We start from the raw sequence: 72,089 nt of genomic DNA, 5'->3' as shown, positions 1-72,089 counted from the left end.
GAATAGAAGAACTGGTGCAAACCGAGAATATGCACAAATACCATATTTTTTGTCAGGGCGAAAAGCATCAGGAAAGGCAAGAAGCGCATGTCACGTACAATGTCGACAACGGAAGGGTAGAATGTCCGTGCAAAATGTATGAATTCAAAGGTATCCTATGCTGTCATGCATTAAAGGTACTCAATCAAGAGAAGATACAAGAAATACCTGAGTCTTACGTAATGCGAAGATGGACGAGACGCGCGAAGATTGAAAAGCTCGTTATGGACAATGCGAGTAAATCTGGTGTTGACGAGAAGTGGCACATAGCCTCCCGTTACCAACAACTGTGTAGGTCATTCATGCATGTTGCTGATTTGGCATCGAGAAGCGAAGAAGGCTATGCATGTGTGAGAAAAGCTGCAACGAAGTTACTTGAAAAAGTGGAGTTAATTCACATTAAGTCTGTTGCAGCGAATGAATACCAACCGAAGATAATGGGATCGAACAACGTAGGTCAAAATCATGTCTCGCTTGACATTCCCGAGAAGTTGCGCCGAAGCGTAAACATTATCTTCAACAAGTCAGTAGTGAACGTTGTTGATTATGATGAACATATTCATGAAGCGCAAGGTATCAAAAGAAAACCTGCCTCTGATCGCAGTCGTCGGAGGGCAAAGGGTGGACTAGAATTGGTTGGCAAGAAAAGGACTAAGAAACAACCAACCTGTAATAAAAAACAACAAAGCCCTTCGAATGAACAGGTATGTAAAACATTATATTGCTTCCCATTGCGTGAAGCTTGTCAAATAGCTAACTCGTGTAATGTCCATCATGCAGCAATACCCTGCAGAAGTACCGGCAAACGTTCAAACCTACATTCCTCCCGACCAGATTTCCGGCAACGATAGCTACAGTTTTACAAGGCTTTTGGTATGTAATCGATGTTGCGAGAAGGTACGCATTTCTTGTGAAACATAATTCAGTGTCTAATATTTTCTCTTTCATGACAGGCTATGATGCAGTCGACAGATAGGTTTGGGACACAGGAATCTCGTGTGGGCTATTAACTTAGTTGTCATGCCTCTTTGCATGACCCGATCTCCACAATGCCGGATTTTTTGAGAGTTTATAGTCGTTTGTCATTGACGACTTGCGGTCCGTGGTTGAATTTGTTCAAATCGATAGATAGCCGGTTTTTGCTTCTGCAGGAAGGCGATTGATGACATCACTGTATGGCGATTTGTGGTTATCGTTGAATAGCGATATGTGGCATCGCAGTGTAGTGATTTGAGGTTATTGTTGGACTGTCAATCTTAGCGTGATGCGAAGGATTGTTCAAGTAAGTTTTTTTGCGGCATTGAGCAAGGTTGCGCTTCACTTTATGATCTAAGTAATCTATAACCTGCGCGATTGACAGCCTACTTAGATCATAAATTAAAGCTCAACCTTGATCAATGCCCTAAAAAAATTACTTGAACAATCCTTCGCATCTCGCTTAGATTGACAGTCGAACAATACCCTCAAATCACTGTGCTGCGATGCCACAGATCGCTATTCAACGATAACCACAAATCGCCATACACTTCATTTCTTCGTAGCTTACACTTCTTCGGCGCCATGCCTGGACGAAGAGAGATCAACCATGGAACAATGAAGGAATTCCGGTGAATTTACCAAGTTTAGTTGGCAAAGCTATGACGTAGCGTCGAGTCAACTTCTTCTCCAGCAAATCTTTCGCGTTCCCGACACCTCCACTTGCCTTTTGAAATCATTATTGTTATCTTGTGAAAAGTTGTATCCATATATTATAAATAAAAGGCTACTCAATGTGTATTTTCTCTTCTTTAATTCATTTGTTAAGAGGTAAGTAAACCTCTTCATCTGGTAAAGGGGGAACTTTGTTCGCTTTAGTAGTGGAAGTGCAAGTGTGAGTGGTACGCCACAATTTCTCACAATCGCTATGTTCAAATTGATAAATAGTGGGTTTTTGCTTCTGCAGGAAGGCGAATGATGACATCACTGTATGGCGATTTGTGGTTATCGTTGAATAGCGATATGTGGCATCGCAGCGTAGAACGTTGTTGATTATTGTTGGACTGTCAATCTTAGCGTGATGCGAAGGATTGTTCAAGTGTGCTGCGATGTGTGGCATCGCAGCGTTGGACTGTCAATCACTGTGATGCGATGCCACAGATCGCTATTCAACGATAACCACAAATCGCCATACACCTCCAGTCAACTTCTTCTCCAGCAAATCTTTCGCGTTCCCGACACCTCCACTTGCCTTTTGAAATCATTATTGTTATCTTGTGAAAAGTTGTATCCATATATTATAAATAAAAGGCTACTCAATGTGTATTTTCCAACGGATACCCATAAATGTTTGAGTTGTCGTACAATATTCATTGATCATGTTGGTTGAGCAGTACATCTTTTAGGTCATAAATAGTCGCACAAGCACTGGAAGGTGTGTTTGTCTTCTACTTCGTGAACCAGCAACAACCAAACCGACGGTTCCTTCATAAACCTGAAGATCCACCCTCGAACATAGAAAATTATAGTCGGTAAGGCAGACGAAGACAACTACACGACCAACAATGGCGAATCATGGGTATATTGTCTACACATAGTCTACATGTTCAGCAAAATCCGTCTCTTTCATGCGTTTTTTGCGATTTGTTTTTGTGTACTATATAATATAATTTAAATATCGGTCGTTGCAATGTCCGCATTCATTTCAGTCGAACATCCACCGACGAAGTTGGGCGAAAACTTAGTCAATCACTTCTGGAGGACATCAACCGAATGCGCAGTGAATTCGCACAATGCAACATGATCAGTAATTTTGTTAGTATGAAACTAGTAGTAGTTGTCTATAAACGTAAGCCATGTGTATGTATGATCAATACAACACCATATTTGCTGCAAACAGACTATATCCGATTTCGTAAATTATATTAAAAGCAACGCACCAAGCTAGACTGTGAGCGTCGTCAGCCCATATTTCATGGTATATCGGTTGTATTTTATGTTGCTTTTCATTATTGATTTAGTCCAATTGATTCGTATGTTAACGTTGGTGTTAGCAATGTTTCTTTCGGTTTGCAGACTATATTACGTCGTTTGCCATACTCCAGTGGATTTCAAGACGGCAAACCTTATTGGGTTAACGGTAATCACTGCAGAGACCTTATGACAAGTGAAAAGGTAAGCAAACAAACCTACAGTGCAATATTACAGCGTAACAGTGGTAACAACATTTTTTCGATCTATTTGCAGATACTGATTCCTACACTCTGGCAGTCTGAAAAGCATTGGGTCTTATACGTGATGGATTTACGCGAAAAACAACTATGGTGTTACAATTCGTTGGAAGTTGACAGTGGTTTACGGCTAGACATTTCCCATCTCGTAAGATTTCATCTATATGAGTATCGTGTAGTGTACTGGGGTCATGAATTTACTTTTGGTCACATTATTCTCAGATCGGTTTTCTCATAGCCATTTTGGGAGTCGATGTCAGCAAGTGGATCTATCGCATGGCATACCATGCTCTTTTACAAGATAATGGCGTTGATTGCGGCATATTTGTAATGAAGTACATTGAAGCGATATACAATGGTGCAGAACCCTGTTTCGACGATGTATGCCATTCCTTGGCCTCTGTTATTGGCAATTAAGGGCATGTCTATTGCTTCTAGTTTACAATCTGTTTTTGCAGGTTGATATACCGGGATTCCATGAAGAACTCTGCAAAAAGTTGACGTCCTTTCTAATTTCGGAGGAGAAACTGACGGAGGCGTCGCGAGGATCTAAAAGGCTTGTAATTGATAAAAGATGTGCGCTCAACCCGCGTGATTGACAGTCGCAGGGTGAGACTGCGATGTGTGCAATGAACAAAGACTTCTAATGTTCGAAATGATAATATTCAACATCGCTATGAAATGTTGTATGTTTAAACATCGCTTTAATGTCGCGTTCGTATTTTACGAATAGTACAAAGCGATACGCTTGGTGGTCTAACGTCAAACTACACTGCTACGACCATGAAAACCTGTGCCAGCATTTAAAAATTGCTTGAATTTTAAACGACGGTTTCTTCAATTATGATCTTACAGACCTATGAAAAAGGTATAGACGGATACGACAACTGCGTCGAAGCCGCCTATGCACTCGATTCAAGAATAAGTCGTGTATGCAGGAATTGTCGATTATGTCGGTTCCTTATTCGCGAAGCAGTGGAACTGTGTGTTGTGTCATTCAAATATTAATGAAACGTCCTATCACCCTCCGTCAGTTTTCGAGTATATACGTCAGTTTCATTAAACCAAAAGCAAATCTTAAATAAAAAAGCACTCCGCATTAATGAAAACAATGTCATGCCAGAGGGCTATTCTGAATGGTAGTCATTTCGAAATAGCCCTCTGGCATATACGTATAATAGAAACTACTAGAACTCTTCTAATTGCTAGGGACATTCCAAAAAAAAATTGGGCCGAAGCTGTTTTAACCTCAAATTAATAAATAGAACTCCATCTTCTTTACAAAATGTTTCCATTTCAAAAACTTTTTAAAATGACTCAATTTTAAAAGACTAAGAATATTTAGTTATAAGTGTTATGTGCTTAATCATAAAAATGTTAAACTATCTCCAAAATCCATTGAATATGTTTTTTTGGGCTATGGTGAAAATAAAAAAGGGCACCGATACTTTGATCCAATAAAAAACAAACTCTATATTTCTAAAAATGTCATCTTTCTTGAAAATAAAGATGGGTTTGATAACAAAGGACCTAAAGAAGAAATTGACTATTCATTTCTATTTGATCTATTGCCAAGACATGATGAGTCTAACTCTATTGATGTGTTTGACTCTTGGATAATAACTCTAGTATCATCCGGTTGTTGTTGAAGTTAGTCATCAACATGAAAGTTTAAATAAAATTGCATCTAATGATATGCATGTGTATACTCGGCGAGGTCAAGGTAACCATCCATGTTCTCTGGACAAGTTCTTTCAAAACATATCCTTAGAGGAATCCCAACTTAAGAGATCTAATCGAATCTCTAGAGATCCTAATAGATTTGTATCATATGACGCATTTTCTCCAAACTTTAGAGCATGTTTAATAACATAAGAGTCATCTCATTATAATGATGTCAAACAATATCATCATTGGAACAAAGCAATGAAAATAGAACTTAATGCCCTTAAGAAAGCCAACACAAGAAATATGCCAGAGGGCTATTACGAATCTTTGGGTCTCAAATAAATCCACAAGTACAACAAATCCGCTTAGACCTCGCTAGGGAGAGGAAGAGGACTTGGCGGAGCTCCTGCTGGCCACCCTCAGCGCGACTGCACCTACTGGGTTACTGTCGAGGAGGACGGCGAGAACGGTGATGGAGGGCCTCGTTAAGTTGTACAGACAGAGCAATCGATAGGTTTCACTTTATAGTATTATCTCTGCCGTTCGTTTTAAACTCAATCAATTTTCCGCATATTTCATCGCGTATTACCGGCATATGTTCCTGCAACAAAACAGGTAATGTGAAACCAATATATAACAGGAATACCCAATAATATCGGATACGAAGCTCATACAGCGTGGAAACAAGGTTGTTCTCCATTGTATATTGCTTCAATATGCTTCATTACGAATATGCCACAATCGACCCCATTACTTTATAACGGAGCATCGTCAGCACAAAGCAACATCCACTCACCAATGTCGACACCCATTTGCCCGTTAAGGAATCCCGCCTGTGAAAAAGGGATAATATATTACAGTCCGGTCCACCTCGAATAGCTACTTCACCTTTGGGTACAAGCTTACCAAATGCATAGCATCGCGTTCTACTCCACTGTGGCAGTCCAATGAGTTGTAGCACCATAGTTGTTTTAGCTGAAAATTCATCTCGTATAGGACCCAATGGTCTGGATGTTGCCAGAGTGTAGGAAGTAAAATCTGTGAATCGATAAAATCATTTTTCATTCCAGAGACTTATCGTGATGGGGATGTTACGAATAAACCTTGGATAAGAGGTTTGTTCACTTACCTTTCCAAATTTCGAAATGTCTATGCACTCATCATCGCTGTTCCAACAAGGTAGTGCATCTTCGAATCCTATGCCGTATGGCTTTCGCCGGACGTACATCTGTTGTACGAAATAGCAAGGTTTAACCACCAAGAAACGTGAGTACGTCATGAAAGCAAACAGAACAACAGCGGCACAGACATACCATGAAATACGGGCTGATGATGTGTACTGTATTGCTCGTTGGGTTGCTCTGAATGTAATTGACAAAATCATACATTGTCTGGTTGCACAAAGTTACGAACTTCAGAACATGCAAACCGATGACCTAGAAATTGATAGTGGACAAATACTTACAAAATTACTGATAGTGTTCCCATCTGCAAATTCATCTTGCATCTGCTCGATGTCATCTACGAACTCGTCAGGGCGTTGCCGCCCACCCGAGACTGTGGATGTTGCACTGAGTGCACCATGAGCGTGGTATTCAGGATTGGACATTGAAATTATTGTCTACAGTAAACAACACTAGTCCAAATACGACATGAAAAGCCAAATGTTCACTAAACCGCTCAGGCGTTTCAAAGAATATACCTCTTAAGCGCTAGTCCTGGTACTGTGGATGTGGTTGTATTCTTGTTCAGAGCCGTGCGTGGCCGTTTTGCTGCCATCGTCCACTCCATTGGCAACGTGCCTGGTCGTTTAGCTCCCATCCTCCTATCTGTTTGCTCCGTGCCTGGTCGTTTTTCTCCCCTCGTCCACTCCTCTGGCGCCGTGCCTGGTCGTTTTGCTACCATCGTCCTCTCCGTTGCCGCCATGCCCGGTCGTAGTACTCCCATCGTCTTTGGCATCGTGTCGGGTCGTATTGCTCCACTAGTCCTCTTCTTGTCCGCCATGGCTGGTCGTACTGCTCCGATTGTCCCCTTCTTCGGCGCCATGCCTGGACGGAGATATCGATGGCACCTTTGCAACGGAGATACTGAAACGCCGTCCTCACCTACAAAGGTAAATTCCTTTAACGTGCAGCCATTTTTTGAAAACAGCCCGCTAATTAATTGATTGCGTTTAAAAAAAATATAAATACGGCTTTTCGCATGCCGCCTTTTTTTGATAATCGCCGCCAAATTAAATGTTTGCGTTCGAAGTATTCAAAAATATGTCTTTCCATGCTGCTCATTAAGTTTTAAATATTCAAAAATATGTTTTCCATGTGTGATTTGACATTCGAACAATACCCACAAATCACTATGCTGCGATGCCACAGATCGCTCTCCGACTCAAAGCACGAAGCTAATTAATGTGGCATCGCAGCGTAGAACGTTGTTGATTATTGTTGGACTGTCAATCTTAGCGTGATGCGAAGGATTTTTCAAGTGTGCTGCGATGTGTGGCATCGCAGCGTAGGACTGTCAATCACTGTGCTGCGATGCCATATATCGCTATTCAACGATAACCACAAATCGCAGCGTAAACCTCCAGTCAACTTCTTCTCCAGCAAATCTTTCGCGTTTCCGACACCTCCACTTGCCTTTTGAAATCATTATTGTTCAAAAATACGTCTTTCTATGCCGCTCATTAAGTTTTAAATATTCAAAAATACGTTTTCCACGTGTGATTTGACATTCGAACAATACCCACAAATCACTATGCTGCGATGCCACAGATCGCTCTCCGACTCAAAGGACGAAGCTAATTAATGTGGCATCGCAGCGTATAACGTTGTTGATTATTGTTGGACTGTCAATCTTAGCGTGATGTGAAGGATTTTTCAAGTGTGCTGCGATGTGTGGCATCGCAGCGTAGGACTGTCAATCACTGTGCTGCGATGCCACAGATCGCTATTCAACGATAACCACAAATCGCAGCGTAAACCTCCAGTCAACTTCTTCTTCAGCAAATCTTTCGCGTTCCCGACACCTCCACTTGCCTTTTGAAATCATTATTGTTCAAAAATACGTCTTTCTATGCCGCTCATTAAGTTTTAAATATTCAAAAATACGTTTTCCACGTGTGATTTGACATTCGAACAATACCCACAAATCACTATGCTGCGATGCCACAGATCGCTCTCCGACTCAAAGGACGAAGCTAATTAATGTGGCATCGCAGCGTAGAACGTTGTTAATTATTGTTGGACTGTCAATCTTAGCGTGATGCGAAAGATTTTTCAAGTGTGCTGCGATGTGTGACATCGCAGCGTAGGACTGTCAATCACTGTGTTGCGATGCCACAGATCGCTATTCAACGATAACCACAAATCGCAGCGTAAACCTCCAGTCAACTTCTTCTCCAACAAATCTTTCGCGTTCCCGACACCTCCACTTGCCTTTTGAAATCATTATTGTTCAAAAATACGTCTTTCCATGCCGCTCATTAAGTTTTAAATATTCAAAAATATGTTTTCCACGTGTGATTAGACATTCGAACAATACCCACAAATCACTATGCTGCGATGCCACAGATCGCTCTCCGACTCAAAGCACGAAGCTAATTAATTGATTGCATTTAAAAAATATATAAATACGGCTTTTCGCATGCCGCCTTTTTTTGATAACCGCCGCCAAATTAAATGCTTGCGTTCGAAGTATTCAAAAATACGTCTTTCCATGCCGCTCATTAAGTTTTAAATATTCAAAAATACGTTTTCCACGTGTGATTTGACATTCGAACAATACCCACAAATTACTATGCTGCGATGCCACAGATCGCTCTCCGACTCAAAGCACGAAGTATCCAGCGATGGCAACAAATCCTTTCCTTATCTATTGATTATTTAACACAAATACATTTTCACGATTATCGTATATGGGTACAAACCTTTGTGCCGTCAGAACTCGTTAAATTATTGTTCATGGCTTAGATCGCCAATACTTTGTGCGCTATTCTTTCGAGGCGAAGACAAATACAGCGATTGCGAAGACAAAGATCTCTGTAAAAGTAATTTCAATTGTAATCATTGCATTTTTGGAAAAATGATAAGCTTGACTTTTGAACAAAGATCTACGTTTACAAACAAATCGTTTGAACTTGTGCACTCGGATTTATGGGGACCGACACCCGTAGTATCTAAGGGAGGATTTGCTTACTATGTTATTTTTTTTATGATTATTCAAGATTTTGTTGGATATACTTCCTTAAACATAAGCATGAAGTCTTTGCATCGTTTAAGACATATCATATGATGATTAAAAATCAATTTAATGATAATTTAAAAATCTTTAGAGTTGATTCCGGAGGAGAGTATCTTTCAAATGATTTTAAAAACTATCTTGAAAACCATAGAATAGTTCATCATAGATCTTGTCCAAAAACACCACAACAAAACAGTCTAGCTGAAAGAAAACATAGGTATATTATTGAAACAACTAGAACTTTACTCATTTCTCAAAACATTCCAAAAAGTTTTTGGGCCGAGGCGGCTCTTACATCCGTTTATCTTATAAATCACTTTTCTTCAAAAAATCTAAACAAAACTTCAGCTTTTAAAATTTTATACCAAAAGGAACCCGACTAAAATAGGTTAAGAATCTTTGGATGTAAATGTTTTGTCCTTACCGACAAAAATGACAAACTCTCACCAAAAGTCATTCCTTATGCATTTCTTGGATATTCTGAAACTCAAAAAAGATTTAGATGCTATGATGTTAAGAACGACAAACTATATGTTTCTAGGAATGTGACTTTCTTAGGAAACATTAGTGGTTTGGAGAAGGATGAATCCCATAAAGAGAATATGGATTACTCTTTCTTGTTTAAGTTACTATCTAGAAATGATGATATTTTTAGTGATGATGAACTCAATTAGTTTAGTAAAAAAGAAAATATAGATGAAGACAACCATCCTTCTTATCAACCTACTAATCCTCCCATAGAGGAAAGTTTATTTATTACCGAGACCCAAAGTCGGAAAGATGTAATAATAAAGAATTAAACAGTAAAAGAATTTCACGTTACCGCAACTCATTATACAATTACAACAAATATATAGCGTGATAAAAATGAAAAATCTAGGATTTATTCTGAGTCACTGGACGAATCTGATGAAATTTCATAGACTTGTCTCTCACTTTTTATTGGTGGACTGTCTATCCTAGGTGGCCTCCTCGTTGCGAAACCTTGCCTAAGAAGACTGGTCATCATGTCCACCACTGCATTCAATTGGGTCCCCATAGTGCTTACTTTTGTCCTTAATTTCTTATTCTCCCTCTCAATAAGTTCGAACCTTGCGGCAGAGACAGTCTTCTCTTTTGGAGCAAGAGTTCGGTCTTCCTCGTGATTTGTTACTGATGGACTAGTCGTATTAACCAGATCGAGACGACGTTTTGGTTGTAGAGGCTGGGCTACAACATGAGAAGGGACAGTTGGGAGGCATGGGTTGACAATTTTCTCAATCTTCCGATTTCGCCGCATTGGTTCCCAATAGCTTTCGAAATAGAAAGGATCAAATTGCCGTCCTTCTGTAAACACCCCAAATTTTCACTCACCTCCCCAACATTTCCACCAAGCATCAGCATCCAGCCTCTGAAATCGCTGGAGGGCAAAATGGTCATTTTCTGAGCCCGGACCTTGCAAAAGTCTAAATTTCATCTGAAACTCTCAAAATTTCTCTAATGTTAACTCAGATGTTCAAGATTTTACTCCTGACAGGAGACAGACATCTCCAGAGTCTTGGTTCAAGATTGCATTTCATAAGACATGACATTGCATATCATTGCATGAGCATTTCAAATCACTGCACTGCACAGCATGTCATTTCGAGGTCCAGAACTCTCGATTTCAAAATTTTCAATCCAGATTCGAATTTTAACTATTTTCAAAAATTGATTTCAAAACCCTGGGTCTTCAAAATTATCAATTTTTCCCATTTTACCCCCAGGACTCTGAATTTCAAAATATTTCCTCAGGAAAACCATCTGGATAGTTTTCAATATGGATTTCAGTCACTTCACCTCAGATTTTGCCCTTTTTGACAATTTCAAATATCTTTCTTTTACAAAATCGCCCTACAAGGGCCAACTCTTTCCAAAATTCCTGTTTTGCCCATTAGTCCAGATTTTATGAAAATTCCAAAAAGAAGTTGTTTTATCCTTATTTCAATAAAGAAGCAATGTGGGACCCCCACTGAGGTGGTGTCACACAAGCTTTTCTTTTAAAAAAAAAAATTCTGAATTTTGAAAAACCCAAAAATATAGGAGCCTTGTCCCTTGGATTGGTGCCACTTGTCTTTTCTCTCTCCTCCCATTTACATGCCATGTGTCAGCATAGGGTTCACCTAGAGTCGGTGCCACATGTCACCCTCCCTCTTTTGCCAAGTGTCAGTGTGGGGCTACCTTAAGAAGCCGCCACATGTCTGCCATGTGTCAGTATCCATCCTGCGCCATGTGTCATTTCAAAGACTACCAGAAGATGCCAAGTGTCATAGGTTGTCCTGTCTAGAAAAAGTGGAGTTTGTCTCCTCTGAGGTGGCGCCACTTGAAGTGTGTCTCCTGCAGGGGACACGTGTCAACCCCTCCTTCCTTCTAGAAAAGTAGCCTGACACAAGTCCTCCCCCTATTTTTTTCAGAAAAGTAGGAAACATGTGTCACTCCTAAATTCCTACAGAAAAGGTAGGCTTGTCTCCTCTGAGGTGGCGCCATCTGGAGTGTCTCCTGCAGAGGACACATGGCAAGCTCTCATTTCCTCAGAAAAAGCAAGTGCCATGTGTCATTTTCTGCTTTCTTCAGAAAAGATAGAATTCAAATATTCAAAAATTTCCATAGGTGGCGAAAATCAAGAACTCCTACCTTTTTCATCCTGTCTGAGATGGCGCCATATGGCTTGGCCCACCTTCTCTCCCCTCTGCCACGTGTCATTCTCTGCTTCTTTCAGAAAAAGTAGAGGACACATGTCTTCTCCCTACCTCTTTCAGAAAAGTAGGAGACACATGTCACTCCTGGCCTTCTTCAGAAAAAGCAAACCATTTAAAATTCAAACAGGGCACTAGGTGGCGAAAATCCAGAGCTCTGATTTCCCAGATGGCCTATGAGAGCGCCACATGTCCCTTCCCTCTTTTTCCTCCCTCTTGCCACATGGCATTGTAGGAGCCACCCTGAGGTGGCGCCACATGTCCATCCTCCATTCCTCCAGGGCCAACCTCCATTTGAATTTCAAACTTCCCCCTGAGGTGGCGCCATTTGAGAAAGCCTCTCCAGACATCTGACACTTGTCCGCCACATGTCCAGATCTCCTTTCTCCAGAAAAGGTAGAATTCAAATTCCTCTGAGGTGGCGCCTTCTGAGCCCACTGCTCTGACCTTCTGACATGTGTCAAACACCTTTTGAGGTGGCACCATTCCAGGACTCCACTTGGCTCCATTTTTATTTTTTATTTTATTTTTAATAAAGGTAGCCCACCATGAGGTGGCGCCACCTGAAGACTCCCTACAAAAAGTGAATTTGAAATTCAAACTCCAAGAGAGCACCCTCTGAGGTGGCGTCTTCTGAGAGTTCCCTGCAGAGAGAATCAAGCAAACTTTTGAAAAATTCCAAATTCCCCCTGCTGAGGTGTCTCACCCACAAAATTTCCATTTTTTTTATTTTTCTCAAAAATTAAAACACCTTTTGAGGTGGCGCCACCTGAGGGCTCCCTGCAAAAGACAAATTCGAATTTCAAACCCCTCAGATGACACCCCCTGAGATGGCGCCACATGGAGGGCTCAGATTGAACCTGTTTGAATTTCAAAAATTTTCAGAAAAGTTATAAAAACAAGGGTTCACGCCCAGCCTAAAGGGAGATCATTTTTTAGCTCTGGTGAACTTGGAAAATCCGACCTAGCCTTCCTAGAATTAGATTTTGAACTGTGGAAATTGTGCCCCCTTTGGTGCATTGAAGAAGGTGGAGTAGAGCTCGTGCTGTGGCCAATTCAATTCCAACAGAGGTCGATTTTGGTGGACCATCCGAAGCTCGGAGCGAAGGACGAAGGAAGCTCATGATAGCTGCCCCTTTCAAGAGCTCCTACGCTGCGTAACGAAGCAAGGTGCACTTCTTTTCCCCTTAATGTGATTCTATAATTCGAATCGGGAGTCGTTTGAAGAAAGAGCTCATCCGAGGGATGGATTGAGCTATTCTCATAAAACGACATATATAAAAATGTTTTGTTATGCTTCCTTGATGATTTTTAACATTCATATAGTTAGCTAGGTTTAATTTGCATTTTATTTCATTCATTTAGCATATTTCATGAATTAATTAGGATTAATTTAGCATTTATTTCAATTCTGCTTATTTTCAGTAGGTCTCTGTTTTTGTCAGTCAGTCCACACGTCATTTCATGCATTTGTTTTTTATTAAAAATCCTCAAAAAATAACGGAATGCGCCCTTAGGTGTCCCTGAAAGTTTGCCAAAAATTCGGAGGCATTTGAATTTGTTTACTGCGGTAAACATTCAAAATGGCAAGTCGGGTTTTGTTACCCGGGATACGTTTTGAAAATCATTTTCCGACTTGTAAAATCGAGATATCCCTCATGGAAGATCCGATTTTCAATCCGAAAGATGTTTTGAACTCGAGAGAATGTCTAGTTTTGAATATAATTTTATCAGATTTTTCTGATTTTTTATATTTCTGACAAAAATCCGAGAGTTCGGGACACGTGTCAGAGCCTAATTTGAGCCTCTGAGATCTTGGATCGACTTAGGGCTGTGGTTTCTCTTTGTGTGTTGCTCCAAATCCGAAACTATAAAAAGTGAAAGTGGTGTCCGAGATGTCCTATGTTTGAATCTGAAAGCCTGTAATTTTTAGAACAGTGTTGACCCCTGCTTCGGATTTTTTTTGTCAGCCCCTTGTTTTGCTACATTTGTCTGTTTTGTTAGTTTAGGAATAAATAGTTATATTTTTATTTGTGTTTCCGTTGATCAAATGCCAAAGTCATAAACATGAAAGTTGTTCATATAGGTGTCGTTCATAACTCTGATTAATTTCATAAATTTTCATGGCCGTTTTGTATTTTTTTAGCATTTTACATCAGATTAGTGTGATTTTTACCTCTGTCAGAACTAAATCCCTGTTATTGAACTCACCATGGCTCAAATCCCGAGGCTGTAAAAACCAAAAATGTTCCATTTAGGGTCTTTTAGCAGTCTGCAAAATATCAGAAGTTTCCATGGTGTAAATCTTGCATTATCATATTAGGCATTGCATTTGGTTCGGATCCATAGGCAAAATCCATCATTTTAGGACTTTCCTTGAATTTTAGCATTTAAATCATATCATTTCGTGATTTTTAGCATTCTAGGTTGTTTATCAGAGTGTTTAGATGCTTCATACCGAATTTGGTGCAATTTGGAATCCATTTGAGGTTCGGATCATCCATAATACCAAAATAGGGTCCCGCAGGACCCAGATCCAAGCGAAAAACAAGCGAAAATCGTTATTTTTGATAAATTGCGAAATACCAAATTCTGATTTTACAGTCCTAATGTGTTTAGCAGCATGTCATCATGTCTCTTACTACATTTCATCATCATTTGATTCACTTGGAACTTCAAAATCTCAATTTTACCAAGTTTTCCTTCAAAAAACCCTGATTTTAAAGGTATAACTTTATAATTAGGGGTATTTTGGTCATTTTAACCTCAATTCCGAATTTCAAATTGTTTTTCACTGAATTTCTAGCATTTTCATCATTTCAAAATATCAAGGAAGCACGAGAATAGGGTTTATATCCAATTAAATCCAATAATTTCATAATATTATTGGAAAATCTTGGAAAAACCCACATATTTGAGCTAACCCAATTTCAAGTTTGGCAGGAACAATCAAAAGAAGGAGCTGAAGTCTGCAAATTTCTTTTATTTCCTTTATTTAGTGATGTAATAATGTAAATTTTGGAATAAGAGATTTAATTTCCTGCTTAGACTAGGATGCATGTCATATAGTTTGAATTTATGCAATATCCTGATTATATGATTCATGCATTTTATTTCAAAAGCACTATGGATGTTCACGAATGGCACGTGCACCAACTCTTAGGGAGTTGATGGACTCGGTGGGATCCATATTTACGGCCCTAGTCGGAATATGGACGAGACCCAGATCCATCATCTTTCTACTAGTCACATTGAGCCTACACTCTTAGGCTATCTTAAAATGCACATCATATTTCCAAAGTTTTCAAAATCATGTGCATCAAATCAACTAAATTCTGAACATATTCATGGCCACAGTCAGGATATGTGAAGGATTTATCTTGACTTAATGCATATTTTTCCAACAAATCTCTTAGAAAATCTTTTCAAAGTGCATTCATTCACTCATGTCATTTGCATCATGAAATCATTTTCTCGAGAAAATTTCATTCTCAAAAAAATCGATTTCTCAAGAAACTCTTAAGTTGATTTTCCCAAAGTCAAGTTTTCATAGTTTTCCCTGAAAATCGGTTTCTCAAGAAACTCTAAGGATTTCTTAAAATCGGTTTTCCAAAGACAAGCTTTTCCACAGTTTTCCCAGGAAAATGATATTTTCTTAAGAGATTCAAAAGAGTTTTCCAATCTTTCTCCAAGATCCAAAATCGATTTCCGAGTATTTCAAAAAGGTAAAATTCCCAGGATTTCGATTCCCCAAGTTTTGAATTTCCTTCTCCAATGAGCTTTCCTATGAATTTCCATCATTTTCCTAAGAAAACTCTCAAAGTCCAAGTTTTCCTAAGAAGTGTTTCCCTTTTCAAATGTTCACCCTTTTCTCAAGAATCACTTCCATTTTCCCAGGATTTTCAACCATTCATAATTTTCCCAAGTCTTTATGAACTTTCCTGAGATTTCAAATCTTTTCCATCTGAGTTTCCTGAGAGAATCTTTTTAACTCCAAATATTTTCCAAGCATACATCATGTTTTCCCAAGCTGCATTTTCCAAAATCTCATAGCACATGCCTGAATTCTCTGTGCATTTAGGATAGAACATAACTTTGATAATTTCGCTAAGTCAAGCATAGTTTTGGTCCTTGGTTCGATTACCCCTGTTAAAGGCGGCAGGAACGGTCGAACCTCGTACCGACAGGTCGAGCCCCATCCCATGGATTTTCCCGCAATTTTCAAAACGGAGGCGAGTATTTCAAAACAATTTCCAAAATCCGGTCAAAGTTTGAATCGCGAAAGCGTTTCCTTCCTTTTTCTCTTCCGCAAGGAAGGGAAGACGGGGGGAAAATTTTGCGACGATGACAGGTTTGGCGACCGTGATGGGACCTGTCCTTGTCTGACCTAAATTATGCTTGACTTAGCTCAATTATCAAAATTATGTTCACAAAATGTCAGCTCTTTTACTTTCAATATCATGTGAGCCTAGGAGCCTAGATTCTGATCTAGCTGACATTGATTGCATATAGCTTAGGCATGGTTTGGTAGGACCATATTGAGGAGATATTTTCATGCTCACATAGACTTAGGTCTAAATACAATCCTCCTTAATTTAGGATCTGAATGCAAACAATGTATACTTCTTCAAAGTTTTCAAAATCTATCTCTCTAGGACTTAGAGCCCTCTATTTCTTGCATGTGATCATTTTTTCAAAACCTCAATTACCTATCATTACCCGGTCTTCACGTTGCTGGGCTCTCTTCCAGAACCATAGTTCGGGACAGAGCCTCACAACTGGGCCAACTATTTGGGTTAACACCCCCCTACCACGTACCGCGGGCCACAGTCCGAAGTATATCGGTAGGCGCTCAAGGATGTTGGAAAACCTTACCTTAGAACCGGAGTTGAAATTCTATGCCACGTACCTCGGATTTCAATTCGGGTATATCGGCATAACTGGATTGGACAAAGATGATCTGAACCTAGAGTTAGGATTAAGGTCCTACAGCTGTTTTCAAATTGATGCATTTAGAGTCAGCCTTTTAGAGAGTGCTGAATGTGCATAAATGTTTGTGCAGGATGTGATTGTATGTATGATTTTCTCAATTCTTTATTTCCCAATTTTTTAACTCATTAGGCCTTTTTCAAAATATCCTTATTTTCCACGAGATCTTTTCTCAAACCCTGGATGATTTTTTCAAATATCCCATTTCTTTCAAAACTCCAGGCGATTTTACATTCTACCATTCTACTGGATCTCGAATTTCTAGCTGCATTTTTATCCTGCCTGCAAAATTTTTCAAAATTTCTCATATTTTCCTAAGTCTCATTCTGAGTCTTTCTCTGTTTTCAGTTCGATGGCATCCAGTCAAATCGATCCTATCTTTCCTGAAGGTCACATCTCCTTCGAGGTGCGACAAGGTCGTCCTGAACATCAAGCCCTTAGCACCGGAACTTTCATTCCCCGGTGGTATTATTCCTGGCTAAAGAGCTTTTCCCGAATGTTCCCGGACCATTTGAGCGAGTGCGGATTGGAGCTGGCATCAGCAGTCGGAAAGCAGACCATCAATGGCAACCTGATCCATGCAATGGCGGAGCGATGGAATCCTCGAACGTGTACCTTCTGGTTCCCGTGGGGAGAGATGACTATTTTAATGGATGAATTTTCAGAAATCATGGGGTTGCCAGAACCAGCTGGTCGACCAAGCGACCCATTAGAGCATCAATTCCTTATCAATGTCAAGGGTTTGGACCCCCGAGACTCCTTAGCTCGTATGACAGGCCGCCGATCTTGGCCCCTGATCCAGTTAGAAGGAGATGAATATGTTGACCTACTTGAGTTGTACCGCCAGTACGGGACCTTCGTCGAAGTCAGCACACTTTCAAGAACAGCCAAAGAAAAAATTCAGAATGCAATGGTTCTATGCACCGTAGGACTGTCCCTTTTCCCAGATGGACAGAACTACATGGACATCAGGATAATCCAGCTTATGAGGAGATGGGGAAGTCGGCAAACCAATCGCCTCTCCATAGCCATGGCAGCGCCCGCCTTCCTTTATCGAGGTCTGACTCGATTCTCACTTGGAGAGTCCATTTTAGTTGAAGGATGCATCTACGCACTTCAGTCCTGGTTTTTCCAGCACGTTCCAGCCCGAGCAAGCTCTTTCAGATACAATGGTCAAGAACTCCTTCCAGTGGCGCAGTACCGGTCTATGATCAACAACATTCAAGAGGATGACGTTGTTTGGGACTATTTTGATCGGCAAATATCTCCCCCCAGATATACCTACGCTTATGGCAAGCGGTTCAAGTTGCTAGGACCATTCTTCTGCACTTACTACCAACCAGAGAGATGTGTTCGACAGTTCTCCCAGAGGCAGCAGTATGTCGAAGCCCGACTGTTATCAGGAACTATGGCAGAGTTCGATCTCACTTCCGCACAATGGTCCGGGGCATATCATTCTGCCCGCTACGGCTGGGATTCCTTTGTCTCTCTTAAAATCTTTCCAGGTCCTAGAGTGTCTGCCGACTATCATGAATGGTGGCAAATCGTCTGTCCTCCACCTCTTTGTCAAGATCAATAAAATCTTATTCTTCTCATTTTAATAAAATTCTATTTCCTCCCATTATGGTTTGACGACCTCGCCTAGGTAACAAGGCACATTTTTGTTGTTTATTTCTTTTTTTGTAGAAGAAATGACAACACAATTGTCGTGATTCCCACGATGACTCAGTCCCTAGTAATGGGACATCTTTTCCAAATTGTCTACCATATTTTCAACAAATATTTCTTCCAAAAGCTAATTCCTTCAAAATCTAATCAGGTCTTTTACCCTGCAGAAAGCATCCATATCATTTGATGGTTGAGACAAGATCAGGCAAAAGAACCACGGCATCTCAGTACTCATCAGCCTCAGAAGAAGACATGGGTTCCCCTCGACCTGAGAAGAGTCGAGAGCAGCAGCAAGAAGACGATGGCATAGACCCTCAAATGTATGCCATGTTCAGAAAAATGATGAACAAAATGATGAATGAGCAGCCCGGGACCAGCTCAGAAAGAAATCCATTCAGAGAAAGGTTCCATGGTCGCAGGGATAAGAAGGCTCCCAAGAAGCAAATCCAGCCAGAAGAGATTTCGGATGAATCAGATTCAACCACAGATGAAGAATATGAGGTGCCTCTGGCATTTCAGAAGCATGGCCAAAGTAAGAGCCGCAGGTCAAAAAGCAGAGATAAAGAAGAGCCTTTGCAAGTGCAGTTTAAGGAAATGGCCCGAGTTGTCAAGGATCTGCAAGCCCGCGACAAGGGCAAGAAAGTCTTCACCAGCGAGGACTTTTATGACGGCTTAGAAGGAGATGACGATCTAGATAATCTCCCCCGTAAATTCATCAAGTTCGATGGTTCCGGCGACCCAAAAGCTCATCTTGCCACTTTCTTTGCTGAATGCTCTCGGTTTAAGAGGGATAACCGAGCATTGTTTTTATGCTTCCCCCGCAGCTTAGAAGGAGTTGCAGCTAAGTGGTATGCCGAGCATATCAACCCCATCGAGCTCAAGAAGTTCGACAAAGTTGTGAATCTCTTTATTGAACGCTTCTTGTTCAACACTGAAGCGCTCCCAACATTGAGTCATCTCTGCAATTTAAGGCAGAACGAGAATGAAAAAGCACGGGACTTCATTCACAGGTGGAGATCAGCCTGTAATAAGATGAGAGATCCTATCTCGGAAAGGCATGCATTGTCCTTAATCCTCAACAATTTCTCGCAGCCGTTAAGAGGATTAATTTCCACAGCGCCGTCCAGGACCTTCATTGAGCTGACTGAACGAGCCGAATGGCTCGAGCTGAGTGTGGAAAATGGAGTCTATGAAGGCTTCACCTTTTCCAAGAACAATTCCCAAGGTGAGCAGAAGAAGAAAGCTCACTTTACTTATTCTGCCAACAACAGCAACAAAGGCCAAAAACGATACAAAGGGCAGAAGAAAGATTACTGCTACAGCTCAGGCAGTTCGAACCACAAAGATCAGAAAGCAAAGCCTGCTCCTCAGTTCAACAAGCCTCCTCAGCAGGATCAAGGACCGAAGCTGCGCGAGAAAGCCAAACATGAAGGATGGAGTTACGACAGAAAGTTTACTCCTCTTGACCAATCACTCGAGGATGTGCTCGAGTACATGCTATCGAAAGAGATGGTCAAATTGCCCCGATTGGCCGATCCCCCTGTGCCCATGGGGAAATGGAAAGATCAGTTCTGCAAGTTCCACAGGACAGTGGGACACAACACCGAGAACTGCTTTGTTCTCAAAAACATCGTGCAAGATCTCATTGAAAAGAATTTATTGGTGGAAGGAGAAGAAGAAGAGAAAATGGACATTCTCAATCACCCCTTCCCTTCACACACCACAGCAGTAGTGTCTGCACAACCATTTCTACCGCATGAACATATCAAGCCATGTTCTGCGCAAGATCTCCAAGTTCAGCATCAGGTGACGGTGCTACGACAAGCGGCTCCAGATTCTAAGAAGATGGACTTAATTTCAGCATTTGGTAAAATGAAAGTTGCGGAAGCACCTTTGAAGTCAGTTCCCAAATCAAAAGGAACTCCTGACTTCTTCAAGCAAATCGTTAGACCCAGGCTGGAGAATTCAAGTCAGAAGCCTCTGACCGCTTTATCCAATGTCTCCATCCTTGACTTGGCCAAGAATTCTAGCAAGCACCGACAAGTACTGGATGATCTGCTCAGGAAAATCAAGGTTAAACCCAGTACCACTCCTGAAGACATGGCACAGATTGTGAACTCTGCCATGACCAATGCGCCAATCACTTTTTCGGATGAGGACCTTCCAAAGCCTCATTCCTTTCACAATAATGCTCTTTACATTGTCGTTCGAGTCAGAGGAATGACGGTTCCCCATGTGCTGGTCGATGGAGGCAGTAGCCTCAACATATGTCCTGAAATGACCGCAAAGGCATTAGGGATCAAGGATGAAGAATATATTCCCGATCCCATCACTATCTATGGGTTTGACAATCATGGTCAAACGGCCAAGGGCAAGATATTCTTGGAGGTGTTTATCAACTATTCGGTGCACTCTGTCCTTTTCCATGTGGTTAATGTACCACCAACCTACAACTTGCTGCTCGGTAGGACGTGGATTCATAACGCTAATGCAGTGCCTTCTACCCTCCATCAATGCGTGAAGTGGTCAAAAGGTGGAATGATTACCACAATACTGGGAGAAGACCCAGAAGAAAGGCTCCCGCAGCCCACGATTCCCCAGCCATCATTCAATGCAGATATTCTCAGCATCAGGGAAAGTGAAGAGATCAATCTCGGGGAGAATCGAGAAATACTTCAGGCACCATCAAAGCCATCTCTGCACACAGTAGCCACGACACAATGGAAAGGTCCTCAATTCTTCAAGGTTGGAGGTCGAATCGACTACAGCACCATTAAGGATCATCCCTTGTTTCCTCAATTCATGAAGTCAAGAAAGGGATTTGATTTACTCCTGAAGCATGGCTATCAACCCTTCAAGGGACTCGGCAAGAATGAAGATGGCCGCATCGAGCCAATGATCCAGAAACATCGTCCCCACAGGGCATGATTGGGGTTCTCCGGAGGAAGCTCATCAAGAAAGACTGTTTTTGTCAAAGGGGCACAATGAAGACCATTTGTTTTTTCCTTTCTATTCTTTTCCAAATAAATGTCTCATTTTACCAATGTCATTGATCAATTCAATCAATAAAATTCCAAGTTTCTTTGTCTATCCGGATGCCATCTACTCCCTTTCTGTCTATCTCATCATTTTATCATTCAATGCCATTTTATGCATGGTTCCCTTCAAATGATTGCTTGTCTTACTGTAGGCCGATTTTTCTGAACCAGATTTCTTATCCAAAATTTCAGAATGACCTCTCGGACAATCAAGAAGCTCGTTCTCAATCCCAAGGCCTCTCAAAAGTCGACAGCAATTCATAGAATCAAAGCAAGCACCGGAAGTGACAAGAGTGCAAAGCATTCTGATGATTGTGCAGAATATGATCAGTCTCTTCAGGAATTACCGGAGTTCGCCGCAGTTCAGAAGCAGGACAAACCATCTCCTCTAGTACAAGATCCAACTGAAGGTGTCAATATCGGTTCAGAGGAAGATCCAAAAATTCTCCAGATCGGAACCAGTCTGAATCCGGAAGAAAAGAAAAGACTTACAGATTTTCTCAAGCGGCATGAAGAAGTGTTCGCATGGACATATGAAGACATGCCGGGCTTAGACCCCAAATTAGTCGAACACCGTCTTGTCTTAAAGCCGGATGCTAAGCCAATCAAGCAGAAGCTGAGAAAAATGGATCCCAGAATAGAACAACAAGTCAAAGAAGGACTCGAAGATTTGCTCAAAGCAGGATTCATCCGAGCTATTGACTACCCGGATTGGTTAGCCAATATCGTCGTTGTCCCAAAGAAAAGCGGCAAAGTAAGGATTTGCATAGACTTCAGAGACCTCAATAAGGCAACTCCGAAGGATGACTATCCACTTCCAAGCATCGATCTTCTAGTCGATAGCACGGCAGGACATGCCATGTTCTCTTTCATGGACGGATACTCCGGCTACAATCAGATTAAGTTGGCCGCCCGCGACCAATCAAAAACTTCTTTTACTACGCCTTGGGGCACTTTCTGCTATACGGTTATGCCTTTTGGGCTCAAGAATGCTGGAGCAACGTATCAACGGGCAATGGTTGTCATCTTTCATGATCAGATGCGCATGTTGATGATATTCTCGTGAAATCTAAAGAGGAAGAAGATCACCTCGAAGCACTTGAGCAAGTCTTTAAGAGACTCATTCTTTACAAGTTAAGGCTTAACCCGCAAAAGTGTGTCTTTGGAGTCGAATCAGGCAAACTGTTGGGTTTTCTGGTAAGCAAAAAGGGAATTGAAATTGACCCAGCCAAAGCCAAGGCTATCATTGATATGCCACCCCCGAAGAATCTCAAAGAGCTACGTAGCCTTCAAGGACGTATGCAGTCAATCCGGCGATTCATTTCCAATTTGGCGATGAGATGTGAGCCCTTCAACCACTTACTCAGAAAAGGAGTTAAGTTCGAATGGGGACCCGAGTGCCAGCAATCGTTCGATCGAATCAAGAAATATCTTCTTAATCCTCCCATCCTGAAGCCGCCAGAATTGGGAAAACCTCTTCTGTTATACATCTCAGTCAATCAAGTCGCATGCGGCGGATTCTTGGCACAATACAAAGAAGGCAGCCTGATAGAGCACGCCATTTATTACGTGAGCAAGACTTTCATAGATTATGAAAAGAGATACTCTCAAATAGAGAAGACCTGCCTAGCTCTGGTATGGATGTGTCAGAAGCTAAGACACTACCTGCTAGCATCAGAAGTCAAAATCTTGTCTAAACTCAATCCTCTCAAGTATATCTTAGAGCAACCTTTCCTCAGCGGACGAGTAGCAAAATGGCAAGTCTTACTGATGCAGTATGACCTAGAATATGTCTCGCAGCAATCAATCAAAGGCCAAGCAATTGCAGATCAATTGGCGGATTTTCCCCTGGCCGAAGAAGTGAAAGCCGAAGATGACTTCCCTGATGAGCAAATTTGCAATATCCAACAATCTTCAGTTTGGAATTTATTTTTCGATGGTTCTAAGAACATGGCCGAAATAGGCATCGGAATTTTATTAATCACTCCAGAAAAAGAGATGATTCCGTTTTCCCTCAAGTTAGATTTTCAATGCACTCACAATATGGCTGAATATGAAGCCCTGATTCAAGGTCTAAAGATTCTACTAGACTTCAATGTTAAGAGAGTGCATGCCTATGGCGACTCATTACTCGTGGTTAATCAAGTTCGAGCCGAATGGCAGGTCAAAGATCAGAAGCTATTTCCCTATCAGAAAATTGTTTCAGCTCTTATCAGCGAGTTTGAAGAATTCCAGCTCTTCCATATCAAGAGAGATTTCAATCAAGTGGCTGATAGCCTAGCCAGCTTAGGCTCCATTATGGCATTCAAGAATGGAGAATCTTGTTGCTCTTTTGAAATTGGCAGACTTGACCAACCTGCTTTCATTCCAGCGGAACAAGTAAACCAGGCTGAGCAAAGGAAGAAGCCTTGGTATTACAACATCAAAACTTTCATAGAAACTGGCGAATTTCCTCCAGAACTCTCAAAGAAAGAGCAACGAGCAATCCAGCGTATGTCTACTCGATATTTCATTTTGGCCAATGTCCTCTATCGTCGTGGATTCAGTTCAGAGTATTCCAGATGTTTAGACGAAGACGAAGCCAAAGAAGTCGTGCGAGAAGCACACGAAGGCATCTGTGGTGGTCACGTTGGCTACCAAACCCTTGTCAAGCAAATCATCAGAGTAGGTTACTACTGGAAGACTATGCAACAAGACTGTTATCATTATGTGAAGAAGTGTGTACAATGTCAGATACATGCACCTTCTATCCATGCTCCGGCAACTTATTTACAGTCTGTTGTCTCTCCATGGCCATTCTCCATGTGGGCCTTCAATGTCGTAGGTCCCATCACTCCTTCAGCTTCAAATGGCCACAAATATTTCCTTGCCGCAACAGAATACTTCACCAAGTGGGTAGAAGCCATCAGTCTCCGCACAGTAGAAGGCCGACACGTGGTCTCTTTTATTCACAAGAACATCCTTTGCCGTTTCGGCGTCCCGCATGACATTGTGTCAGACAACGGCAGTTATTTCAAGAATGAAAAGATGAAGACATTCTGCTCAAAATTCAAGATCTATCACCATTTTTCCGCTCCATATTATCCTCAAGGGAATGGTCAGGCAGAGGCCACCAACAAGATTTTAATTCGTATCTTGGAGCGAACTGTGGAAACAGGCCGTGACTGGCATGAGAAGATCCACGATGCACTGTGGGCCTATCGGACCACCATTCGTACACCAACGAATGCTACCCCATCAGAACTGGTTTATGGAACAGAGGTAGTATTGCCGCTACATGTTCAGAAGCCCGCTTTGAAATTTGCTTCACTTCTGCAATTACCTCTTGATCAATACCAGCAGCAGCGACTAGTGCAGCTAAACTTACTCGACGAGAGAAGACTAAAAGCAGCAGAGCATGCTCAATCCTATCGCCAGAGAGTAGCCAGGCAATATGCGAAGTCTATCATCGAAAGAAGATTCAAAGTCAATGATTTAGTACTTCGATCCACAGCTTATCTCAAGCATCGTCCTGGCGGCAAATGGTCGCCAAATTGGGAAGGTCCCTATGTTGTCAAAGAAGCATTACCCCGCAACTCATATCGGCTCATCAATGCCGATGGAGTAGAATTGCCAGATCCTATTAATGCTCGACACTTGAAAAAGTTTTATACTTGAAACATTTATCCTTCTCTTGTAATCCTTCCTGTTTCCTTTAAATAATGATCCAACTTTCTTTCTCAGTTACACTGGGGCATTTTAAAATTTTGTTCTATATGCAGGCAGGATAAACAAATTCCTCATTTCATGCACATGTGCATTCATATGCATCAACTCATATTCATTTGCATTCAATTGCATTAATAACAATCCGGTCGGTATTGGGGATTTCAACAAACAGTCCCATCACAATTCCTAATGATTCAAAGATCATCGTCAATACTGAACCAAAACCCAACGCTCGAACTGGTATTATTTCAAAATCCAGTATTCAAGCTGGCACATTTTCAACTTTTAGGAAAACCGAGTTCCGACTCGGGTTTTTATTCAAATCATTTTTCTTTGTTGATCCGGGTTCCGACTCGTGATCTCTCTACTTTATTCGAGCCTTGACTCGAACTCTCCATTTTCCTTTGTTGATCCGGGTTCCGACTCGTGATCTCTCTACTTTATTCGAGCCTTGACTCGATTTCTTCATTTTCCTTTGTTGATTCGGGTTCCGACTCGTGATCTCTCTACTTTATTCGAGCCTTGACTCGATTTCTTCATTTTCCTTTGTTGATCCGGGTTCCGACTCGTGATCTCTCTACTTTACTCGAGCCTTGACTCGAACTCTTCATTTTCCTTTGTTGATCCGGGTTCCGACTCGTGATCTCTCTACTTTATTTGAGCCTTGACTCGATTTCTTTATTTTCCTTTGTTGATCCGGGTTCCGACTCGTGATCTCTCTACTTTACTCGAGCCTTGACTCGAACAAATCATTTTCCTTTGTTGATCCGGGTTCCGACTCGTGATCTCTCTACTTTATTCGAGCCTTGACTCGAACCAATCATTTTCCTTTGTTGATCCGGGTTCCGACTTGTGATCTCTCTACTTTACTCGAGCCTTGACTCGAACTCTTCATTTTCCTTTATTGATCCGGGTTCCGACTCGTGATCTCTCTACTTTACTCGAGCCTTGACTCGAACAAATCATTTTCCTTTGTTGATCCGGGTTCCGACTCGAGATCTTTTCGAGCTTGTCATTCTCTTTTGTTGATCCGGGTTCCGACTCGTGATCTCATTACCTTACTCGAACCCTGAATCGAGTTCTTCATTTCTTTTGTTGATCCGGGTTCCGACTCGAGATCTCTTTATCTTATCCAAGCTTTAATTCGAGTCCTTCATTTTCCTTTGTTGATCCGGGTTCCGACTCGTGATCTCATTATCTTATTTGAGCTCTGATTCGAGCCTTCCATTTTCCTCTGTTGATTCGGATTCCGACTCGTGATCTCTATATTTTATTCGAGCTCTGACTCGAACTCATCATTCTCTTTTATTGATCCAAGTCATTTTAGGGTCTGTCAATTGCTCAAATATGATATTTTGCCCTCCAAATTTCAATTTAAGTCCTCAAATCAGGCAATTCTCCAATTTCGACCTCTGGGTCACCCAATTTTCAATTCTCAATTTCAATTACCAATCTCAATTCTCGACCTTCGGGTCAATCAATTTCCAATTCTCGACCTTCGGGTCTATCAATTTCCAATTCTCGACCTTCAATTTCCAATTTTCGACCTTCGGGTCAATCAATTTCCAAATTTCGACCTTCGAGTCTATCAATTTCCAATTCTCGACCTTCAATTTCCAATTTTCGACCTTCGGGTCAATCAATTTCCAAATTTCGACCTTCGGGTAAATCAATTTCCAATCTTTGACCTTCATTTCTCGATTTCGACCTTTAGGTCACTCAATTCTCAATTTCGACCTTCAGGTCACACAATTTCGACCTTTCGGTCAACCAATTCTCAATTTCGACCTTTGTGGTCAAATCAATTCTCAATTCCGACCATCAGGTCATCCAATTTCGACCTTCGGGTCATTCAATTTCCAGCAACCAATTTTCCAATTTTCCATTTCGACCTTTGGGTCAATCAATCTCAATATCCAATTTCAATCATTTTCTCTTGCGAGAGACCCTTTTAGGGAGAGTTCGAGGGAGCTCGTTCTTTTCGCATGCTATCCAATTCGTTCACTTAGCCCCTTTTTAGGGAGAGTTTGAAGGGACTCGCGTCTTTATGAACCGTTTGCAAAACAATTTCCAATTTCACACAAGAAACCCTTTTAAAGGGAGAGGCTCGACGGAGACTCGCTTTTCTTGTGACCCCCCAATTTCATACTAGGCCATTTTTCGTCATGAAAGACCCTCTTTGCAGGGAGAGTGTGATGGACTCGTTCCTTTCATGACCCAAATTTTCAGACCTCACTATTATCGGCCCCCTTTCCATAAGAGAAGCCTAATATTAGGGAGCTTTGACGAAAGCTTAATTTCTCTTCGAAAGTTCGTTTTGCAAACACCTCCTCTTTAGGGAAGAGAGGAGTATTTCTCATTTCCCATTCAGGTAAGGGCTAAGCCTGAGTCTCTCTTTTTGGGGAAAAAGAGAGGAGAATTTTCGTCACGGATGTATTGAGCCGGATTTCAAATACTCATTTTCACCAAGGATTTCAAGAAAATTTTGTCAAATTTGTCAATCAATTGTTGATTTCAGAATCTTTTATTGCACTAATCTCTATCTCAATTTACCTTCAGCATCACTTCCAAAAGAGTGAAGCTTTTGCGAAAAGGGATTCAAACTTCAAATTCTTTCTATTGGCCAACCAAAAGAATAAAGGATAAATCCTCGATATGGCCAGAAAAGAAGATTCAAGGTTATCGAAAAGCCGTAGATGATCGATATTGATCGCAGTCAATGGCGCATCGTTAAAGGATTATTCTTGTAAAGACAAGGCAGTGGAAATATCCTGAGCGCTAGAAAAGAGAGCATTTACCCAAGCCCCGTTTCCTCAGAATCACCTAAGCTGCAATTAAATATCCGCAAAAGGGATCTCTCACCTGTCGTCAAGATGAAGGCGAATTAGGCGAGTAGACCCCCGGGGCCAAAGAAGATTCAAAACATCTCCAAGATGACGGAGTTTGTGACGGATCCTTCCAGGGAAAGTCCAAAGCACTGTCGAGATGAAGGCAGATGCGATGAACCTCTCGACAATCCCTAAAAGATATTTAATTTCAGCTATCACCCAAAGATCTCCAAACCCATCATCCAAGAAGGATCGAAACATCTCCAAGTTGAAGAAGTTTGTGACGTATCCTTCCCAAAAGAGAGAAAGAGAGGAAAAAGAAAGAGAGAAAAAGTCAGGACATCTCCAAAATAAAGGAGAATGTAGCAAAAACCCAGAGAGCCAAAAGAGTGCAGAAAGATTGTTAAGAGAGAAGATTCCAGGATATCAAACTGCCAAATTTATCAAGAATCCTCTTTAACTTTGTGAAATTCTATTATCAATATTCTTTCATCAATTGCTTTCATAATATCAAATTCTCTTTCCTGCTCATATCAAGGAAATTGATAACTTCCTTGAAAAAGGTCAATTGCAAGCAATTTGGATTTCCAATCTCGATTCCACGAAATGAACCTTGTTTGGAGGTAATGCTTTGGGTAGAAAAGAAAGAATATCTTTGCAACAATGTGCAACATTTTCAAATATTTTGAATCAACAGCAAAATTTCCAACATTTTGACAATATTTTCTAGCTATCCTGACATGAAGTGAGAGCTCGATATCCGTCTTCGATGCATCCTGACACCAATTTTATATCCCTCCTAAGGACTTGATTCCTTCCCTTCTTTGAGAGCATGAACTCTCAAATTTGCACACTTCCCTGTGTCCCCACTGTCCCACCATAGACAGTCCTATTTCGGTTCGAGGTCGAACCACCAATCATTTCCCGCAAAAGGCAATTTCAAAAGCTGATTTTAGTCTCAGCAATGAGACGCCCAAAACCAATCCCTTTTCAAGCTTTAGGGACCCCATTTTCCTTCCTTTTGCAAAAACCCTATTGGATTTATTGTGCAAAATCCAAAGGTTCCATCATGGTCTCTTCCTTCGAGGATTCCATTCATTTTCCACCCGATCAGGATAAGGGTACAAACCTGAGCCTCCTTTGATGAGGTATTTCATTTTCCGCCCGATCAGGATAAGGGTACAAACCTGAGCCTCGATCAAAGAGGTATTTCATTTTCCACCCAATCAGGATAAGGGTACAAACCTGAGCCTCGATCAAAGAGGTATTTCATTTTCTGCCCGATCAGGATAAGGGTATAAACTTGAGCCTCAATCAAAGAGGTATTCCATTTTCCGCCCGATCAGGATAAGGGTACAAACCTGAGCCTCATTCAAAGAGGTATTCCATTTTCCGCCCGATCAGGATAAGGGTACAAACCTGAGCCTCAATCAAAGAGGTATTCCATTTTCCGCCCGATCAGGATAAGGGTACAAACCTGAGCCTCACTCAAAGAGGTATTTCATTTTCCGCCCGATCCGGATAAGGGTACAAACCTGAGCCTTAATCAAAGAGGTATTTCATTTTCCGCCCGATCAGGATAAGGGTACAAACCTGAGCCTCAATCAAAGAGGTATTTCATCTTCCGCCCGATCAGGTTAAGGGTACAAACCTGAGTCTCATTTCGATGAGATATTCCATTCCCCAATCAGGTCAAGGGTCAAAACCTGAGCTTTGTTCCATGCGCGGTATTTCTGTCCCATCAGGTTAAGGGTCAAACCTGAGCTTCGTTCCATGCGAGGTATTTCTGTCCCATCCAAGTTAAGGGCATAAACCTGAACTTCACTCTCATAGAGTGAATCTTTTCTCTCCATTCTCCGCTTCATATCTACCATCTTCCTCGGGCTAATTTCTCCATACCCAGTCAGATCCTTCTAACTGGAGCATTCTTTCATATGGCCCAAATTTGGTGTGTTTTCTTTGCCACTAAGCTCGGCCATGAGCCGGCTTAGTAGCAAAGAGGGGCATCTGTAAACACCCCAAATTTTCACTCACCTCCCCAACATTTCCACCAAGCATCAGCATCCAGCCTCTGAAATCGCTGGAGGGCAAAATGGTCATTTTCTGAGCCCGGACCTTGCAAAAGTCTAAATTTCATCTGAAACTCTCAAAATTTCTCTAATGTTAACTCAGATGTTCAAGATTTTACTCCTGACAGGAGACAGACATCTCCAGAGTCTTGGTTCAAGATTGCATTTCATAAGACATGACATTGCATATCATTGCATGAGCATTTCAAATCACTGCACTGCACAGCATGTCATTTCGAGGTCCAGAACTCTCGATTTCAAAATTTTCAATCCAGATTCGAATTTTAACTATTTTCAAAAATTGATTTCAAAACCCTGGGTCTTCAAAATTATCAATTTTTCCCATTTTACCCCCAGGACTCTGAATTTCAAAATATTTCCTCAGGAAAACCATCTGGATAGTTTTCAATATGGATTTCAGTCACTTCACCTCAGATTTTGCCCTTTTTGACAATTTCAAATATCTTTCTTTTACAAAATCGCCCTACAAGGGCCAACTCTTTCCAAAATTCCTGTTTTGCCCATTAGTCCAGATTTTATGAAAATTCCAAAAAGAAGTTGTTTTATCCTTATTTCAATAAAGAAGCAATGTGGGACCCCCACTGAGGTGGTGTCACACAAGCTTTTCTTTTAAAAAAAAAAATTCTGAATTTTGAAAAACCCAAAAATATAGGAGCCTTGTCCCTTGGATTGGTGCCACTTGTCTTTTCTCTCTCCTCCCATTTACATGCCATGTGTCAGCATAGGGTTCACCTAGAGTCGGTGCCACATGTCACCCTCCCTCTTCTGCCAAGTGTCAGTGTGGGGCTACCTTAAGAAGCCGCCACATGTCTGCCATGTGTCAGTATCCATCCTGCGCCATGTGTCATTTCAAAGACTACCAGAAGATGCCAAGTGTCATAGGTTGTCCTGTCTAGAAAAAGTGGAGTTTGTCTCCTCTGAGGTGGCGCCACTTGAAGTGTGTCTCCTGCAGGGGACACGTGTCAACCCCTCCTTCCTTCTAGAAAAGTAGCCTGACACAAGTCCTCCCCCTATTTTTTTCAGAAAAGTAGGAAACATGTGTCACTCCTAAATTCCTACAGAAAAGGTAGGCTTGTCTCCTCTGAGGTGGCGCCATCTGGAGTGTCTCCTGCAGAGGACACATGGCAAGCTCTCATTTCCTCAGAAAAAGCAAGTGCCATGTGTCATTTTCTGCTTTCTTCAGAAAAGATAGAATTCAAATATTCAAAAATTTCCATAGGTGGCGAAAATCAAGAACTCCTACCTTTTTCATCCTGTCTGAGATGGCGCCATATGGCTTGGCCCACCTTCTCTCCCCTCTGCCACGTGTCATTCTCTGCTTCTTTCAGAAAAAGTAGAGGACACATGTCTTCTCCCTACCTCTTTCAGAAAAGTAGGAGACACATGTCACTCCTGGCCTTCTTCAGAAAAAGCAAACCATTTAAAATTCAAACAGGGCACTAGGTGGCGAAAATCCAGAGCTCTGATTTCCCAGATGGCCTATGAGAGCGCCACATGTCCCTTCCCTCTTTTTCCTCCCTCTTGCCACATGGCATTGTAGGAGCCACCCTGAGGTGGCGCCACATGTCCATCCTCCATTCCTCCAGGGCCAACCTCCATTTGAATTTCAAACTTCCCCCTGAGGTGGCGCCATTTGAGAAAGCCTCTCCAGACATCTGACACTTGTCCGCCACATGTCCAGATCTCCTTTCTCCAGAAAAGGTAGAATTCAAATTCCTCTGAGGTGGCGCCTTCTGAGCCCACTGCTCTGACCTTCTGACATGTGTCAAACACCTTTTGAGGTGGCACCATTCCAGGACTCCACTTGGCTCCATTTTTATTTTTTATTTTATTTTTAATAAAGGTAGCCCACCATGAGGTGGCGCCACCTGAAGACTCCCTACAAAAAGTGAATTTGAAATTCAAACTCCAAGAGAGCACCCTCTGAGGTGGCGTCTTCTGAGAGTTCCCTGCAGAGAGAATCAAGCAAACTTTTGAAAAATTCCAAATTCCCCCTGCTGAGGTGTCTCACCCACAAAATTTCCATTTTTTTTATTTTTCTCAAAAATTAAAACACCTTTTGAGGTGGCGCCACCTGAGGGCTCCCTGCAAAAGACAAATTCGAATTTCAAACCCCTCAGATGACACCCCCTGAGATGGCGCCACATGGAGGGCTCAGATTGAACCTGTTTGAATTTCAAAAATTTTCAGAAAAGTTATAAAAACAAGGGTTCACGCCCAGCCTAAAGGGAGATCATTTTTTAGCTCTGGTGAACTTGGAAAATCCGACCTAGCCTTCCTAGAATTAGATTTTGAACTGTGGAAATCGTGCCCCCTTTGGTGCATTGAAGAAGGTGGAGTAGAGCTCGTGCTGTGGCCAATTCAATTCCAACAGAGGTCGATTTTGGTGGACCATCCGAAGCTCGGAGCGAAGGACGAAGGAAGCTCATGATAGCTGCCCCTTTCAAGAGCTCCTACGCTGCGTAACGAAGCAAGGTGCACTTCTTTTCCCCTTAATGTGATTCTATAATTCGAATCGGGAGTCGTTTGAAGAAAGAGCTCATCCGAGGGATGGATTGAGCTATTCTCATAAAACGACATATATAAAAATGTTTTGTTATGCTTCCTTGATGATTTTTAACATTCATATAGTTAGCTAGGTTTAATTTGCATTTTATTTCATTCATTTAGCATATTTCATGAATTAATTAGGATTAATTTAGCATTTATTTCAATTCTGCTTATTTTCAGTAGGTCTCTGTTTTTGTCAGTCAGTCCACACGTCATTTCATGCATTTGTTTTTTATTAAAAATCCTCAAAAAATAACGGAATGCGCCCTTAGGTGTCCCTGAAAGTTTGCCAAAAATTCGGAGGCATTTGAATTTGTTTACTGCGGTAAACATTCAAAATGGCAAGTCGGGTTTTGTTACCCGGGATACGTTTTGAAAATCATTTTCCGACTTGTAAAATCGAGATATCCCTCATGGAAGATCCGATTTTCAATCCGAAAGATGTTTTGAACTCGAGAGAATGTCTAGTTTTGAATATAATTTTATCAGATTTTTCTGATTTTTTATATTTCTGACAAAAATCCGAGAGTTCGGGACACGTGTCAGAGCCTAATTTGAGCCTCTGAGATCTTGGATCGACTTAGGGCTATGGTTTCTCTTTGTGTGTTGCTCCAAATCCGAAACTATAAAAAGTGAAAGTGGTGTCCGAGATGTCCTAAGTTTGAATCTGAAAGCCTGTAATTTTTAGAACAGTGTTGACCCCTGCTTCGGATTTTTTTTGTCAGCCCCTTGTTTTGCTACATTTGTCTGTTTTGTTAGTTTAGGCAGAAATAGTTATATTTTTATTTGTGTTTCTGTTGATCAAATGCCAAAGTCATAAACATGAAAGTTGTTCATATAGGTGTCGTTCATAACTCTGATTAATTTCATAAATTTTCATGGCCGTTTTGTATTTTTTTAGCATTTTACATCAGATTAGTGTGACTTTTACCTCTGTCAGAACTAAATCCCTGTTATTGAACTCACCATGGCTCAAATCCCGAGGCTGTAAAAACCAAAAATGTTCCATTTAGGGTCTTTTAGCAGTCTGCAAAATATCAGAAGTTTCCATTGTGTAAATCTTGCATTATCATATTAGGCATTGCATTTGGTTCGGATCCATAGGCAAAATCCATCATTTTAGGACTTTCCTTGAATTTTAGCATTTAAATCATATCATTTTGTGATTTTTAGCATTCTAGGTTGTTTATCAGAGTGTTTAGATGCTTCATACCGAATTTGGTGCAATTTGGAATCCATTTGAGGTTCGGATCATCCATAATACCAAAATAGGGTCCCGCAGGACCCAGATCCAAGCGAAAAACAAGCGAAAATCGTTATTTTTGATAAATTGCGAAATACCAAATTCTGATTTTACAGTCCTAATGTGTTTAGCAGCATGTCATCATGTCTTTTACTACATTTCATCATCATTTGATTCACTTGGAACTTCAAAATCTCAATTTTACCAAGTTTTCCTTCAAAAAACCCTGATTTTAAAGGTATAACTTTATAATTAGGGGTATTTTGGTCATTTTAACCTCAATTCCGAATTTCAAATTGTTTTTCACTGAATTTCTAGCATTTTCATCATTTCAAAATATCAAGGAAGCACGAGAATAGGGTTTATATCCAATTAAATCCAATAATTTCATAATATTATTGGAAAATCTTGGAAAAACCCACATATTTGAGCTAACCCAATTTCAAGTTTGGCAGGAACAATCAAAAGAAGGAGCTGAAGTCTGCAAATTTCTTTTATTTCCTTTATTTAGTGATGTAATAATGTAAATTTTGGAATAAGAGATTTAATTTCCTGCTTAGACTAGGATGCATGTCATATAGTTTGAATTTATGCAATATCCTGATTATATGATTCATGCATTTTATTTCAAAAGCACTATGGATGTTCACGAATGGCACGTGCACCAACTCTTAGGGAGTTGATGGACTCGGTGGGATCCATATTTACGGCCCTAGTCGGAATATGGACGAGACCCAGATCCATCATCTTTCTACTAGTCACATTGAGCCTACACTCTTAGGCTATCTTAAAATGCACATCATATTTCCAAAGTTTTCAAAATCATGTGCATCAAATCAACTAAATTCTGAACATATTCATGGCCACAGTCAGGATATGTGAAGGATTTATCTTGACTTAATGCATATTTTTCCAACAAATCTCTTAGAAAATCTTTTCAAAGTGCATTCATTCACTCATGTCATTTGCATCATGAAATCATTTTCTCGAGAAAATTTCATTCTCAAAAAAATCGATTTCTCAAGAAACTCTTAAGTTGATTTTCCCAAAGTCAAGTTTTCATAGTTTTCCCTGAAAATCGGTTTCTCAAGAAACTCTAAGGATTTCTTAAAATCGGTTTTCCAAAGACAAGCTTTTCCACAGTTTTCCCAGGAAAATGATATTTTCTTAAGAGATTCAAAAGAGTTTTCCAATCTTTCTCCAAGATCCAAAATCGATTTCCGAGTATTTCAAAAAGGTAAAATTCCCAGGATTTCGATTCCCCAAGTTTTGAATTTCTTTCTCCAATGAGCTTTCCTATGAATTTCCATCATTTTCCTAAGAAAACTCTCAAAGTCCAAGTTTTCCTAAGAAGTGTTTCCCTTTTCAAATGTTCACCCTTTTCTCAAGAATCACTTCCATTTTCCCAGGATTTTCAACCATTCATAATTTTCCCAAGTCTTTATGAACTTTCCTGAGATTTCAAATCTTTTCCATCTGAGTTTCCTGAGAGAATCTTTTTAACTCCAAATATTTTCCAAGCATACATCATGTTTTCCCAAGCTGCATTTTCCAAAATCTCATAGCACATGCCTGAATTCTCTGTGCATTTAGGATAGAATATAACTTTGATAATTTCGCTAAGTCAAGCATAGTTTTGGTCCTTGGTTCGATTACCCCTGTTAAAGGCGGCAGGAACGGTCGAACCTCGTACCGACAGGTCGAGCCCCATCCCATGGATTTTCCCGCAATTTTCAAAACGGAGGCGAGTATTTCAAAACAATTTCCAAAATCCGGTCAAAGTTTGAATCGCGAAAGCGTTTCCTTCCTTTTTCTCTTCCGCAAGGAAGGGAAGACGGGGGGAAAATTTTGCGACGATGACACCTTCATGATCATACGGTACGGCAGGGACACCACCTGAGTTCCAATTTAATAATTCGTCCCTGTAGCGATCGCTCTAATTCACGTGCCTGCCCCCACCATTATTCATCTTCCTTCTCACCTCCAAAGGCTTATTTGGGATAGACTGCCCCAAGCCAGATTGTAGGAGAACTCGACTACCTTGCTGCATCTCGGCTTCAAAATTGCAGAATAGCCACAAATCGCGGTCAGACAATCTGGCAGCCTCCGCAACAATGTCTTCATCATCGCCCCCATCTCCATAAGGTCTCCACAAAACCTGTACATTGGTAATTCTTTTTAATAACGAATGACAAATATATTAAAATTTATTTACGCATGATATGGCAACAACGATATGCACTACGGAAGACAATCCTGCAGCGATGTATACTTAAGAATGCTGAACATTACAATGACTTATAATACTCAATGGTAAATGCTGACGCGATTGTAAACAATTTTAGAACGTTTACCTCGTTTAATTGCAGCCCATCTAAAATGGACTTAGCATTATAAACTGCGACGTTTATTCTGGCCCAGCGACCGATCTTTGGAAAACCAGAAATCGGAGGGCCACACCGTGGACGCAATGGGATAATATGTTCCAACGCCCAGGCCTAACAAAAAAAATATTATTAGCAACGCCACAGACTGCAATGAGATTTGTCTACAAATACTAAGTATGTAATCAACAAATACCTGAACAAATGGCCAAAATCCGCCAACTGTTTTCGTACCATTACTCGCACGGTGGAGTTGACTGTACAGGTGTGCGAGCATAGCGGCACCCCAGGCATAGTTGTCGACTTCGTCTAAGTCTGCCAGGTACTGCAGCCACATGGAACTTATTCTCGAACCAGAACAATCAGAAAATAATGTAAGAGCAAAAAAATATAGAAGGAAGTCGCGCAACTCTTGGTCAGCTGTTTCAGATGCACAAGTAGCGGAGTGGCCTTCCCATTTATTACGAAAAACTGAGACCTTCATTGATGTGGAATTGCTTCCACCAGAAATACATTGACTCCATTCGTTCATCGACATTCCTAGAAGGGTAGTGCAGTTTTCCCTTGCGTTATAGTTTGAATGCCGTAATAGGACAGCACTGTCATCGCACTTAAGGCCAGTGATCCTCGCCACATCTTCTAGAGTCATGGTGATCTCAAAAGAATCAAACTGGAATGTGTTAGTCTTATCATTCCACTTATTTACCAGGTGAGTCATGGTATTCCAGCAAGTTTCAAAATATTGCTGGTCCAAAAGGCCACCGAAGTGCATATTTCGTAGTCGGTCCTTCTGATATGCACTCAGTTGACCATACCAAGACAGAACTACAGGCCATTGACAGCGACCTCCGAGCTTTTCACCTGGTGCTCTACTTCTCTTGTGACCTCCCTGTAACACAAAATAACATATTATTCCTACAAATTATAAATTACTTCCATTTGTACTTATAAATACTATTCTACTAACCGCTATAAATAATATTGGTTGCAGACATACTATCGCAGTAATCGCTATAAATATCAATACCTAACACAGTAATCGCTATACCAAAATCGCTAAACATATTATTAAATCTTCGTAGACAGGACGAATATATTTACCTTGGTCGCTATTTTCTGTTGTTCTCCCTCCAACCTGGGACTTTCTGGTGGGTCCACTGCCTCCAACTGCCTTTCAATCTTCATCTCTACCGGCTCCACCGTCGCCTTCCTTTCTCTTGCCTTCCTTTTCTCATCCTCCTTCTGCTTCCTTTCTCTGTCCCTATTCTCTTCCTCCTCCTTCTGCTTCCTTTCTCTCTCCTTTTCCGCTTGCTCCTTCTGATTCCTTTCTCTCTCGCATTTCTCCTCCTCCTCCTCTTTCCTTTCTCTCTCTCTTTTCTCCTCCTCCTTCTCCTTCCTTTCTCTCTCCCTTTTCTCCTCCTCCTCCTTCTGCTTCCTTTCTCTTTGCCTTTTCTCCTCCTCCTTCTCCTTCCTTTCTCTCTCCCTTTTCTCCTCCTCCTCCTTCTGCTTCCTTTCTCTCTGCCTTTTCTCCTCCTCCTTCTCCTTCCTTTCTCTCTCCCTTTTCTCCTCCTCCTCCTTCTGCTTCCTTTCTCTCTGCCTTTTCTCCTCCTCCTTCTCCTTCCTTTCTCTCTCCATTTTCTCCTCCTGCATCCTTTCTCTCTCCTTTTTCGCATCCTCCTCCTTCTCCTTCCTTTCTCTCTCCTTTATCTCCTCCTCCTTCTGCTTTCTTTGTCTCTCCCTTTTCGCCTCTTCCTTCTGCTTCTTCCTTTCCCTTTCCTTTTCTTCCTCCTCCTTCTCCTTCAGCCGCCTTTCTTTCTCCTCGATTTCTTGTTTCCTTCTTTGCCGCAGTTCTTCCACCTGCTTCTTCATTTCCCTTTCCTTTTCTTCCTCCTTCTCCTTCCGCCACCTTTCTTTCTCTTGCAGTTGTTGTTTCCTTATTTCCTGCAATTCTTCCTTCTGCTTCTTCCTTTCTCTTTCCTTCTCTACCTCCTCCTCCTTCTCCTTCTGTTGCCTTTCCTTCTTTTCCTCATTCTCCTTCTGCTGCTTTTGCATTTCCTTAGCTTCCTCGAACTCCAACTCCCTCCTTCACCTTTCCTTTTCTTCCTCAAACTGAGGAATATTCTGTTCTTTCTCTTCCTCCTCCTTATTCATTTGCCTTCGCCTCTCCTCCGCCTCCTTCAGTAGCCTTGCGTTGTGTCGCATTGCTCTACCCTCCAAGTTTCTCCTATGAGCCTCCGCCATCATATTGCTAACATCCCTTTCCCACTCCTCCGCCTTCTTCTTCCTCTTTTCCATCTGCTGTGCGTTAATCCTCCACCTTCTATTTATATTCTCATTAATATTTCTGGCCTTTGCCTTCTCTTCGTCATCCTTGTTCTGCATCTTTCGTTCTTTAGAGTTCTTTCTTTGGTCCGCAGCCTCGATATCTGATGGATAATCCTCCGCAAAATACGATTCCAAGGCTTTTTCCCTGTCTTCATCGTTCTCAATCTTAAGTATATTTTGGTATCTTTCAAAAACTTTAGATAGATGGGACTGGCGGATCACTTCTCTAATAGACAACCCATAGAACGACGGGGTATCTCTAATCTGATGAGGCGCAGACATTGCTAACCTGCACAACACAATACACGATCATCATCAGTAGAAATCGTCGGAATATTTGGGTTCATAATACAAATCCTTGTATAAGAACCAATCTTCAGATTGAAGAAAGAAAACTTACACGAAACTCACCGAAACGATGGGAATTTGGATATTCCAACTGTAGAGTAAGCAACAGTAACAACTAATACGCAACAGAAGGTGGCAACGATGCTGCGACTGCACTTAAGACGGAAACAGATGCTCTGGTAAAAAGGAAAGGATGCTCCGGCAACTCGAGATGAAAGCAAAGAATCTCCGGTAGAGTGCTTAGAACGAGAAAGGATTTTTTTGAACTATTTGTATCATACAACATAACGCTTGCTACATACGCAAACTCTGCGGAACGTTTTCCCGCGATATCGATGGAGGGCAATTTTGTCATTTTCACGAACCGACGATTCAGTTTTCTAGAAGGAGGGCATTTATGTCCGTCCGAGGAAGAGGAACCGACGATTCAGTTTTCTAGAAGGAGGGCATTTATTTCTGTAAATTTTCAGCGATATCTATTGTCATTTCATTCCCCATTTTAACTTCAACGATACATTACAACCACCTGCGGAACGTTTTCCCGCGATATCGATGGAGGGCAGTTTTGTCATTTTCACGAACCGACGATTCAGTTTTCTAGGAGGGCATTTATGTCCGTCCGAGGAAGAGGAAGCGAATGGCGGTAAAGGTTACTTAAGTCTTTGTTGCGGCACCAAATTACGATGCAATATGATGGCGACCCACATGGGGATACATGACGGTCTGCATCTTATACGTGGCGCGGTTTGGAACCCCCAAACATGAGATCTCAGTACCGGCTCTGTAAATTCTTCCGCAATTTGTAGTGTCTTCCGCAAATTGCTATAGCGATTTGTAGTGTTATTCAGTAAGCAAATCGCTGTAAATCGCTACCCGAATTAGGACCAACTTGTCAGGGCCATATCTTCCTAACCGGAGGTCATATTTCAAATCCGTAAAAAGTGGTGTCTTCGTTATTGAGTCTAGTTTATTTCTGTAAATTTTCAGCAATTTCTATTGTCATTTCATTCCCCATTTTAACTTCAACGATACATTACAACCACAATCATCAAAAGAAAGATTGCCCAAGCCTAAGAAGCTTCTTGAATCGTTCCTTCAGTTCTTTGCCGGATTCTGCACTGTTGCTTTTGAAATTGTTGGGGTCCTCTCGAGCGAGCTCTCCAAGCAATGGGAGTCCCATCATCGCCAAATCTTCCAAGGTGATCATCATCTCTCCCCACGGAAACACAAAGGTGTTGGTCTCCCAGCACCATGCTTCAAACAGAGCCCTTATCACGTTGGCCTGGCACTTTATGTTCCCTAAGGATGCCTTCAAAGCCCCGTAGATCCCAACCTTGTTCCAACGTCCTCCGAACTTGGGTTCCAGTCGCCGGAACCAGTCGGACAGCCTGGGCAGCGGCCTCATTGCACCTTCTAACCTGCAATTTTCGGACCAATCTGCCCTGCCAAACTTGATTTCGGCTTCGAGGGGTGGCATTTCCATCGACGTCTCAAACGCCGCAACCTCCTCTTCTTCTTCCACCTCTCCAACGGTTGGCTGCAACAGTTGGGCTTCACCCTTCAACGTCCCACTGATAGGCAAAACAACATTTCAAAGGTTATTTATCATAATGCCAGCTTTAGTTGAATCTGTTTTGATTGCAATGTTTGAAGCATCTCTTTCTTGCTTTGATTGTTTGTGTTTGTTGCTTGCTGCTTAAGTGCTTCTCAGTAAGCAGAATCTGGCCCTCATGCTCATCTCGATTGGATTACTGAGATTCCACCAGTAAGATCTGTAGTCCTTCTTGCTGCTAACTCTTTACATTTGCAGATTGTTTCTTCAAATGATTATAATAATGACAAATATGCGAAGGAGTTCAGTATCAGTGTTTCTAATGCGCTTGCTACTTGTCCTGCTCGGGTTTTGCCAACTCCTCGTGTGAGTTGATCAGAATAATGAACAAAACAATAAATTACATATGATCAACTCACACGAGGAGTTAGCAAAACCCGAGCAGGACAAGTAGCAAGCGCATTAGAAACACTGATACTGAACTCCTTCGCATATTTGTCATTATTATAATCATTTGAAGAAACAACCTGCAAATGTAAAGAGTTAGCAGCAAGAAGGACTACGAATCTTACTGGTGGAATCTCAGTAATCCAATCGAGATGAGCATGAGGGCCAGATTCTGCTTACTGAGAAGCACTTAAGCAGCAAGCAACAAACACAAACAATCAAAGCAAGAAAGAGATGGTTGATGAGCCCGAACGGGTAGCATCCTGTGAGGGCAAAGGGCCATGAACACGCTGGGAGGAGCCCTCAGACCCCCCCTTCTGTAAGGGTAAAAGCTCTGAATCAGACTCCATAACTCTTCAAGTTGAATGATGCTACCCACACTGAGAGGAGCCCACAGACCCTCCTCCTGTAAGGGTAAAAACTCTGAATCAGGCTCCACAACAGTAAATGTGCAGGTCAGTCGGTGCTTGATGGAGCAATGTATGATCTTCTAATGGATGTGCACAGAAGCAGAAATAGAAAAGAGAGAGAGAGATAGAGTAAGAGGGTTGATGTTCATGGCCTCCTCTAGGGGAGATTTCTTTCTCGGATAATCCTGCAGTGCAGAAACTGGATCTTAAATAATCATCTTCGGGGCACTTAAGTCTTTACAACCACTCCTTTTCAAGAACCGTCATTTTTTTTTGCACCAATGGAGGAGAGGGTACTTAAGTCTTTGCAATTGCATCAAACTCCAACGCTAATTAATGCTGACAAACATGGGGATACGAGACACACATGCTTACATATGTGGTGCTCTTTGGGACCCCCGATCATGAGATGTAGCTAACTGCCCTGTTCGGGGGGGGGGGGGGGGGGGGAACATATAACCTGCTTCGGCCTGAGAGGGGTTTTTTCTAACCTGTGGCTATTTTAAAAGCTTTAAACAATTCAAGTAATCTTTACACAATCAACACAAGGATAAGCTCACGGCCTCTTTCGGCTACACACTCAGCCAAATGCTTAACTCTACAGCATGACAGTTTACAGAAAAAACAAATGGCTTGCTGCTGAGGGAGGTTCTTCGGTGGCCCTGTGCACAAGCAATATGACCTGCTGCTGCGAAAGGCGGTGCAGAGACTGCACGACACTGCAGTGTGGCACACAAGTGTGCACTATATTCAGGTGGGTATGAAAGCACACTACAAGAGAGGCGTTGCGCTGGATGCACAGTAGCTGAGGCGTACAGGAGTGCCCAGGTGCACTGGCGCACAAGAGCGCATGGCAGAATACCACGCGACGTCGATCAGGTATGTAGCTGCGGATTGCGTGCAAGCATGTGGACCGCAACGATCTGTGCTGGGAGATTGCACGACAATGAAGCGTGCATTGCGTATGGCGCGATGGAGCTGATGTGCGCGATAGTGTGCGATGTTGAGGTGCAGCGGCAGTGCGCTGCGCAAGAGATGTGCAACAACAAGGGCGAGGCATGGTCTGGCTTGAGCATGAGCAGAGTGCGGCAAGTCCTTCTGAAGATTTGCTTTTCCATCCTGGGCCTGTGGATCTAGTCCACTTCAGCCTATGCACTTGAGGTAGAAGACTGACGTCTTACTTCACCGGGCTTGAGGATGTTCCATTTTGGGAGAAAACCCTCCATTTGCTAGATGTAAATAATGAAAAGGCCTTGCTGCAAATACTCACCAGTTTTGCTTGGTAAGCACTGCACTCTTGACGTCTTCACAGGTGCTTGAAGTCATAAAAGATCTGCAATCGTCACTGGATGTGCGATGAACACGATCAAGGCAATTCACCCAATCTAAGCTCAAATCCAAGTCGGTATTGGCCGAAAAGAACATAAATAAGCATAGCGCCTCCAATATCCCCTAAAAAGAAATCCTAATTCCCGTAGGCACAAAAGAGGAAAATTCCCTTTCCAAAAGACAAAAGTCTTATTCAATTTAATATTTCAAAAGTTACAAAATGTAAGCCAAAGTGGCCTATTTATAGGTTTTACAAAACCACAAACCAGCCAATAGCAAACCTGCTCATTCAGTTAAAAACCACCCGGTTTTCCAACCGCCATTGCCACTTGCTCAAGTAGTCCCCAAAGAAGAGACACACCAATATAGGGATGGCAGTGGACCGGGGGATACCAGGGCTCCACCCTGCCTTGCCCCGTTTGGACTGGGGATAAAGGGCATGAAACGGGAATGGAGGCAGGGATGAAAGTTAAAATCTATCCCCGTGCAGGGATGGAGGCGGGGATGGACTTACGCTTTCCCCCGCCCCATCTCAATTCCGCCCGCCCCGCCCTGCTCCCAATCCTTTAAGAAATGACTATAGACCGAAGGGAAACGGGCCCCACCCCGCCCCGCCTCACCCCCGTTTGGACCGAGGATGGAGGCGGGAGTGGAGGTTAAATGTTACACCAACCTGGTGAAAATTGGATTTCTGATAAGAGATTTAAAGCCTAGAGGCACGTTCTTAAGATCGCTATCTTTAGAACTTCAATCGCCCCACTCCGGAAATTCCAAAGATGCGAAAAAGGGTTTTGTTACGACTGAGTTCCCAGGATACAACTAGGCTTGAACCTCAAGAGAGTCACTGCTTCGCAAGAAAAGATGACCTCTCCCACACATGAACTCTGCAAGCCAAACCGAGAAGAAGAAAGGAGAAAACTGGAGAGTTAGAGATTCTGATCTTCAAAAGTCGAAAATAGAAGAATTTATAGACTTTTAGAGAGGCCAAAATGTTTTGCGATAAATGAGATTAAAGGCCATAAATCTGACGGTTTGAAAATAGGACGAAAAGGTACCTGAATGGTCACCCTCCTTTGACTGTTAATCAAAGGCCTCCAAAACCGTCCAACAGTCACAAAGCGCCTTAAACTCAATATAAATGATATTAAAACTTTTCAAACGGCCAGATATCTCAAAACCGAAAAATCAAAACGGATATTTGCGCCTCATATGCACCTCGCACCGCTGCGAGCGTGCGAAGTGCACCATCAAAATGCCACATTGCGCCTCAAGCACCCTTGCGCACGCACGCGCGCGCGCATGTGCGCGAACGACGCGTTTGTTGCTTTACGATGCGCAGCAACGTCCGCAAGCCACCCATGGACACAAGGCTTACCAAAGTAAAGAATAGAGAACAAAGTCTTATTTAAACAACTAGAAAAACTAATTTCTCTTAGATATGGGACTAAACTTTTTTTTTAAAACACTTTTGGTGGAAAGAAATCATCAATTTTAAAACTTTCCTAACAATCCCCTACTAGTTTTAAAAATTATTTGGCTTGCATAGAAACTTATGCATCAGTGACAGTGTCTGCATGACTTGAACCCCCACTATTTGAAAGAAAACCTAAATTAACCAAGGTGCTAAGTGGACTTACCTTGAACTTAGCTCCTTATATTGTTAACGGAGTTTTCAATCATACATAAGTTTCCAAAAGTTCGATTGTGTGGATTTCATGTTGGCACATTTAGAGCCTTATGCTTTCCTGGATTCATGAGTGTTCTAGAGAATTGCCAATTCTCATAAGAAACGGCTCACATTTCTACACTCATATAGGTGAGTTTGTCTAGGTGTACAGTAACACACACCTTAGCCTTAAGGCCTACAAACTCATTAAGAGCTATTAGCTCAACCCTCATATTAGTTACAGCTCATGTGCACACATCAGTAATGGGCTTACATAAATATGCTCAATATCTGTCATTCACCAATTTGTTTCCCATTGAACCTATGCAAGTGGGATCTCCAGCGCTCTAGGTTGGGTATCCTTAGGTGATGACTTGATTGGCTTAATTCTCATTCCCCTCTCTCGAAAGGCCTTTCGTAAATGGGTCTGCCAAATTTTGACATGACTTCACATATTTCAATGAAATAATATTGTCATCAATCATTTGTCTTATAAAACTATGTCTTAGACTAATATGTCTAGACTTCCCATTGTATTTCATATTACCTGCTTTACATATAGCTAATTGGCTATCACAAAACATTGAAATAGCAGGTATAGGCTTCTCACCTAGTGGAATATCCACTAGCATATTCTTAAGCCATTCAGCTTCTCTACAAGCAGATGCCAAAGCAATAAACTCAGATTCCATTGTAGAATGAGTTATACAGGTCTGTTTCTTAGACCCCCATGCAACTGCTCCTCCTCCAAGGGTAAAAACTCAACCACTCGTAGACTTGGAATCTTCAAAGTCAGTATTCCAACTTGCATCACTATACCCTACAATAACAGCAGGAAACTCGGTATAGTGAATTCCATAGTCTAAAGTATGCTTTAGATATCTAAGAATCATGTTCACTGCATTCCAGTGTTGATGACCAGAATTATTAGTGTATCTACACACTTTACTCATTGCATAGGCAATGTCAGGCCTTGTGCAGTTCATTGCATACATAAGGCTACCTACAACACTGGCATATTTTAATTGTTGAACACTAGCACCATCATTAGGAGTCAATTTCATATTTGGATCATATGGGGTGCATGCTGGTGAACTATTAAGATATCCATACTTTGTAAGAATTTTCTCAATATAATGTGATTGACATAATACAAAGCCATTTTTATTTCTTATAATTTTGATTCCTAAAATAACATCTGCAACACCCAAGACTTTCATACAAAACAAGAAAGATAAAAATCTTTTTGTTTGATTTATGCATTCACTATTGTTACCCAAAATAAGCATATCATCAACATATAAACAAATAATAATAATTGAGCTACTATCTACTTTACTGTAGACACATTTGTCCGCATCATGAATTTTAAAACCATTATGCACCAGAGAACTATCAAATTTTTCATGCCATTGCTTAGGGGCTTGCTTTAATCCATATAAGGATTTCTCAAGTTTGCAAACTTTGCGCTCTTGCCCTAGCACTACAAAACCTTCAGGTTGCTCCATATATATCTCTTCATCTAATTCTCCATTCAAAAAGGTTGTTTTCACGTCCATTTGATGGATTTGAAGCTTATATATGGCAGCCATGGCAATCAGAATTCTAATAGTAGATATTCTGGTTATAGGAGCAAAAGTATCAAAATAATCAATTCCTTCTTTTTGTTTAAAGCTTTTTGCAACCAAACGTGCTTTAAATTTATCGATTGTACCATCAGCTTTTAATTTCTTTTTGAAAATCCATTTGCAGCCAATAGTTTTGCAACCAACAGGTAAATCCACTAATTTCCAAACATTATTAGACATAATTGATTCTATTTCATCATTAATAGCTTCTCTCCAAAAGGCAGCATCTTGAAAATACATAGTCTCTTGAAAAGACACACGATCATTCTCAATTAGAAATGTATAAAAGTCAGAACCAAAATTAGTTGGTTTTCTAATGCGTTTACTGAGTCTAACTTCAGTTTCTGGTTCATCAAAACATTCATTAGAATATTCAACCTTGTCATTTACAGGAAGTTCATCTACTATGATCCGGCTGCCATCAAGAAGAGAATCAAATGCATTTTTATGTTCTATGAAAGATGCATCTCTAGATTCTACAATAACATCATTAACAATGTACAAAAATCTATATGCTTTACTATGTTCAGCATACCCAACAAATGCACATTTAAATGCTTTAGGTCCAACCTTCTTCCTTTTATTTTCTGGAATTTTAACATATGCTAAACAACCCCAAACACGAAAATAACTAAGATTAGGTTTCTTACCAAAACACAATTCATAAGGTGATTTATCAGATTTGAAATAAGGAACTCGATTAAGAATATAACAAGCAGAAAGTATAGCCTCTCTCCATAAGTTGGAATGCAAACCCGTATTAAGAAGCATAGCATTCATCATTTCTACAAGTGTTCTGTTTTTCCTTTCTGCTACTCCATTTTGTTCAGGAGTTTTAGGTGCTGAAGTTTGATGGATAATGCCATTATCTCAACAGAATTTATCAAATTCTTCTCCTAAGTATTCACCTCCTCTATCTGTTCTTAAATGTACATTATTTGTTTTAAACCTATTTTGTACTTCAGCAAGATAAAGAAGAAATTTGGAAAATGCTTCAGATTTATGTTTCATCAAATAAACATAACAAAATTTCGAGTAATCATCTATAAAGGTAATGAAGTACCTATTGCCACCACGACTTAAAACATTATCCATCGTACACACATCAGAATGCACTAATTCAAGCAATTTATAATTTTTTTCTACACTAAGAAACGGGAGTCTAGTTAACTTAGTTTGAATGCATGTCTCACACTTATGTTTATGTTCTATTCTAACATGACAAGGAAGAAGACCAAAGTTATTCATATTATGAATGCAACGAGAATTTATATGTCCTAATCTTGAATGCCAAAGAAAATAGGAGTCAACCATATAAACAGAAGTAGTAGCTTCATTTATGCTCATCTTGAACATACCATCAGTGGCAAACCCTTTTCCTACAAAGATTTTTCCTTTGGTCACAGTTACAATCTCATACTCAATAACAATCTTAAAGTCATTTCGTGAGAGTAGATCTGCAGAGATTAAATTTTTTCGAACTTCTGGAGCATAGTGGACATTTTCAAGTGTTAGGACTTTCCCGGAGGTGAACTTAATTTTCACACTCCCTTTTCCCAACACTTTATTTGAGGAAGAGTTTCCCATAAAGAGATTGCATCCCTCCCCCACTACTTCATACGACTTGAACAAGTTCCTGTCGTTTGCCACATGAACAGTGCTTCCAGTATCCAGGTACCAATCCTTATTTGCAGCCACCATAAAGGTTTCAGAGATTACAGGAACTAGCCTTTCTTCTGACTCATTTGGCTTAGGACCAGTCCTCTTCCGTTCTCTGCATTCTCTAGCAAAATGGCCAAACTTGCCACAAACATAGCAACTAATTTTCTTTTTATCAGTAGGCTTTTTCTCTTTCACAAAATTCTTTTTGATTTTCTGGGTTTTCATGATTTTGCCACCCTTGTTACTAACAAAATTCACTTTAGGATAACTTTCATTAGGACTCAAATTCTTTTTGTCACGAAGACGAGTCTCTTCCTCAATTTGGATGTCCTTAAGAAGGCCATCTAAAGTGATTTTCTCATTTTATGTTTTAGGTGATTCCTATATTCTTTCCAGGAATCCGGCAGCTTCCCAATGATGACAGCAACTTGGAAGTCATCATCAAGATACATACCTTCTCCTTTGATCTTATAGGCCAGTATTTGCATCTCATGAATTTGAGCAAGTATCGGCTTATCATCAACAATAGAAAAATTAACATACTGATCTACGATAAACCTTTTGTTACCAGCATCTTCTGCATTGTACTTGATCTCGAGAGCATTCCATAACTCTCCAGCCAACTCCAATGGTGAATACAGGTCAAAGAGTGAATCAGCTAAAGTGTTCAGGATATGCCCTTTGCATCTGCAGTTGTCAGTATGCCACTTCTCTTGCTCTTTCTTCTGTTCTTCTGTCTCAACTTCTCCAGCAACGACAGTGGGACAGGGCCTTTTGAGGACATAGTCGATATGCAGCTCGAACAGCAAGAAAGATACCTTTGATTGCCACCACTTGAAGTTTGACCCATCAAATCGATCGAGTTTTTCAAGGTCACGGATAAGCAGATTGATGGAGTTGGATGTCGAACCAGAGACCATAATAGAAGTTCTAAAATTCTTACACCAACCTGGTGAAAATTCGATTTCTGATAAGAGATTTCAAGCCTAGAGGCACGTTCTTAAGATCGCTATCTTTAGAACTTCAATCGCCCCACTCCGGAAATTCCAAAGATGCGAAAAAGGGTTTTGTTACGACTGAGTTCCCAGAATACAACTAGGCTTGAACCTCAAGAGAGTCGTTGCTTCGCAAGAACAGATGACCTCTCCCACACATGAACTCTGCAAGCCAAACCGAGAAGAAGAAAGTAGAAAACTGGAGAGTCAGAGATTCTGATCTTCAAAAGTCGAAAATAGAAGAATTTATAGACTTTTAGAGAGGCCAAAACGTTTTGCGATAAATGAGATTAAAGGCTATAAATCTGACGGTTTGAAAATAGGACGAAAAGGTACCTGAACGGTCACCCTCCTTTGACTGTTAATCAAAGGCCTCCAAAACCGTCCAACAGTCACAAAGCGCCTTGAACTCAATATAAATGATATTAAAACTTTTCAAACAGCCAGATATCTCAAAACCGAAAAATCAAAACGGATATTTACGCAGCATATGCACCTCGCACCGCTGCGACCGTGCGAAGTGCAAAGTGCGCCATCAAAACGCCACATTGCACCTCAAGCGCCCTTGCGCACGCACGCGCACGCGTGTGTGCGCGAACGGCGCGTCCGTTGCTGCACGATGCGCAGCAACGTCCGCAAGCCACCCATGGACACAAGGCTTACCAAAGTAAAGAATAGTGAACAAAGTCTGTATTTAAACAACTAGAAAAACTAATTTCTCTTAGATATGGGACTAAACTTTTTTTTTAAAACACTTTTGGTGGAAAGAAATCATCAATTTTAAAACTTTCCTAACAATCCCCCACTAGTTTTAAAAATTATTTGGCTTGCATAGAAACTTATGCATCAGTGAGAGTGTCTGCATGACTTGAACCCCCACTATTTGAAAGAAAACCTAAATTAACCAAGGTGCTAAGTGGACTTACCTTGAACTTAGCTCCTTATATTGTTAACGGAGTTTTCAATCATACATAAGTTTCCAAAAGTTCGATTGTGTGGATTTCATGTTGGCACATTTAGAGCCTTATGCTTTCCTGGATTCATGAGTGCTCTAGAGAATTGCCAATTCTCATAAGAAACAACTCACATTTCTACACTCATATAGGTGAGTTTGTCTAGGTGTACAGTAACACACACCTTAGCCTTAAGGCCTACAAACTCATTAAGAGGTATTAGCTCAACCCTCATATTAGTTACAGCTCATGTGCACACATCAGTAATGGGCTTACATAAATATGCTCAATATCTGTCATTCACCAATTTGTTTCCCATTGAACCTATGCATGTGGGATCTCCAGCGCTCTAGGTTGGGTATCCTTAGGTGATGACTTAATTGACTTAATTCTCATTCCCCTCGATGTTTTATTGATGACATCTCTCGAAAGGCCTTTCGTAAATGAGTCTGCCAAATTTTGACATGACTTCACATATTTCAATGAAATAATATTGTCATCAATCATTTGTCTTATAAAACTATGTCTTAGACTAATATGTCTAGACTTCCCATTGTATTTCATATTACCTGCTTTACATATAGCTGATTGGCTATCACAAAACATTGAAATAACAGGTATAGGCTTCTCACCTAGTGGAATATTCACTAGCATATTCTTAAGTCATTCAGCTTCTCTACAAGCAGATGCCAAAGCAATAAACTCAGATTCCATTGTAGAATGAGTTATATAGGTCTGTTTCTTAGACCCCCATGCAACTGCTCTTCCTCCAAGGGTAAAAACCCAACCACTCGTAGACTTGGAATCTTCAAAGTCAGTATTCCAACTTGCATCACTATACTCTACAATAACAGCAGGAAACTCGGTATAGTGAATTCCATAGTCTAAAGTATGCTTTAGATATCTAAGAATCCTGCTCACTACATTCCAGTGTTGATGACCAGGATTATTAGTGTATCTACACACTTTACTCATTGCATAGGCAATGCCAGGCCTTGTGCAGTTCATTGCATACATAAGGCTACCTACAACACTGGCATATTTTAATTGTTGAACACTAGCACCATCATTAGAAGTCAATTTCATATTTGAATCATATGGGGTGCATGCTGGTGAACTATTAAGATATCCATACTTTGTAAGAATTTTCTCAATATAATGTGATTGACATAATACAATGCCATTTTTATTTCTTATAATTTTGATTCCTAAAATAACATCTGCAACACCCAAGTCTTTCATACAAAACAAGGAAGATACAAATCTTTTTGTTTGATTTATGCATTCACTATTGTTACCCAAAATAAGCATATCATCAACATATAAACAATCAATAATAATTGAGCTGCTATCTACTTTAGTGTAGACACATTTGTCCGCATCATGAATTTTAAAACCATTATGCACCAGAGAACTATCAAATTTTTCATGCCATTGCTTAGGGGCTTGCTTTAATCCATATAAGGATTTCTCAAGTTTGCAAACTTTGCGCTCTTGCCCTAGCACTACAAAACCTTCAGGTTGCTCCATATATATCTCTTCATCTAATTCTCCATTCAAAAAGGTTGTTTTCATGTCCATTTGATGGATTTGAAGCTTATATATGGCAGTCATGGCAATCAGAATTCTAATAGTAGATATTCTGGTTACAGGAGCAAAAGTATCAAAATAATCAATACCTTCTTTTTGTTTAAAGCCTTTTGCAACCAAACGTGCTTTAAATTTATCGATTGTACCATCAGCTTTTAATTTCTTTTTGAAAATCCATTTGAAGCCAATAGTTTTGCAACCAACAGGTAAATCCACTAATTTCCAAACATTATTAGACATAATTGATTCTATTTCATCATTAATAGCTTCTCTCCAAAAGGCAGCATCTTGAGAAGACATAGCCTCTTGAAAAGACACAAGATCATTCTCAATTAGAAAAGTATTAAAGTCAGAACCAAAATTAGTTGGTTTTCTAATGTGTTTACTGAGTGTAACTTCAATTTCTGGTTCATCAACACATTCATTAGAATATTTAATCTTGTCATTTACAGGAAGTTCATCTACTATGATCTGGCTGCCATCAAGAAGAGAATCAAGTGCATTTTTATGTTATATGAAAGATGGATCTCTAGATTCTACAATAACATCATTAACAATGTCCAAAAATCTATATGCTTTACTATGTTCAGCATACCCAACAAATGCACATTTAAATGCTTTAGGTCCAACCTTCTTCTTTTTATTTTCTGAAATTTTAACATATGCTAAACAACCCCAAACATGAAAATAACTAAGATTAGGTTTCTTACCAAAACACAATTCATAAGGTGATTTATCAAATTTGAAATAAGGAACTCGATTAAGAATATAACAAGCAGAAAGTATAGCCTCTCTCCATAAGTTGGAATGCAAACCCGTATTAAGAAGCATAGCATTCATCATTTCTACAAGTGTTCTGTTTTTCCTTTCTGCTACTCCATTTTGTTCAGGAGTTTTAGGTGCTGAAGTTTGATGGATAATGTCATTATCTCCACAGAATTTATCAAATTCTTGTCCTAAGTATTCACCTCCTCTATCTGTTTTTAAATGTACAATATTTGTTTTAAACCTATTTTGTACTTTAGTAAGATAAAGAAGAAATTTGGAAAATGCTTCAGATTTATGTTTCATCAAATAAACATAACAAAATTTTGAGTAATCATCTATAAAGGTAATGAAGTACCTATTGCCACCATGACTTAAAACATTATCCATCGTACACACATCAGAATGCACTAATTCAAGCAATTTATAATTCTTTTCTACACTAGGAAACGGGAGTCTAGTTAACTTAGTTTGAATGCATGTCTCACACTTATGTTTATGTTTTATTCTAACATGACAAGGAAGAAGACCAAAGTTATTCATATTATGAATGCAACGAGAATTTATATGTCCTAATCTTGAATGCCAAAGAAAATAGGAGTCAACCATATAAACAGAAGTAGTAGCTTCATTTATGCTCATCTTGAACATACCACCAGTGGCAAACCCTTTTCCTACAAAGATTTTTCCATTGGTCACAGTTACACTCCCAGACTCAATAACAATCTTAAAGCCATTTCGTGACAGTAGATCTGCAGAGATTAAATTTTTTCGAACTTCTAGAGCATAGTGGACATTTTCAAGTGTTAGGACTTTCCCGGAGGTGAACTTAATTTTCACACTCCCTTTTCCCAACACTTTATTTGAGGAAGAGTTTCCCATAAAGAGATTGCATCCCTCCCCCACTACTTCATACGACTTGAACAAGTTCCTGTCGTTTGCCACATGAACAGTGCTTCCAGTATCCAGGTACCAATCCTTATTTGCAGCCACCATAAAGGTTTCAGAGATTACAGGAACTAGCCTTTCTTCTGACTCATTTGGCTTAGGACCAGTCCTCTTCCGTTCTCTGCATTCTCTAGCAAAATGGCCAAACTTGCCACAAACATAGCAACTAATTTTCTTTTTATCAGTAGGCTTTTTCTCTTTCACAAAATTCTTTTTGATTTTCTGGGTTTTCATGATTTTGCCACCCTTGTTACTAACAAAATTCACTTTAGGATAACTTTCATTAGGACTCAAATTCTTTTTGTCACGAAGACGAGTCTCTTCCTCAATTTGGATGTCTTTAAGAAGGCCATCTAAAGTGATTTTCTCATTTTATGTTTTAGGTGATTCCTATATTCTTTCCAGGAATCCGGCAGCTTCCCAATGATGACAGCAACTTGGAAGTCATCATCAAGATACATACCTTCTCCTTTGATCTTATAGGCCAGTATTTGCATCTCATGAATTTGAGCAAGTATCGGCTTATCATCAACAATAGAAAAATTAACATACTGATCTACGATAAACCTTTTGTTACCAGCATCTTCTGCATTGTACTTGATCTCGAGAGCATTCCATAACTCTCCAGCCAACTCCAATGGTGAATACAGGTCAAAGAGTGAATCAGCTAAAGTGTTCAGGATATGCCCTTTGCATCTGCAGTTGTCAGTATGCCACTTCTCTTGCTCTTTCTTCTGTTCTTCTGTCTCAACTTCTCCAGCAACGACAGTGGGACAGGGCCTTTTGAGGACATAGTCGATATGCAGCTCGAACAGCAAGAAAGATACCTTTGATTGCCACCACTTGAAGTTTGACCCATCAAATCGATCGAGTTTTTCAAGGTCACGGATAAGCAGATTGATGGAGTTGGATGTCGAACCAGAGACCATAATAGAAGTTCTAAAATTCTTACACCAACCTGGTGAAAATTCGATTTCTGATAAGAGATTTCAAGCCTAGAGGCACGTTCTTAAGATCGCTATCTTTAGAACTTCAATCGCCCCACTCTGGAAATTCCAAAGATGCGAAAAAGGGTTTTGTTACGACTGAGTTCCCAGAATACAACTAGGCTTGAACCTCAAGAGAGTCGTTGCTTCGCAAGAACAGATGACCTCTCCCACACATGAACTCTGCAAGCCAAACCGAGAAGAAGAAAGGAGAAAACTGGAGAGTCAGAGATTCTGATCTTCAAAAGTCGAAAATAGAAGAATTTATAGACTTTTAGAGAGGCCAAAACGTTTTGCGATAAATGAGATTAAAGGCCATAAATCTGACGGTTTGAAAATAGGACGAAAAGGTACCTGAACGGTCACCCTCCTTTGATTGTTAATCAAAGGCCTCCAAAACCGTTCAACAGTCACAAAGCGCCTTAAACTCAATATAAATGATATTAAAACTTTTCAAACGGCCAGATATCTCAAAACCGAAAAATCAAAACGGATATTTGCGCCTCATATGCACCTCGCACCGCTGCGAGCATCAAAACGCCACATTGCGCCTCAAGCGCCCTTGCGCACGCGCGCGCGTGCACGAACGGCGCGTCTGTTGCTGCACGACGCGCAGCAACGTTCGCAAGCCACCCATGAACACAAGGCTTACCAAAGTAAAGAATAGAGAACAAAGTCTTTATTTAAACAACTAGAAAAACTGATTTCTCTTAGATATGGGACTAAACTTTTTTTTTAAAACACTTTTGGTGGAAAGAAATCATCAATTTTAAAACTTTCCTCACATAAAATCCATCCTCGCGCGGGGATGGAGGCGGGGATGAAGGTTCAGATTTTGAAACGGGGTCGGGGTGGAGACCTTGTCCCCCGCCCCGGTCCACTGCCATCCCTTCACCAATACATTGCATCTGTTCTTCCTTCATGCGCCTATGCGCAGCTGGCTGCCCTGTCACAACTCTGCTAACGGTGCTGCTGAGATCAAAGCTGCGCTGGCTGAATGGGCCTCGCTGTCACAGTGCGTGCTGGCCAACGGAATACCCATGCTATGCGGCTGCGCCTGGATGACACTACCCGATTGATGCATAACTTCGGTTTGCATCAGAAGGCAGGCTTGGAATTCTTAAAGTGGGTTGTTGGAACAAAACTATCCTAAAGTGAATATGGTTGATCATTACCCTCGATTAATCTTGAACTATGGTCGTTAGAGAAAAATATAATTTTCATGGTTGGCCATCAGAATGACTTGGGGATGTAAAATGGTCTAATGGATTCGGTATTTAGAAAGAATGGGCTAAATATATTTTTGACCTTGTCAAAGCATTTTTTGTCTCCTTGGGTGACGACTCACATATCCGGACATTTGACATGAAGATGACCACTTACAGGATTTTTATCCAGCCCTATACTGGATTGCAAATAAGAAAGAAGCTATGGTTGACTCCTATTAGAACCTTCTTGCCGGGTGGGACATCCAACTAAGGAGAAATCTGCCTCCGTTGCTTTCCAATAATGGATGAAATTGATGCTTAAGCTCTAATCACGTAGACCCAAATACCTCTCCTGACGTACCTTGTTGGAAGCATTCTACCATTTTCTCGTCTTGTTACCACATGCTGGGTCCCCCTTGCATGCAATGGTTACTACAACAACAAAAAATGGATATAGTGGCATTTTCTACAGTGGCCAATTTAAAAACTTCCCACTGTTGAAGGCTTTAGTAGCAATTTGGCATAAGCTGCTATAAGTAACCTACAACAGCAGTTCAAAACTGCTGCTAAATCTATGTTTTTTTGTTTTTTTATAACCTACAATTATAGTCACTATATATTGGTAACCTACAATGGCAGTTTGGATTTTTTTTATAAGTAACCTACAACGGCAGTTTGTGCAGTTCAAAACTGCAATTAAATATCGATAACCCGGTTTTAACACCCCATATTTTCAAAACAAAACTTGGTAAAAAAAAAATTGATTTTTTTCTTTACAGTAAAATTTAGAAAAGGTTTTTAGCAGCAAAAATAAACGATAATGAGTCATTGGTTTTATAAGATATTGGGTGAGTCACAGGTATGTGTCCAAGCATTAATTGACCACTAAAGTATTCCATTTACGCAAACCAAAACAAGTTATTTATGACAACAACACTGCCTGATAAAGTAGTATTGATAAAAAAAATAGTTTTTATAAATGAAATGTCCAACACTATCTAGAAAAATCCTGAAACTCGATGTCGTCCTGCTTCGCATATCACATCACAGTTTCACTACTTGTATCCCCTATAAAACGGGGTTAGAACCATCGCTGGTTTGATAGAAAAACATTTTAACTCTAACAAGTATAAAGCTTATAAACACAAAGAGCATCTTTAGACCGTAGTTGAAAATCACATTGCTCAAGTCTACATGACTTAGCATATAACACGAATAGCCACTTTAGGGTTATAGTTGAAATATCATAGCTCAAGTTTCCACGACTTAGCGTATCGGTATCTCACGAATCAATGAAAGAGCACATCAAGCTTAGCTTAGCCATGCAAATACATCATGGGTCATTTGCCCGATCGATGTAGCAGTATACCGATATCAACACCTTTCACAAGATTATGCATGAATAATAATAACACATATTCATTCATTCATCACTAAACCTATGACTAATACATTATTTTGATATTAACCGTTTACTCCCAAGTATGTGGGAGAATCATGACTTTGGCATCAATACGACATTATGAGAGTTTATTATGCTATGTATTTTATATACTGTAGAGGCCTGATGACCCTGTCTATGGTAGAGCGGCAATCAAAGCTCATGTCAGGAGACCCCCCACTAAGTCAGTTCAGATGCATCCTTCTACTGCAATAGCGAGGTTCAATCACTAGATCTTAAGGATAACCTGACCTCCAAACCTCTCAGTGATGAGAAGTTCTTTAAACTCTTTGGTTCATAACATAATATAGGAAACTCGATGTGGTATCATCACCGTCATGCCATTGTGAGTGCAAGTCCTAAAGGGGTTTGATGACATAATCTTTTTTATTAGGACATTGAGTGCCTAATAGACAATCTAGTGCATTATGCATCAAAGAAACATGTACCCCAAACCCCACTCAATTTTTTGAAGCACGGGCCACCCATATGGTTCAGGGACTACTGTTATGTTTTATTCATATATATGCAGGACCTTGCTCTCAACATCTACGACCTTCATGAGTGTTTCACCCTTTTCAGCTGGACAACCAACTATGGCACAACGACCCTTACGAGTCATGCTGTAGTACAATGTTTCACATGGGAATGCATAGACAATGATTATTTTGGATCGACTATTCGATGTACATAGCCACAACAAGCACTGACCTAATCAAGGCACAACAGCTATTCTAGTGCATTGGCCCTTATGAGTATGATGCCCTTGAAGGCGAAAGTGGAACGAGCCATCCAAGCAGGGTTCTTATAACGAGGGCATCATCATACCATTCATACTAGCTCAGGTAAGTATTTTGCCAAAAATTTTGGCACCACTTCTGTAAGACCCGCAATTTTTCAGAAAATATCTGAATAAAATTCATGAGGCATTTACCGCTAAAAATGGCATTTTTCTCAGAATGCGAAACGAATCAATTCCTGCGAGCCAGTTACACTTAGGATATTCGTCGAATCGCGAATATATGCTCAAACACTCTGGAAGCCATAACTTCCTATCTGAACAAAATCAAAGGATTCCTGCGAGCCAACTTTCTTAGTGGCATCAATACGAAGATAATGGCGTACTCAGAATTTTTTGGAAAAAAAAATCGCCGAAAACCCAAAATTCTTGCGGGACCCACAGAAATATGGGTGGGACCCACAAAAATATTTCTCAGAAAATATTCTAGAAGATTCTAGAATATTCCAGCACCTTCCAGCACCTTCCAGAGCCTTCCAGCTCCTTCCAGCACCTTCCATGGAAGGGATTTCTGAAAAGCCAAGGGGTAAAGAGGAGATTCTGAAACTTGGGGCCCAAGTTTCAGAATCTATAAATAAAGGAGCCCCCCTCTCTTTAAAAATCGCCAACCCCTCTCTCTCTCCTCCTTTTCCAAACCTCCCCTACCTAGCCTAGCCCACCTGAGCCCACCTGACCTGGTCTGAGCCTGCCTGACTTAGCCTGAGCCTGCTTGACCTGGTCTGAGTCTACCTGACCTGGTCCTAACCCACCTGACCTAGGTCTGAACCTACTTGACCTAAGTCTGAACCCAGTTGACTTGACTTGAACCTGGTTTGGTTCAAAGTCAAAGTCCAAGTCCTTTTTCGTCCAAAGTTCGAAGTTGATCCTTTTTCGAAGTCGAGCCTCGTTCGAAGCGTTTGAAGCAATCGGAGTCATTTCTTCCTCAAATTGAAGTAAGTTCGCTTCATTAAACCATCTCTCTCAAGTATTTGATTGTTTGTATATAGCATATACTTTCTAAAGTAGTATCTTGCTTTAGTTCTTGGTTGAGCCCTCTAGGACACTTCGGTGTTCACGCGCTCGCCTCGTAACTATCGTCGGATATATATGTTTGAATACGCAGTATATGCGTTCTTCAAAATAGTATCTCACCCTAGTTCTTGGTTGAGCCCTCTAGGACACTTCGGTGTTCACTCGCTCGCCTCGTAACTATCGTTGGATACAGATCTAGGTGTATATCTGTTGATACTGCCGACGTGTCTTATATCGCACAGGCCATGTAATTTACCTTTGTCGTCGCGTCGTATGATGCCAAGGCTCCTGCTTTCTGCAATTTACGATTACTGCACTTCCGATTATGCATTTACTTACGCCGTCGCATCGAACGATGCCAAGGCTCCTGCTTTCTGCAATGTATTTACTTACGTCGTCGCGTCGAACGATGCCAAGGCTTCTGCTTTGTTATATATGTAGAATATTTCGTTCAGTTACACACCCTGAACAATAGTATATGCATTTCCTTTACGCCGCCGCTGTATAAAGCACAGGCTTCTGCTTATATTACATATATGGCGCGTAAGTGAGCGTTCAAATGGAGATCAACTCCAAAATCGCCCATGCGATTCCCTTACCGCTCCTCGTACAAGATTCTGCTTGACGAATGAAGCCCCTATTGGAAAGGCTTCGCCTTTTGGCAAAATGCTCTTTACGTAAAGACTAAATCAATTACGTATGGCCTGGCTATGGCTCAAGGTTCCTACAACATTGATGGATGCAAAGTACGCACAACGGTGCGCATCCATTTCCCGAGTTAAGCGTAGCGATTTCCCACCAAAGAGGGGAGATGCCGCTGAAATGGATAAAAGAAACGCACGCTTTCTCCGTAAAAGAGAGGAAATGCTGCTGAAATTCCTGAAGGAGCTAAGAATGGCTCAGAAAAAACGTAACAGAAGTGCTACTCAGTTATGGAACGCCTTCTACGATGTAGAAAGGTTCGTCGCACCACTGTCGGTAGAGCAGAGAAGGTGTTGACAGAATGGTTGGCAGAAGAGCTGCCAGAACCAGTTAAGTGGCACAATGATGTCCTTTGTTGGAACGATGTCAGAATGACTCGTCTCCCTGACACCTGCAAGGGCATCATACTTGTAAGAGCCGTTGCGCCAAAGTAGTGGTAGCGCCTTGACAAGGTCCTGAGCTCGTTGCGTAAAAATACGTCGAGTAGCCGATCCGTAGAGATCGAGTCATGTGCATGCTCATTAAGAACTATCAGACAACCAGACTCGTAAGGGCCGCTGAGCCGGAGTGTGTTGTTTCCACCGAAAGAGGTGAAGTGCTCGTCAAGGCCGAAGTGCCGAGAGCAGAGTTAAGCATGCATATGAATAAAACCTTTGTTCCATGGTGAAAACCGTGTGGTTGATTGGGGTCGGGTACATACTTCTCAAAGGCTGCCCTATAGGCATGCAATGTTCGTCAAGTAATTATAAGACCGGCAGGCCCCTTTCAGAATTTCTCACCGAGGAAGACGGTGATGGCGCAGCCTTGAGTGACATATATTTCACCCGAACCTGATAGAGTTCATTGATGGCCTTCGTCACTCAGAGGTATGGAGGTCGTGGTTATCCTTAAATATCTAAGAATTGAACCCAACTACTGCAGTAGCAGAATGCATTCGGATACCTAGTAAGGATCTCTTCCGGTATGTTGTACCGTCCTACTAGGGGGATGGGGTCAACAGGCCTCTGGGGTATCTAAAATACATAGAATAATCAACCCCCAGATCGTCGCGTTGTCGCCCAGATATGAGTCCCCTAAGCCCAGGGGGAGGTGCAATTATCGAAACAAAGCATTAGCTTAGGTACAGCGCTACTTTGAATGTATGAGTGAATGACGTTGTTGAGTCAGTCCTGCATAACCTTTGTGAAGGTGTCATGGTCGGTATACTACTGGACCGATTGGGAAAGAACCCCATTGATATCCGTACGACTAAGTGAAGCTCGGAGAGCTGTCCTTAGATTCGTAGGATACGGATGTGCCAAGCATAAAGGCTTGAGCTAGACATCCATTCGTGACCCTGAAGAAGTCAAGGCTAAGTCGTAGAGACTTAAGCGGTTATTCTAACTCACAGCCCTGAAGAGGCTTATGCGAAGTCATGAAGACTTACGTGGATGTTCAACTCATAGCCCTGAGGAGGCTTTTGCGATATACGCTAAGTCATGGAGGCTTGAGCGTCGTATTACGAACTGCGACCCTGAGTGGTCTATGCATTTACTTGAGTTGAATAGATAGGTGTTTGCCTACTTACCAGACCATCAGTGGTTCTGACCCCGTTTTATCGGGATTTCAGGTGTTGAACCTGCGTGGCGATATGCGGAGCAAGGCGACATCAAGTTCCAGGGTTTCTCTAGACAGAGTTGTACTGCTTCCTTTTTATTGAACCTTCACTGCTTTTCTAAGCAGTAGTGTTGTAATAAACATGTGCTTTCGATAAAATGGAACACTTTGGTGGTCAATGAGTTGCTTGGCCACATACCTGCAACGTGCTCGGAGTTTTCTAAAACCGACGACTCATTATCGTCTTATTCCGCTGCTAAAAGCTTTCTAAGTTCCGCTGCAAAGAAAAGAAAAAGAAATTCATGAAAATTTTAACTTAGCTTTGTTTTGAAAATCCGGGGCGTTACAACTTCTTTTATTTAATGGAAAAAGCATGATGTTTCTTTTTACTATGAAATGTAACTTATCAGAATTTTGGCAGCACATCCTCTGTTTAACAGAGAAAGTGTTACGGTCTTTTAAACTCGATGAACATCTTTTCAGAAAATTTGACAATACCTCCTCTCTTTAACGGAGAAAGCACCGTGCTCTTTTAAGCTCGGTGAACATCTTTTAAGAAAATTTGACAGCACCTCATCTCTTTAATGGAGAAAGTGTTATGTTTATCCGGGGATACAGGCACACTGTTGTACATACTTTGCATCTATCATGGTTTATTGAAAACCTAGGCCTTAGTTGGGTCATACGCAAGTGACTTAGATGTTTACATAAAAATAGTTTTATAAAAATTATGGAGTCTTTTCAATAGAGGTGTCTTTGCCAGACAATATCTTGAACGAGGAAGGGTATTTGGAATCGCTTTGGTGAAAGGGAGCGGTCTTCATTTGTATGCTTACTTATGCACAGTTATATTTAATAAAAGCGGGAGCCCGTGCACATATAGCGCGTTTATAATATAAAAAGCATATGTAAGGCTCGACGGGTAAAACCAGACTAAATAACTTGCAGAAAGTATGAGCCTTGGCACAGTTCAACGTGACAATAATATTAAATGCATAAGCAAAGTGTATAAATGAATTGTAGAAAGTAGGAACTTTAGCATCGTTTGGTGCAATGACAATCTCAAATGCATAAGCAAATACATATATATTGCGAAAAACAGAAGCCTTTGCACCATTCAGCGCAACAACAATCTCAAATGCATAAGCAAATACGTATATATTGCAAAAAACAAAGCCTTGACACCGTTCAACGTGACAACAATCTCAAATACAAGCAAAACATTTATCGAGAAAAGCAGAAGCTTTGGTACTGTTTGGTGCATAAACCTATCAAGGTTAGGCGGTGGTTGGTCAATGAGACATTGAAGCACTTTTAGGTTATGACTGACACATCTTTTACGTTCGATACAGTTACAACCAAGAGTGTCTCTTGAAGAACTCAACAGTGCGATAATACGATGAGGTTTAGATCAAAATCGGATTAAACCTAGTTTAGGTCCAACTGGGTTCAAACCTACCTTAAGTGAGCTAGCCTAGGCCAGATGGGTTGGACCTACTCAAGAGAATAGTAGAGGAGGTCAAACAATCAGGGCTAAGAGGTTTTGTCTTAACTGGGTTTGATATAGGTCAGGTGAGTCCAAGTTCACCTCAAGTAGGCTCAGTCTAGGTTAAGTGGGTTTGACATAGGCTAAGACTAAGACAAGAAGGAGAGAAAAAAGCTAGCCTAGTAGGTTAAGTTGACTTGAACAAACTGGGCTCTGCCTAGGCTAGGCAGGTTTAAGCTCACTGTAAGTGGGATTGGTATAGATTAGAACCAAGAGAGGGTAGAAAGAAAAAAGAAGAGAAAGGAGGGAGGACGGTTTCTAAGAGGAGTCATCTCTTATTTGCAAAGTTTTGGGTCTTGAATTCCCATAGGGTCTGGATTCGATCCAGATGCCCACTTGATCGAAGATTCAAACTTAGTGGTAAAGTAAATAAATAAATTATATGTCTCTATAGAGTCCACATAATGATTCTATGAGATATTTATATGGGGCCCACAAGATATTTTTGTGAGACCCACTGAATATTTTTGTAGGACCCGCATATTTTTAGGGTTTTACAAATATTTTTTGCGAAAAAATATAAGTATGTAATTTCCTTCGTAACGACGAGACAAAGCAAATTGACTCGTTGAAATCTTTTGATTTTGTCTAGAGAGAGTTATGGCTCCCTAACTGTTTGAGTATATATCTCCGAAGATATATACGTCTTAAGTATAATTGGCTCGTTGAATTTTACTCATTTCGCATTTCGGGTTCATATGATAGTTTTACATAAAATACCTCTTAGTTTTATTCAAATTTTTTTACAAAAATTTACGGTCTTAAACCAATAGTTCAAAACTGTCGCTAAATCAATACTTTTACGGTGGCAATTTTTGTGCAATTAGAGAAATATGGGTAATATATAACCTGCAACCTACGGGGCAGTTCAAAACTGCCGCTAATTATAGGTCAGCTAAATATATGGTTTTCTCATTTTTTTTTTCCATGCACGATCCCTTCCCATTTTCGCGCTTGAACCCTAGCCGACCTTGTGCGCCCTCATCTCCCCTCCAAACCCTATCGTTGAAGCCCTCGCTCCCTTCGGAACCCCGTTATGGCGATCCCCTCCTTTCCGAAAACCCTCCTTCCCTTATTAATTTTTGTTTCATTTCTGTTGAGAGAGAGAGAGAGAGAGAGACCAAAAGCGAAGTGAAACTCAACAAAGCGTTGCACAAACACAAACAGCAAAACATGAAAACACCGTTTACACAAAAAACAGAAAAAACCCGAACACAAAACGCGCGCGCGAGAGAGAGGAGGTGGGAAGAAGCAGCGGAGGAGGAAGGATCGCCGGCGACTACGGTGGCGAGGGCGTGCCGGCGGTGTGGGTACTGAAGGACGTGCCGGTGGGGCGCAGCTGCATCACCGACAAGTACGTGCTCGGGAGGAAGCTCGGACGCAGGGAGTTCATGGTCACCTACCTCTGCACCGACCGCGAGACCCGCGAGGCCCTCGCCTGCAAGTCCATCTCCAAGCGGAAGCTGCTGACGCCCATCGACGTCGAGGACGTCCGCCGCGAGGTCGCCATCATGGGCAGCTTCCCCGACCACCCCAACGTCGTCAAGCTCAGCTCCACCTACAAGGACGCTGACGCCGTCCACCTCATCATGGAGATCTGTGAGGGCGGCGAGCTCTTCGACCGCATCGTCGCCCGCGGCCACTACAGCGAGCGCGCCGCCGCCACCGTCACCCGCACCATCGTCGAGGTCGTCCAGGTCCGGCCAATTCCCTCTTGTCACTCGTTTGGTGGAATTTGGGGGTTCCTTCGTCCTTGTTTTTTGTGAAAAATAGAGTTTGTTTGCTTTTTTCATTCTTCTATTTGGCCTCCTATTTTTCTTTTCCGTAATTTTGATCCGCTCTCTGTAGATGTGTCATAAACATGGCGTGATTCACAGAGACCTAAAGCCAGAGAATCTTCTGTATTCAAACAAGAAGGAGAATTCGCTGCTAAAAGCGATCGATTTTGGGCTTTCAGTCTTCTTCAGACCAGGTTTTCTCTTCTTCTTTTCGTTGCTGAACTATTAGATATGTGATTGATGATGGTTCAGGGCAATTGTTCAATTGCTAGTTATTTTGTGAGAATCTTATGAATTTTAATGGGCAGCAAGAAAATTTAGAGATTGTTCTACCTATGTAGATAGTTAGATCTGCCATTTTTTTCTTTTATATTTCTATGCATAATCGTATTCACGAATATATGCTCTTAGCTCATTTCTTGGTGCTAATCTAAAGTTGTGCTTCTTATTTTGGTTAATCCATGTTGTAATTGTTGGGTTTGCTTTGTCTGTTTACTTATTTTTCAATGTTGAGATTGATTAGCGAAACCAACTTTGACACAAACGCCACGTGTGAAAGTATCATATATAATTTGGAAAAATATAAGAAGGATATAAATGAAGGTCTTCGGGGTGGGTCTTCCTCTTTGGATTCATGTTGTTTCTGTGTTTTAAGTTGATTGATTATGTTTTTCTTATTTTGTTATGTTAATATGAATGGTATGTAGTGCTTGTAGTTGTCCCAATCAATCATGGAATTGAATCTAGATCTTTTTTTTTAATAGTTTCTTATATGAGATTTTGATGAACATTCATTTGAAATAGGCTGTCTGTTTTCAGAGTCCGTGCTGATGGTCTTGTGGTGCCTAGATAAGACTGTTGAATGGGGCTAAAGACTACTATTTAATTGATACGAGTGCTCTCATGTTCTAGATAGAAAAGCTAACCTTTTACTCCTTTCTTTCTGAATAACATTGTCAGATCATTTCTTATCTCAGTTGTTGGGAAGATTTTGTAAAGGATGCAGCTTGTAAGTTTACTTTGTGTCTCTATTTTTATTCTTAATATCTGATGATGGACATAAGAAGAAAACTGCACAGAGGCCCTTGCATAAGGAACATATGGGGGACTCTGTCATGACATTTCTCAAGTAACTCTGCAACAGATGCTACCCTTTCAATCACATTTAACCATGATAGAGAAGTGCCTAAGCTTTTAGGCATTTTTATGCTTCTTGAGTGCCAAACAACATGAACTTGTTTTCTGAATGATCTCATGTTCTAAGTTGCATTACAGTATACACATGAAAATGCAATTTTCCTTGCTGCTAGTAGGGTCACTAGGTGCCCTGATGCATTGATTTATGGTTGATGGTACATATCTAAGTTTCAAGTTAAATTTATTGTTTCTATCCTTAATTCAGAACTGTTAATTTTTTTGCAGGTCAAATGCTATGTGCATCAGTTACTCTCAGGTTTTGAGCATTGTCACGGCTGAGGTGTCTTGCATCGTGATATCAAGGGTTCAAATCTACTGCTTGATAATGCAGGAATTCTGAAAATTGCTGATTTTGGTCTAGCTTTTTCTATAATCCTGACCATTTGCAGTAGATTTGAACCTCCAATTCAATGCACTCTAAGAAATCCTGACAGGTGAAATTTATTGTTTCTATCCTTAATTAAGAACTGTTAATTTCTTTTTTTGGCTTTAATCTAGTTTTGACAGCATGCTTTTAAAGATTGTAGATCTATGTACATTGCTTGTAGTTTTAGTGTTACCTCTTCTATTGGCTCTCATAAAAGTAGCTTGTTTTTCTCTTTTCTCTTTTCTCTTTTTTCTTTTTTTTAAGAGGAAGAGGGGTGTTTCTTGGTTTAGATGATTGGGTCAGTTCTTTGAAACCTATTGTACTTAATGGCCTGCAGGGTTCTGTGTATTGTTGGTATGTTTCCTCTCACCCCCTTATATACATATCTGTTCTGCAATACGTACATAATGGCAGCTCCCAGCACAACATACCTATGCTGTTTGTGCCAGTGAGTGTTTCACTGGCGCTGATTTCAGGAACTTAATATGTATGGTTTCCCTAAGAAGGCATTTGCCTATAAAAAAAGGCATTTGCTGTGAATTGATTTTACAAGAAAGTTGCAGATTTTTCGCATGTGACTGATGCTGGATTTTAGTCCATCAAGTGGTCCAAAACCATTGTTTTAAGCCCAAGGCCCTTTTAATATGTTTTCTGAATAAAATATTTGGAGACCTCAAGTATGTAAAATCTTATTGACATTAGAAACTTGTGCGACAATTCTCTTTCTAAGTGAAGATAATTGCCAAAGAATACGATGCCAATCATGCCATCTAGTTTTGGTTCATGCACTATTTTGATTCTTGACAGAGTGATGATTTGGGCTCAGTTTTGGTAAGTTTTGCTTCCCCCATGATAGTTGTCTAGTTTCTTTTTGTTTTTTCAGATTCTTGGTGTTGTGAGTTTTTCTAATTTCTCTAGGCTAGTTATGAGTGAGGCCTTATGAATTACTCAGCCACACAGATTACAAGTGATTTGGCTATTTCCTTATGTTTCTGTCTCTCTCGTATCATGGCCTGAAATTGTTTAGTGTTACGGTAGCTTGGCTGCTGCCTTATCTTATGGAATTGCTTCAATGGCTATGGTGTTCATTAACAAGGCTGTTCTTATGCAATACGTGCACTCTATGACGCTTCTTACTCTGCTGGTATCATTCATGATAAACTGAACCTAATAATCCATGTTACCATCACCCTCTTAAAACTATAATGGCTTTTGTAGCTTTAAAGCCAATTATTTAAAAAAAAAATGTGATGGTGGAAATAGTGCAGTTTACAAACTTCCACTGTTTGTCTGATGCTGAGTAGTCAACAGTGGCAGTTTGCAAGAGCTATAGGGTACCTACGCCGCTGTTGATACCAAGGGCAGTCCACAATGGTCCTCAAGTAGGACCTATAGTGGCAATTGCAGATTGCCACTGTAGGGTAACAGCAGCAATTATGAAACTGCTGCTATAGGGTATCTACAGTGGCATTTTAAACTGCCGCTGGTGGTACCATCAGCAACCCAAAAGAGCATCAGATAGGACCTATAGTGGCAGTTGCAGATTGCCACTGTAGGGTAGCAGCAGCAATTATAAACTGCTGCTATAGGGTACTTACAGTGGCAGTTATACTTGCTGGTGTAGATAATAAAAACTGTCAGCTGTTGCCAACAGTGGCAGCACCTATAGTGCCATGGGTAGAACTGCCGCTGTTTGCTTCAGTGGCATTTACAGGAGGCTATAGCACAGTTTTTTACTGCCGCTATAGCTATATTTTGTTGTAGTGGGTTGCTAGATCAGGCTCTATGGGACCAGGCTTTTCCCATCCGAGGGTCTGTCATGGCATGGTTGATTCTTCTGGACGGACTGCTAACGGACCATGTCCTTAAAAAGCGGGGATTTCATCTCCCAAGTCTATGCTTGCTATGTTGTCTTCGCAAGGAATCCACTCTACACCTCTTCTGGGAATGTTCGTTCGTGAGAGGCTGTTTCCAACTGGTATGGAAACATGCATCAGCTGATTGGGACTCGTCACCTGATCTACGATCTGTGCTGATTTCCCCACACCTAAAAAGGCTCGGCCCCAAAATACAGTTCACCTGACGCTGCTTTGTTCTTATAGTTTGGCGATCTCATATGACTGCAAAGGAACACAAAGGCGACATTCCGGGACAACGCTCAACATCTTCATTTTTGCTTGCGCTGCCAAGTGTGAGCTCCTCATTAGGCTTCATTGAAAAAGAATTGATGTACCAGACTTCTTACTGTTCGAATCTCTAATGTAGCTTTCATCGAGTGACACCTCTTCACTCTTTGTAATGAAATGTAATTATTCTGATTTTTAATATAAAACCTGATATTTTTCTCTAAAATAAAAGAGAGTATCCACTCTGTCTATTGGGTGGGGATTAAAAATAGAAAGGAGATCGGATCGTGAACAAATCTGATGAGTTAGAAGTTGCAAATGGATCGGATTCAGTCAGGCTTCCAATATATATATGAATCTTAAACAATGTCAGAGTGTGAAATAGTATCAGAGTCAGATTCATCCAATCTGACTTTTTTTCTGATCAATATTTCTGTTTGAATCAAAAGGTTTTGCCAAATCCAAGCAGTGTTCTGGATCAAAACTAAATCCATTTTCATCCTCTCTTTTTTCTCAGGCCAAATATTATCAGCCATAAGACAGATCCAGACTCAACTCAAATTCCTTGATCATATTTGAAATGGATCTAGATTCAGATATATTGTTTAAAATTCATATGAAACTGGATTTGAATGAACCATGATCTATCCCATATCCAATATACATTTGCAGTTTTGGACCCTTATTCGGGTGTATCCTGTTAAAGAAAAGATCCAAGATTCAAAGACGTATCAAGATCCAGGGACATCTCATGAGCAGTGGGGTCCACACTCAGAGTCCAAGAATCAGGACACATCTTATAGAATCTCATGCAAGAGGACTCTCTCCAAGAGTCCCTCATTCAATAATGACCAAGGAAGAATCCTATATGCTTCTTAAAATCAATTATACTCTTCAGAGAGTTAAATCCACAAGAACTCCCACTAATGTTGAACTTGTATACAATAATATAAATAACGAGAGGCCCTCTCCTCTTGATCGTGTGAGATAGAGAGAGAGAGAGGATTCATAGATGTAGGTCACGTTAAGACCGAACCACATTGGGTCTTTGTATTTTCTGTGTGGACTTGTGGTGCGTGTGTGTGTTCCCCTTCCTTGGACGTGTGCACTAACATATTTAGAAATTTTACATGATATCATAGCCAACCGACTCATACCGATTTCCTGGGCATGTAATCCTCTTCCCCTTGGTTGTGATCCTCATGGCATCTAACTCAAGTTCAGCTATGTCAGGCCTCTCTTCCCTTGCGCCCAATCCTATTATTCAGTGGAATGTTTTCTCATCGCTGGTGTCAATCATGCTTTATAGACATAACTATCTACTATAGAGATCACATAGAATAAGTGATGTTCTCACAGGATCTCATCAAGTATGTAGATGGGTCATCTTCTGCTCCCAGTCAGTTCATAAAAGGAGAGAAATTGAAACCAAATTCTGAATTCATTGTATGAAAACGGGCATATCAACTAGCCCTAAGTTGGATTAGGGCCATTGTTACAATGGCCCATTCTTGGTCAAATTATATGCATCTCATCCACTCAATAAACGTGGATCATGTTGGAATGATCCTATGCTTCCCAGTCTAGTTTTAGTATTTTGCAGTTATATAAAGATTTCCAGGACATTAGGATAGAAGAAAAAAAATGGTAAAGTATTTAAACCATATTAAGTTTCTTGCTAATTCATTATGTGCGGTGAGTGAATCAATTTTTGATGAAAATCTAGTTCACTACACCCTAAATGAACTTAGTGAATGTGAGAGTTTTTATTACTTCTGTCTCTGTCCGAGATAAATTACCCACATTTGTGGAGATGTTTGAACTCCTGCTAAATCAGGAAAAGAGGTTATAAATGATTTGTAAGCAACTTCTCAGGGAGAGTTGACCACCATAACCATCTTCGCTCAAAGAGGTAGTTTTTGTGGTAGAGGATGTTCCAGAGGAGCTGCATGGTCCTCTAAATTTTTTTAAAATAATCGGGGTCAGCCTAAATGTTGCACCTGAAATCTCGGAGAGCCTTGCAACGTGCCATAGGTATGGGACTTGGTGCGGTGCATGGGGTTGAAGAGACGTATGCATGCCACTGATAGTGCCGTGTGTCTGAGCTTGGCACTGGGCTGTGCAAAGGGGTGTGGCATGTGCATGGGTTGGTGGAACGCAGGTGCTGAAAATGTGTGTGCATGTCACTGATTGCGTCATGTGCCTGAGCTTGGCACTAGACAGTGAAAGGAGTGTGTGACATGTGCACTGGCAGGGTGCAGTGCACATTCATAAGAGGTGCGTGCATGCCACAGATAGTGTCCTGTGCTGGAGTGGGGCACAGAGTTGTGCAAGGAGTGTGGCATGTGCACAGGTGTAGTGCAGTGCAAATGCGGCAACAGATGCACGGATGTATGTGGAGTGCGGTGGAAGTGCCCCAAGAGTGATGGATTGGTTGGTTGCGGCGTGCATGAGGCAGTCGGGCCAACCCCGTGGCAAACAGGCCTTACCCATGTGTGTAGAGTTTGGTGCACATGCAGAACAGTGGTGTCGTGTATTGCACAGACCATTGTCATGCGTAGTGCATGTGGCGTGCGAAGCACAGCATGCGGTGGGCACGTAGTTGCGGTGAGCATGGTCAGAGCTTGGCATGTGCAGCAATGTGCACAGTGTGGGCACAGTTGCGTGCACAATCTTTGAGGCGATAATCCAATGAGCATTTGAAGTTGTTTGGGGCCAAGATCGAAGATTCACCGTGTAAATGGACTATGGGGAATGCGTGGGTGAAGGCGGATTTGAAGAATTTCGAAGTTGAGAAATTTATGGTTCCCCAAGTGTTATTCGGGTTCCTCTTGCTGGCAGGGGCCTGGCTCCTAAAATACCTATATAGGGGACCTCCTGTTTGAGCTGTCTGGCACATGTTGCAACAGTTTGGCATAGGCACCCCCTATATCGCACGGGCAGCACTGGGAGTGCATGGGGGTGTCCGTTTGTAGTGCAAATCCCCCATGGGACGTAGGCAAAGGCCTTGGGTGCGCGGGTAGGCGACTCTTGGTGCGGCGGTGCGATCCCAACCGTGCATGGTGGCACGGGGTTGTGCAAGTGAGTGCACAGCACCAGCGAATGAGTTTGGGTGGTGGTTATCGCTATGGCATGGAATCATCAAGTGGTCTTCAGATTGGGGGTCGAAAGACCTGGTCCCTTCGGTGGTGAGGTTATGTTGGGGGCGTGCCCATGGGGCTGCTATCTGCTCCATGGCACGCGAGGCTAAGGCATCCGTGCGTTGTTGGCTTGGATGACTGGAATTGAGGAGAGGTGGCTTGCAATGATGGTTGGAGGCATGACATGCATCGGTAAAGGCTTTGGGATGTGTTATGCTCCCCATGACCCGTGTTGGATGTTGGTTAAGTTGGTAGTGCTGCGAAGGCATGTTTCAACCCTTGTCAACGTGTGCTTGCTTGTGGGAGTTGTAAGGCACGTTTGGCTTGGTGGTTGAAGGTGCTAGCCGGTATGGGACGGCTATGCACGTAAGTGGCGATCAGATGCACGATGGACCATGTTCGGAAGGATTTCTTGAAAAAAAGGGTTTGTTAAGTTGACGTTTCGCTGGGTAAGAAGTTTACGTGTGGGAAACATGTGCTGTGAGGCTGACTAGGCCGTGAGGCCTAGTGCCGCACGGGCCTTCCTTGGCTTGAAAAGCGAAAAATTTGGCCTTGGAAAATTAGCCCGTGACAACTGGTATCAGAGCAGGAGCATACGAGTGCCTAAGTGGTGGATGTGTTGGAGAGCCTTTGGCCGGGTTTCTCTTCATGTTGCCAAAGCATATTCGGAGCACCGAAGTCGGAGTGTGATGCTTCATGGTGGAGTTAACATGAAGGCTGGTTTGTTGGAGTGGGATTGGCTATGTAGAAGGCCAACTATATAGTCAGCTCAGGACAACAATGTGCAATTTCTGTGTGGACGAGAAAGATCGTTTTTTTCCTTCATGCCTCGAAAGCTTGCGAGGCACAGTGGCATACAAAATGTGTGTTTAAAAGGAATGAAGTTTTTGGGTCAAGGCGACACTGAACGGACAGTGTTTGCTTATTGCGAGCTCAACAACCACCAAAGAAGGTGCCCTATAAATCAGGGCTTATGTGCGGCAGAAGGTCGCTGTGGAATGAGGTGGACCGTTGTTGGAGTTGCTAGAGACATGCTAAGGTATGGGACTTAGTGTGTTCGAAAGTTGCAGTAACTGTGGGTTGAAGCCAAAGTGTAGGCACGCCTTTGGATTCGAGGGTGCCTTGGGTGGTGAGGGCAGTGCGAGGAGAAGCTCGACTGTCACTCTGTGTTGAAGGCAACATGATAAGAAGTGCCTCGGTTGTCGCTCGT

At 41.2% G+C, this 72,089-nt stretch overlaps 1 protein-coding gene across 1 annotated transcript; it reads left to right on the top strand.

The window, feature by feature from the left end:
- The first annotated feature begins 42,418 nt into the window (after nucleotides 1-42,418).
- LOC149812576 (calcium-dependent protein kinase 10-like) lies at nucleotides 42,419-66,739 on the top strand. Its single transcript, XM_089992235.1, has 5 exons — nucleotides 42,419-42,534; nucleotides 63,473-63,968; nucleotides 64,120-64,243; nucleotides 65,472-65,680; nucleotides 66,652-66,739. Exons 1-4 carry the CDS (start codon nucleotides 42,419-42,421, stop codon nucleotides 65,507-65,509), a joined length of 774 nt encoding a protein of 257 aa, XP_089848361.1. The 3' UTR covers nucleotides 65,510-65,680; nucleotides 66,652-66,739.
- Nucleotides 66,740-72,089: the final 5,350 nt, after the last annotated feature.

The sequence above is a fragment of the Nuphar pumila genome, chromosome 16, assembly GCF_984573655.1.
Source record: "Nuphar pumila chromosome 16, dmNupPumi1.hap1.1, whole genome shotgun sequence".
Taxonomy (NCBI): domain Eukaryota; kingdom Viridiplantae; phylum Streptophyta; class Magnoliopsida; order Nymphaeales; family Nymphaeaceae; genus Nuphar; species Nuphar pumila.
Note: the sequence above shows the minus strand (reverse complement) of the source record. Positions and strands in the feature narration are given on the sequence as shown.

Excerpts from the sequence above, each read along its gene's own strand:
- LOC149812576 (XM_089992235.1), top strand. The coding sequence starts at position 42,419 with ATGGAGCTGATGTGCGCGATAGTGTGCGATGTTGAGGTGCAGCGGCAG. Across the intron at positions 42,535-63,472 it reads TTGAGCATGAGCAGAGTGCG|AAAAAACCCGAACACAAAAC; the intron begins GCAAGTCCTTCT and ends CACAAAAAACAG. Across the intron at positions 64,244-65,471 it reads TTCAGTCTTCTTCAGACCAG|GTCAAATGCTATGTGCATCA; the intron begins GTTTTCTCTTCT and ends ATTTTTTTGCAG.